A 72,089-nucleotide genomic window follows, 5' to 3' on the forward strand; every position below is an offset into this window, starting at 1 on the left:
ATTCTGATTGTTGGATTACTGGTTTCTTTCTCCTGTTTGCATTGGGGTTTCTAGCTTACTGTGTTGGACACCATGGGCCCTTTCCTAGCCCTTGTTCATGCTATTCAATGAGGTGTATTCTTCATTTACTGTCGTCTTCCCCACTCCGGATTTAGGGCTCTGTTAAGTGTCTTCTGCAATGCTGGCTCAGTGGTCATGAACTGTGTAAGTAGGTGCTTGTCTTGAGATGTCCTCTTTGTTCTAAGAGAACTTTGCTGGACGCAGCTATCTTTACTTTCAGGACTTGAGATGATGCTATGCTTCTTGGCTTGCCCGGCAGATTCCCATTGAAAGTGCTCATGCTACTCTGATGTTTCTGTGTACTTTTAACAAATTTTAGCATCATCTGTAAGGTGTCATAGTAGGTTCTTCTCTGATCACATCCATTTGGGTTCTAAATACCTCTTGGGTTTGGACTTTCACTTCTTTCTTTAGTTGGAGATTCTCTGCTACAATTCCGACGAAATACTCTTAACCTCACTTAACCATGTGGGTAAGGTGTGCATCTACACACCCATTGAGGGAGACAAGAGGTAGCTTTAGGTATCTTCCTCCACCCTCTCCACCCACCATTCATTCATCGAGACAGGGTCTCTTTAACCTGGAGCTTGCAGTTTCTGTAGGACTAGCAAGCCTGTGAGCCCCTGGGATCTGTCTCTAACCCTCTCCCCATTCCCCCACCCCCAGGCTGGTGTTACATATGAATGTCCATGATTAAGGCTTTGAAAAATCTAAGAACCTCGTAACTAAGCATATATCTGATATTTTGCCAAACTGATGGAAAGTTGGCATGAAGATATATCTGAGACAGACTGAAATTCTTCTTTTATAAACATAGTATAACTATCCACACCCAGATTTCTATTTAGCCTTTCAAACTTTTATAGTTCCCTCCACAGAAGAATCATATGCTTTGCCAGATTTGACTCTACATAGCTAACAATTTAAGATTGGTTTGGTCTTTTTTAATGTTTTTTTTTTATTAATTCTTATTTATGTAAGTACATTGTAGCTGTCTTCAGACACAATAGAAGAGGGCATCAGATCCCATTACAGATGGTTGTGAGCCACCATGTGGTTGCCTGGATTTGAACTCAGGACCTCTGGAAGAGCAGTAAATGCTCTTAACTGTTGAGCCAACTCTCCAGCCCGGTTTTGTCTCTTAAAACATTCTTTCACAAACAGGTACTATTAGATCAAGTTTTTCCCACTCATTTTTCCTCCATCACCCAGGTTTTCTCCTGAGGAAAGCGATGTTAAGTTTAACTTCTCATCTGCTTACTATAAACATACGGCATTTATACCGACTCTTAAAAGCTTTAAACCCTTATCTGGTTGTTTTGTCCCGTATGCATGTCTGTGTGTCACACGCAGTGCTTGGTGCCCGAGGAGGCCAAAAGAAGGCGACAGATCCTATAGGACTGGATGGAGTACAGTTGGTTGTGAACCACTTCTGTGGGTGCCGGGACTTCAAACCCAGGTCCTCTGGACCAATGCTCTCAAATGCTGAGCCATCTCTCCAGGCCCTGACTTTGCTCTCTGATGTCATGTAGAAATTCAGCTAAATTGACGAGCAGAGCATGTCAGCTGTGGCAGGACAGCTCCCAACTGTCACAAGTGACCTCTGCAGTTAAAACTGTATATGCTCCTGTCCAGGACCACAGCAGACAGCCTGTCACCCCAGCTCCTGAGAATCTAATGCCTGCTTCTGCTCTCTGCAGACACTCACATGCACAAGCACACGGTGTGTGCACATACGTGAAACTATTTAAAAACCTGTTCTATTCTGCTCTGAGTATTTGTTTCTACTAAATTATTCTCTGTATTAGTTAGGAGTTTGTAATCACTCCATCTTCCTTCCTCTTAAAAGTACTGAATTGAATTCAAAGAATGGTCTAAAGCAGCTTTTTACCAAGTTATGTCCATGAAGGAGGAAAAGAAAAAAGAATCCTTTGATAGTGAAAATATATTTATTTTTTTAATACAATAGCTGCCAGCAATACACTGGTGTTGATGTTCCAGAGAGAAGACGATACAAGCACTTTGTAATGAGCTTTCATTCCTACCCAAGGAATTCTATAAAACACTCTGAAGCTGCTCGGCGTTATGACTTGGAACTTTTTTCCCTTAATAAAATAATTTTAGTTTTCTCCACTTTGATAACTGTAACAATGAACTTTCAGAAGTCTGAGTTTCACTAACAAATGCCCTCTTGTTTTTTCTCTCTTTCTCTCTCTGAACCAAATGTTGATTAATGCCAGCTCCAGAAACTGGTGAATGCGTTACAACTCAGTGAGGTGTGGACCAAGATCTTCATGAAAAAATAATTTCTACTTCTCATTTTTTTTCATTGCCTAAATGTTTTTTTTAAATATGCAGAAATAAATGCTATCTACATGCAACTCCGAGGAGGTTCTGGAAGTATAACTCAAAAAGAAGTATCAATGCTTAAATTCTAGAGCTAATCCGCCTAGTGTACAAACCAGTCAGAACCTCTTAACGGTATAAACTGCTCAGGAGCTTAGAGCTATGAAAGCTAATGTTACCGAGAAATTTGCATTGTGTTTAAAGTCTGTATCTATATCAAAAAGGAAGTTATGGTACTGAAAACTGTGTAGCTTCTCACTGTCTAATAAATTTCTTAGTATCCACTGGAAAAATAGGAGAGACTCCGCTCAGAATCCCTGCTCCAAGATGGAGGGCTTTTAAAGGATGCTAAACAAGAGCAGAGGGAGGAGTCACTGTGCGTGGACGTCCTGCACTGCATCAGCTGCATGGAGACACATTTCACATGTCAAGACTGTAAGCCATGCTGGCTGCCTAGACGGAGTGCAGAGTGCCTGCTGTGGGGTCTTCCTCTTCAGGGCTTCTGTCCATCTGCCAATCACAAGTCTGTTTGACTTTCGTGATGTAAAACTGTCTCTCTATTAAAGAAAAGCAATTCTGCCTTTGCCAAAACCTAGACAGACTTTCCTTGGATATCCAGAGATAGCAAGAGCAACCAAGAGGCAATTCAGGAAGCCAGAGAGAATAAACACCCAAGAGTGGGCATCTCACACCCACTGAAGCCTGCCCTCTTCACCGTCCCGCACATCCTCTGCTGTGAGGAGCACAGCTCTTCTTCCAAGAGCCCTCCCTTGGCCCCACTCACAGAAAGAAAAGGCACCTCTGCTCTGAAATCTTCAAGACTCCACCCCACCCACAGCCACGTCATCGATAAGCAAAGTTGGGACACTTCCACCTTCAGAGACACTGCAGGGCCATTTCTAAGGAGAAGAGATGGTGCCTCCCGTTGGAACCAGACATGGTGGTGCAGGCCTGTAATTCTTGACAGCATTCAGGAGGCAAGTGAGGGGGGCGGCTACAAGTCTGAGGCCATCTTGGTCTACCTATCAAGTTCTAGGCCAACCAGGGCTCCTGTGTCTCAAAACAAACAGCAAGGAGCACACAGGGGGTTCTTCTGTGCCTTGACGGACATTAGGCAAAACTGTGGAAAAGACACACTCACTATGACAACTACAATTTATCCCAAGGGAAGTGAGGGACCTCTCACTCGGTCTGATACAAACGGAGGAGGGACGAGAACACGTGGCCTGAGCTTTAGGGGAGTTTGAGATGGCCCGATGACACATTCTTCACTGCTCTCCGGAGTAAAGTAACATCTCAGCAAATCCCCCGGAGCCTGGAGAACTTCTGTTTGTTGCTTACAGACAGGAAGCTATATGGCCATCCAAGAACCAAGCTTTTTACCCAGAGGGAGGAGGGGCTTGGTGAAGCTCAGGGGCAGAGCCTTGTCAGGCCCACACAAAGCCCTGGGTTCCATCCCAAGCACCACAAACAGAGAGAAAAGAGAAAGTCTGTTACATAGAGGGCAGCAATACTGCTGTAAATGTCTGAGTGGCCCTGGGTGACACCCTCACAGCACATAAGGTACACAAGAACCACTTTCTCTGGTCATTCTGAAAATGCCTTCCCAGCCCTCAGCCCTTCACTTTCTATGTAGTATCGGATGTTACAATTTTATACAAACGACACATTTAAGGCAAAATTAAGTGTCTACCAAGAAACCAGCGTCTCTACAGAAGCAGTCTTCTGAGGCACTCCAGGACAGACGACACCGAAACAGTGTGTCTGACACAGTAGTAAGCCTTTCAGATTCCTCACTCAATATTACAACTCCCCCATAGATAAATATTCCTGTTATATACAGCAGCGCCGGGCCCACTGATGTGACGGCCGAACACTGCACCTCAGGTTCTCCCATCTACACAGGAAACGGAGAGGAAGGTTGGGGCTCCCGAGTGACAGCACACTGCCTCTTGGGTGGCACGCTTGTGGCGAAGTGCCTCCGACTTGGAGCCCAGCAGATGGGCAGGGAAGGGCAGGTGGGCTGGGGAGAGGAGTTTAGAATAATACTGCTTAGGAGTGTGTACTGGAGAGACTATATTGTCTACCCTTAATCCTAGTCTTGAGTAACTGCGTGTTCATGCAAAATACACTTCTACTTTAGAGGAGGCGGAGCAGTCTGTTAGGAAAGCGTATTCTTGGGGGAATCTGAAGGCATCTCTCTCCAAAGCGCTGTCTACTTGGTGAGTCTCTTGGCGACATCACTGTATGCGATCTCCACCTCCTTGTCGCTGGGGCAGGTGTTGGTGAACTCATCCCTGCTGTAGGCGTTGGTCAGGTACCTCCAGATGCCTGTCATTCCTTTAGGAATATCAAAGTTTCGGTATTTTTTGGCCACCACCTGAAATGAAATGTAAATCAAGAGTTACATCTATCTTCGAAGTCCCCACACAAGGCACGTCTGATTGGAGAAGACTATTCATTTTGCAAACTTATTAATATGTTCTCTGGGCAGGAGTTCTTCCAGAGGACTGGAGTTTGGTTCCAAGCACCCTTATTGGGCAGCTCACAACTGCCTGTAACTCCAGGGCAGAAAGGAAGCCATGTCTGGCCTCCCAGATTACCAAGGTGAACACACTCACACTCAGAGAGAGCAAGCTACATTGCACGTGTGGACTAGGACCGCACACTACTCCAGGCACTTGGGAACTCAACAGTGGCTATGACAGCCTGCCTTGGACACGGGGATGTGGCTGAGTATAATCACTGGAGAAATAGTTATCTAAACACAGACTGTTTTAAGTTTGTTTTGTTTTCAGTTTGGGCTGTTTTGAGATAAGAGTCTCATCTGCCTCCACCTCTCAAATGTTGGGACTTCTTATTTATTTATTTATTTATTTATTTATTTATTTATTTATTTAAGACGGGAAGAGCAGTCAGCACTCTTAAACACTGAGCCATCTCTCCAGCCCGCACGCCATCTTCTAAAATCATCTTTTCTCCTCTTAGATCTTTACTATACAACAAATGCTCATTAGTATTGCAATCAGCTTGGTGTCTCACAGAATTAACATGTGGCCTTGAATGGAAACACTAGGTGATGGTCACCGCACAGAACTGGACAGTGTCAGTCTGGTTCACAATTACCTATTACATCTCTTGAGTTTAATTCAGCCACAGGAAAACAAAAATAAATCCTTGCTCAAGTCTCAATTTTTTTCTCCCTGGGACAGGGTTTCATGTAGCTCAGTCTGGCCTTGAGAGGGAATCCTGGTCTTCCTGCCTCTAACGGTTTCTGAGCACTAGGATTACGTGCACCTAGTCAGCTGACTTTTAAACACGATTTTCTACTCTAGGATACGTTTACTGTGCCCACTCTGGCTGGGGTAGAGAACGGCTGGTGGGAGAGCACCGCTCCCAGCGGCACCGTCCTCCCGGCGGGCCCACCTTGACAATGTGGAGCTTGGGCAGCAGGTTGCAGTCAGCTAATGTCATCTCGTCGCCGTCCAGAAACCGACGTGTGGAAAATTTGATGTCCTCCATACTGTTCTCATCGATTTCGTCAGGGAGGGGAGAATTCAGATACTCATCCAGCTTCTGTAGTGTTTTCAAGAGCCCCCTCTCCAGTGCTGAAACAGATGAGAACATCCTCAGAGAGGAAGCCCAGCCCTGAGCAGGGGTGTGCCCCAGGAACAGCACCAATCTCGCCCTTACTCTCGGCACCAAAGAACAAGAGCTTACCCACATGCTCATTCGGGCAAGGGCACAGAGTGATATCTATCTTGCCAACCAACAAAACCATCTGCATGATCTGTGCCCCTCAGAACATGCTGTGGCTCAATCCCATTGATATTTAAACTGCAACGCTATGCGGGCAAAGGCAAGTCGACTAACGGCTCGGAGGAATTCTTCCAAGACGGAAAGCAGGATCCTGCTCAAGAAAAAATGTATCAAGAGGCACCAACACCGTGCAGTCAACCTAAACAGAAAGCTGGGAGCCTGGGCTCTCCGCCAGCCTGCTAACGCAAGAAGCCAAGAATAGTCCTGCCTTACCCAAGGCACGAGTTCAGACTGGAAAGTCAGCTACAGGATGAACTGGCAGCAGCCTCCGTAAGAGCCAAGGACTGAGATGCTATGACTATCATGACTCAAACTTGGACTAAGCTGGAAAGACAAGGTCAAAGCCTTAGGAGAGAGCAGGGACAGTATAGAAAGGAATGCGGACAACGGCAGCTTCCTCTACCCACTTTTGTTTTGTTTGGGGGCTGGTTTGGTTTGGGGGGGGCGTATGTATATGTGTGCACACACATGTGCATGCCTGCCTGGTGCGCACTGGATCATAGACCTGGGACATGAAATGCCCGAGTGAGCTATTGAACTATATATATCCCTAGCCTTTAGCAGCCTTTCCTATGTCTCAATCCACCTCCCCCACAATCCTCAAAATAGATGAACCCATACTAACATCTGGTTAAAAAACAAAATAAAGGCTAAATACCCTGACCTTGGCCGTGCCTCAATACCTTTGAGTGCAAGAATGGACAAGATTGGAGCCTTTAACCATAAAGTGCTTCATACCAGGTATTCCCTAGCAACAGAAATGCACCCCAACCTAACGCTTTCACTTCGTCCCTCACCTCTGTCGCTATGTAAGAAGCTACAGGCAAAAGAAGATGAATGAATGTAAAAGACAAAAAGCAACAGAGTCCAGAAGCCATGCCAACAAGGAGAACGAATACAGGCAGCAGCATATAAAGTAGATCTTCTGCGGTAGAGCCCATTTGTGGACTTGGGAGGAAGCTAGAAGAGGTGCCAAGGCGATGTGCCATTCCTGATGTCTGCATGTTGCTCTCTGCCTATGTAGATCAGACGTGAGCTCTAAGGCACCACACCAGCACCACACCCTCTGGAACTGTGAGGTCCAATAACCGTCTTCTAGCCTTGTCTTGGTCATGTTGTCTTAGTACAGCAATAGAAAGTAACTAAAACAGACCTTTACTTTCCTCCTCTTCAGCTAACACCCCCAGGAAAACACATAGGTTGGGGGGGGGGGGTCACAGTGGGCATCCTTTTCCAGATCCCAATCTCAAGGAAGAAATGGAAGGCTTCCATTATCTCCCAAGTATGCTGTCTGCTATAGAATTTCCTACAACAAACTGTAGCAGACACTGTACTATATGTAACAGTGTCTCACTATGTATGGAGTCCTGTTTGGCCTCAAACTTGCTACAGTCTTCCTACCTCAGTCTTGGGAGTGATGGAATTACAGGAACCACCATGCTAAGCAGGGGGAAATTAAGTTTCTTAAAAAAATGTATGGAGACTTAAGGGGAGGGGCCAAAACAAGGAATACTTTCACAGTCCAGAGGAAGGGCTGGGACGCAGCACAGTGAGTGTTTCCTGGTAGTCTTGAGGATTGATGTCTATAAGCACGTGAGGCAGGCACAAGATAAGGTGAGGCCTATGATTGGACAGTGAAAAAGAAAGGTGGGCACAGAGTTTTTGAGAGATACAAGAGAAAGGAAGAAGATGGAGAAGGAAGACAACCTAGACCCACGTGGCTTTAAATAACCACAGGTAGCTATGACTATCTTATAAAGGATGGATTATTATAGATCCATTTGTCTTATCTAGGTGGGAGTTTATATCAATTGGCTCTGAGTTTATTATGTGAATGATTTGTGGTGTGAGAATTTACTGAGATAAACCTGACTGATAAATTACAAGCCTCTAGAGCTGATTTTGCCCGGTTACAGGGATTTGTGATGGCTAACTTCAAGATGGGCAGTTGGGGCTGACAAGGCAGTGACCCACCACGGGAACTAAAAGGGTCGACACTGCTGGGACTAGCCATGGCAGCGAGATCAGGACTAGTCATGGCAGCGAGATCGCCACAGGGGCCAGAGAATAGCCGGCACTGGGGTGGCATGATGTCATTTACATATTTTAAAACTTACTGCCACGGTCCTGAGCTCTGAGCCTGACCTCCAGTGCCATCAGTCGAAATGGGTTAATAGGAGTGACACACGTGAGGAACCCTGCGTTTCCTGTGAGTGTCTGTGGGGGAGGACGGGAATGAAGAAGCTGGCCGTGTATTTTCTGTAAAACAGAAAATCTCCTTTAAAAGGCGAAAGAGAATTGATAGTCACTGCTTGGTAAACACCAAAGTTGTAATGTGTCACCTCAAGCCCTGGACTCACCAATGTCACCCTCGCCATCTGCACGATCAAGCAGGGTTGGTGGGGGGCATTTTGGGGGGGTTGGTTTTACTGAAAAACAAATAAGCAGCAGAGGGTGCTAGAACTCAGAAGTAAATTTGGGGAATTAAGAGAACACAGCCAGACCTGGAAACATGTCAGAGGATCACCAATTAAAAATAAGAGATTTAAAACACACAGCAATAGAGACTGCCCTCTGTTAATGTTGTACGAACAGTGAGAAAGCAAATACAACTAAACACAAAGTTTATGAGCTAAGGAGACTCCAGGGTTAGAAGTAGGGACTTGAGAGTATGATAAAAACCTTTTTATGACTGTACTTAAAAGGAAAAGAAATAGTACAATCTTTTTGGGGGAGGGGCAGTGTTGAGCCAGGGTTTCTCTGTGTGTCCCTGACCATCCTGGAACTCCCTCTGTAGATCAGGCTGGCCTTGAACTCAGAGATCCACCTGCCTCTGTCTCCCCAGTGCTGGGATCTTAAGAGAATCTTAAGACTGACTAAAAACCAGTGAAAACTAAGAGGAAAATCAGTTATAGTTTATGTTAACCATTCTTTTTTACATGTTTTTAAACTTTTATTTTTATTTCACGTGTATGGGTGTTTTGCCTACATGTGTGTACTGGACATTCTGGAACTGGCGTTAGAGAGTTGTGAGCTGTGATGTGGGTGCCAGGGATTGAACCCATGTCCTTGAAAGAACTACCAGTGTTCTTACTGCTGAGCTATCTCTCCAGCCCCTGTGTTAATCATTATTAGTAACAACCTGTGTGTCATGACCAACGAAAAAGCCAGAGGCACTAGGAGGTTCCAAAATACTTGTAGCCAATGAAAGGAACGAAGCTGTCAAGTTTAGTGCAGGCAATTGTGTTTGTCACAAGGATAAGGAAAAGCCAAGACTAACCACTGGGAGGCAGCAGCAGGTCACCAAAAAGTCATCTGTCTGGAAGTCAGGGGGCCTGTTTGTTACTCTATCTCTAAGAAGCTATTCAAAAAACAAATAAAAAAGGCAGTGCGGTGTTCCCAGCTTAAAATTAACTATATTAAAATAAAAAATAAAAATTTTGGCCTATGGAAATACAGCAAAAATATAAAAGACACACACATATGCAAGTGAGCACCTTGATGTTAGTGGAAATGGAAACTGGCATAGACATGGAAATTTTGCATAAAGTAGCTAGACATGGTGGCACAGGGCTGTGATCTGCATCCAGGACAGCTGAGGGCCAATGATAAGTTGCCATGTCAAAGGACTTCCTCCGCCTGTCTGTAATCTAGCTTAAGGCAGGACCCAATAGCACAAAGGGGCCGTCCACAAACTGCAACTACTGGGAAATGGCAAATAAAGCTCCTATTCAATAAGGAGCATGTATAAAGCTTGAGGCAGATTTGTACTGACATTGAGGTGGTCTGAGGGTGCCCAGAAGATCGCTCTGTAGCCAGCCTAGTCTAGAATGTTCCATCATCTCCTGCTGCTCGGCCCCCAGAGTGCTGGGATCACAGTGACAAGAAGCATGTATAGTGCACAATTATGTGAACGTGCTCTACACTACAGCTGTGTGTAAGATGACTCCCAGTCACCTTGGATCTGCTATTGAATTACATACTGAAATTATATCGAATTTATTTCCCAATGGTAAGTCAGGGAGGATCAGAGAAATGCCTTCTGAACACAACAGGACCCTATACTCATGAACATGGCAGCTGAGGTCACATGCACAAGGCTGAACCAGTCAGCATTCCAACATGAGAATGGGGGTACTCATGAGCCCCCACCCCTAGCTGAGGAACTAGACAGTTGATGGCGGGGGGGTGGGGTGGGTCAGTTTTCTTTAAGGTGTGGCACCGGGTAGGTCACCCATGCTCCGCTGGATAATCCCACACCCAGGAAGATATGAACAGCATATAGTAAACGGGGAGACGGAGGTGAATCTGGTGGAGGAGGGGACTGAACGGGATCAGAGTGTGCATGTGTAATGGTCTCAAAGAACAAAAAGATCTTATCTTTAAAAAAATTATCCCTGAAAGCCTTGGATTTTCAAATCAGCATAACTTGCTCAATTACTTATATAATTTGAATGGGCAGATTCAAGGCAAAAAAGTACTAAATGTGATATAAACATTCCTGTCATTAAAATATATACACGGTTGAGCTCCGAGTTAGAGTCCTCAGCTAGTATGTGAGAAGCTCTGAGTTCTTCTATCCCCAGAGTGGATCTAATTTTGAGATACGGTCTCACACCATCACCCTAGGTGGCCTTTGCCCCAGTGGCGGTGGGATTAAAGATGCACTCCACGTGCCTGGTTCATTTCTCTCTTAGTGCTTAGGTTACATGAACCTACTCCCAGCCAACTTGACCTGCTACCAAAAGATGGATCTATCTATCTATCTATCTATCTATCTATCTATCTATCTATCTATCTATCTATCCATCCATCCATCCATCCATCCAATCACCAATCCCCACTCCCCCCCTTTATTCACTAAATCCTACTGACTTACATTGTACTTCAATCTAAGCATTGGCCCTGACCCATGTGACTAATGTACTGTCAGTGCCAATGCTACTGCATCTAGACATCTAAGCTCTTAGAATTGGGCCCTAAGGGTCTTTAAAACTTTCAAATATATTGGATTTTATAAACAGTTACTAGGCTGGTAAAGCAAAGACTTACATAACTGTGGTTATGAGTGTTGGGAGGTGCAGCCCCACTGACTGGGCTTACTGAAAGTATGCAATTGTTCAACAGTAAGAGAACTGAAACACACACCACACCACACACACACACACACACACACACACACACACACACACACACACACACACACACAGACTACACAAAGGGACAAGCATTCAGCTCAAATTTGATTTAAGTGTTTTCTAAAGTCTCGGGGCAGTGGCAGGCCCTTGTGGGAAAATGAGTGTACCTTGGCAATTGACCCGCAGGTACTGAATACAAAGCCTTCCACAGTATGTGCTTGCTATGCCCCCTTTCTTACTGCTGCAGCATTGTAAAGACAGCGGTGTAGGTGGCCTCTTAAGGCAATAACAACTTGACAGATAAAAAAATAGAATACAAAGTTATACTTAAGTGAGTCACTTTTTCCTCCCCAGCCTTCACCCCCATGGCAAAGGAAAACATTTTATTCTCTTCTCCCCACCATGTAGGAAAAGAAATCCAACCAGCTTTTCAGCCCTCAAACACTGCACACAGAAATAAAAACACTGTGACTGAGAGAGCACAAAGGCCGGTCAGCTAGCAGGCCTGGGTATAAAAGCCAGCTCCGTGGACTCGGTGGCCCGGCAAGCAGGCACAAGCACTCCGGGAAGCAGGGGCTCCAGCCTAGCCATTTGCTTAGGGTAGAAACTGCTTGGACAGAACGTTAGTCAGGAAAACGGCCAATTACTCAAGAAAATTGCTCCTAAACCAAGGCAGCCACAGAACACATTATAAAAATACATGTATGCCAGGCCTGGGAACTAAAATGGTCTCTTTCCCCTTCACTGAAGAAAAACATTCCAGAAACCAAGGGCAAAGACATGGAAATCCCATAGTGAATTATGGAACGCTGTAACCTTGACCCAGATATTAGGAAGGAGCCATAGCCGGACACTGGACTAGCAGGAAGTCACCCTCCTTCACTCTTAGGTCTCTGCCGCTATTAACAGCAGATGCCCGCCCCTCCTCCTCCCCGTGGGCTACAGAGCCCCGAACCTGCCTCCAGTCACAGCAGACTCTGAATATTTTTAGGGCGCTGGTCTTTGTTTCCTTTTGCCACTGCTCTAACTTTTGGGGTTTGGAGTACACACGTGTGTTGTTGTTGACAGTTTATATAGTCCAGGCTGGCCTCACACTCGGTGTTGAGTTAATTTTCCAATTAAAACAGTGTCTGCACAACGAAACTATCCTCACCGTAATAAAGACCCAGAACAAAAACTCTAGTTCTATGATGTAGAGAAGTGTGAGGGCCGCTGAGTCCAGTCACCATCTGAACTTCACACGTTCCCTCACACTTGCTGCCTTCTAACAGCTCCCACTGTTGACTTTTTGTTTCCTTTTGCTTTCTGTTGGGACAATCCAATTTTTTTTTTTTTTTTTTTTTTTTTTTTTTTTTTTTTTTACCTTCATTAGCCTCTGGTCTTGAGTTCTTGATGTAAGCAGAGAATTTGGCAAAGATGTCCATTCCAGCAGTGTTGGACTCTGGGTGTTTCGGTGAAAGCTTTATGTACCTAAATAAAAACATAAAACTGGGTTACAGACCCTTTCAGATGACAGCAGCTCAAGCTCTGCCCCTAGCAAACCAGTGTGCTGGCTACAGACATCTTCCAACAGTCACTGGTCTACGAAAGGCCGCCGTCTGTTTTCCACGGTCCACAGCACTTCTTAAATGTTTTCCCCCTTAGGAAACAAAGCTCCACATGGTGTTTTTGTTCACATATTAATATTCTTGGCTGGCCAAGGGCAACCACTCCCACCTCCATGTAATAACTAGAAGGCTACGGAAAGGGTGGCTCATCAAGGGATGAAATGTGCTCCATCTTCACGGCCAGCATGGCGACTGTCAGTGCAAAGAGGCTATCAGAAGGCAGCTTTAAAAGAGGTGCAGAGACTAGAGCAAGGCTTCCTCACTTGCTCTAGTCTCAGCACCAGAGGACACAGCTCTTACAGCTGCCTGCTTAGTATGCAGGCCCCGGCCTGACCCTGTGCCGCAGTGTGAGGGAACCAGACAGCAGAAGAGCCCGGGATGGTCAAGCATCTTGATCATCCACAGCCAGCTGAGGACAAAAACAGGAGGAGGTGGGCCATTCACTCAGTTGGTGGGGCCAGGCTTTTCCCACTGCCTCTGTGCTAAATGGGCTGGGGTGTATTCAGGACACAGTGCTGTGCGATGGATAAATGGGGTCTCAGACATCATACTGAGTCCTCTTCTGTGTTGTGACCAAGTCTCCAACTTAAGAAAGACAGCACGCACCAGCTTCAAAGAGGTGTGCCCACTCACACACACTGCAGCTTTTAAATGTCAACCACGCACACTCAGTGTGCCTCTTCCCGAGAGTGGACCGTCTCTGGGAAAGGCTCAGCTGCTCCTCCTGCCTTCCGCAGAGCTTGCTTCACCTCAGAGTCAGACCCTGAGCCATGTCACAGAATCGTAAGCAGCTGCAAGGCTCTGGAAAATGCACTGAGAGGTAAAATCTCACACCAAACTGCTTAGTTCAACTTATTCCGGAAGTGAAGCAAAATTAAACTGTATTACAATGCAAGACAGTCTTTTATTCTGTGTTGTGAAACAAAGACAGACGGATGGATGGACACACACACACACACACACACACACACACACACACACACGGTCACGCACACATACACAAGGATATATATATATATTCCAAGCTGATTTCAAACTCGACCCCTCCAGCCTTTGGGGTGCTGGAATCAGAGCAGTTTATTTACACTTCTGCTTGCCATCTGGATTTCAGAAAAGGGTTAGCTTCTAAAAAACTCAAACAGGCTTTCTAATAAGTCCACCTAGTCTCCAATTCTTCAGGCCTTAACCCTAGAAACTTCTCTCTTCAACATCAATTACACCAGGTGCCTTAATGAACGGACAATGGAGTAAGTTTACCTGATTCACATATGTGCGCAAACACTCCTCCTAACTGTGATTCACATATGTGCTCACACACTCTTCCTGTGATTCACATATGTGCTCACACACTCTTCCTGTGATTCACATATGTGCTCACACACTCTTCCTGTGATTCACATATGTGCTCACACACTCTTCCTGTGATTCACATATGTGCTTGCATACTCTTCCTGTGATTCACATATGTGCGCAAACACTCCTCCTAACTGTGATTCACATATGTGCTCACACACTCTTCCTAACTGTAGCACTCACACACACCACTCGGATTTCCCTAACTCTGAAAACAACCCTCTTGCAGCTTCAGCCTTTCTCAAGCCCACTGTGCCAAACTACTCCCACCAGGGATGACAGTGTACACTGTGACCCCTGTACTCGTGAGGCTGGAGGACCGTTCATCCCACACGGCACCCACCTCCGAGGTTACGCACAGATGCCTGTCCCTTCTAGCTTGTCCTATCACCTCTAGTACAAAGCACATTTCCACTAAAACCTCAGGTCTGGGGACTGAGAGATGGCTAGTAAGTAATTAAGAGCACTTGCTGCTCTTACACAAGGACATGGTGACAGTTCCTAGCACCCATGTGTGGAGGCCCAAAGCCACCTGTAACTCCAGTGCCAGGGGAACTGACACCTTCTTGTAACCTCCAGAGGCTCCTGCACACACACACACACACACACACACACACACACACACACACACACACACACACAGGTGCACAAATACACATCCAAGCACACACTCACAGATACATTAAATCAAACTTTAAAAACTTCAAGTCACACCTCACACTAGTTTCTCCCAGAAAGCTGTGTCTAGCCTGTGGGTGGCCTTACACTGCTCACCGCTCCGACCCAGCCTCTGCACAAGCTGCTGGTCTACTTGCTAGTGCTGCTCTGCTGCGTTCCCCCAACCCCCCACTCCCCTTACTTTATAGGAAGTACTGATAGGCCTGGAGTGAGCCACAGCTATATAAGCAAGCTTGAGGCCAACTGAGGCTACCCTGGGTTTTTTTTTGTTTGTTTGTTTGTTTGTTGTTTTTTTAAGGAGGAGTAGGAGAGACAAAGATGAACAACAATAAAAAGTTGCAAGCCTGTCTACATAAAACTTTACTCAATGGGCTGGAGAGATGGCTCAGCGGTTAAGAGCACTGACTGTTCTTCCAGAGGTCCTGAGTTCAAATCCCGGCAACCACATGGTGGCTCACAACCATCTGTCATGGGATCTGATGCCCTCTTCTGGTGTGTCTGAAGACAGTGACAGTGTGCTCACACACATGCATAAATAAATAATTAAAAAAAAAATAAAAAACTTTACTCAAAGTCTTCAGGCTACAAATAAATAAAGAAAATATCCCTGGAAAGAACTCGGCACAACATGAACACTGAATCAGAAAGATGCTTGTGTATAAAATGAAAGGAAAAACCATCTCCAGTTATAGCAGCTTTATGAACCTGTCCAAATAAAATAGAGATGGAGGGGGGAGGGGGAAGCTAGATGGAGAGAGACAGGGTGTGCAGGCACATTCCTTGAATTGCAGAGGCAGGTGGATCTCTGAGTCCAAGGCCAGCATGGCCAGCCAAGGCAGCAGAGAGGCCCTGGGTCATAAACACATAAATAAACAATAAAAAGGAGAAGGGAGAGTGAAAATGCTTATTTCCAGGTCCAATTCAATACGTGGGGCACCAAGAAACCAGCATGTTCTGTTCTGTTCAGCTCTATTCTTTCTGTTCTGAAGTGGACACACCACCACTGCCTCACACTGATTTTCAAAACAAATGCAATATAGTTGCAAAGGGACCATGAGGCCCTCAGACAGTCCCAGTTCAGACACAAGTTGGTCAGGTGCATAAAGCCTGTCTGCTGGGCAGAGACCTTGGCTGCCATGTATTGTGTCACTGGCCTCGGAGACAGAATCAGGACAGTTTATGTGTTGTTCTGCAGACACTTTGCAGGATTACTGGAAAGCAGTGGCAAGAGAAACTTGCGATCCTTACAAAGAAAGAAGGACAAGACCGGTTGGTGGGCTTTTGGCGTTGTTAGAACAGGATTAAGAGAATGCAGTTTCAGGTTTAGCACAAAATTGCTAACCCAGGGCAGTTCTCTTTATATTTCACACAGCCCACTGTGTGTAATGGGCTAATTTACGGACAGCATCCTTCCTTTGTGAGGTCCTCAAAGAGATACCATTTAGTCAAGGCAAATCTCTGCCCTAGAAGCCGGCCCACCTGCTGCAGCTCACCACACGGTTTAAAAACAGTAAGTAAAACTCAGTGTCAGCGCTGTCTCCTCGCTAAACAAACATCTCCTCCAGCTACTTCTGTCTCTCCACTTGAATCTGACTGTGCTCTCACTTTGTTTCATGAGACACATCTCCCTGGCTGGCCTAGAATGTACTATATAGACCAGACTGGTCTTAAAGAAAGCCACTTTGACCCTGCCTCCTGAATGCTGGGATTAAGGGCCTGCACTAACCACTGCCCAGCTACTGCTGTGCTTTTTACAGAGCAGGAGCCAAGCCTCAGTTCCTGATCTCCTGATCCATGCAGGTCTGCTGTCTGAGTGGGTGCTGGAGGGGTTACTGGAGAGATGGAGGGGTACTGAGCAACTACTTTTGGAACCATCTGACCCAGTAATCCCATCTCTGGGAAACTTGTCTGGACATGAAGAGCAAAAAGTAAAAGCAATTGGCAAGAAAGGGTGGGTCAGGAAAAAAACACCCACATTTTTGGAGTTAAGAGCACTGGCTGCTCTTCCAGGGGTACTGAGTTCAACTCCCAGAAACTACATGTTGGCTCCCATCTGTCTATAATGGAATCTGAGGCCATCTGGTGTGCAGGCATACATGAAAACAAAACACTCAAATACATAAAACGCACAAATAAATACTTCTTTAATAAAAAATATATTTTAAAGTTAATTAAGATGGAAAAGCCTAAAAGAGAACTAAAAATGCTTTAAAAAATTTCAAGTGGAATGAACACAAACCTATCTGCAGCTTTAATTACCATTACAGTGCATGGAACTTGGACATTTGGAATCCCAGGCAGCTGCTTCAGAAAGCTCCCTTCAAGGCTGATCAAGAGCAAATCGGAGTGCTGGTATACCTCAGCCCGTCCAGACTTCCCAACTGGAAACCTGTCTTGCTCACCAGTAGCGGGATTAGCTGGATCCCGGCCTTTCTTAGTATGGCTAAGCAGAAAGCCCATTCTGACAACGATTAAGCACTAATCTTACAAGTGTGTCCTGGTTATTCCAATCAATGCTGTGAGATTTTAAAGACCCTCAGGAAAAGTATCCAGAGACAGGTAAGCCAAAGCTTCAAAGTGTGGCACTGTCCCCGTACATTCAGATACTCACTTGGGTGGGCATAAGACTTCTTCAAGAAACTCCTCAATCTTATTTACATCCGTTTTGACTTCGCTGTTGAAGGTTATAAATGGTGGGTGGGTCCCAGGAGCCAAGTTCTGCAGATCTGCAGGCTTCCTGTTAGGCAAAACAGTGGTCAAGATGAGATCACTATTCACTCTAAAAGGCAGCAGCAAGGTCTCAGTGGGTCTAACTCTTAAAGTCTGTAAGAATGAGCAAGGCCCAGTGTCTGCTCCCGTGTAGGAGCTGCACGGTACTCCGATAATTAGCAACCACACACACAGCACAAAATGTGTTGTAAGACAATCGAGAGTTACTAATTTATCAGCCAAAAGAAAAAAAAAATCCTTCCTCCTTGGGCTTGGAAAGAAGACTCAGAGGTTAAGAACGTGTGTGGCTTTCAGAAGACCCAAGTTTAGCTCCCAACACCCACAAAGGGCAACTCATAGCCACCTGTAAGACACAGAGGATCACACACACACACACACACACACACACACACACTTAAAAATAAAGGAGTAAATATGTTTTTTAGAGATTAAAAAAAAACAGTCCTTTATTTGAATACCAAACTCAGCCTGGCAGCTTAACACAGTGGTAAAAAGACTTAGGAGTTCAGCCTACAGCTTCAAGCCAAACACTTCCAACCTCCGAAAGGCACAGAGGAGCCAAAGGTCTCCAGGCCAGCATTCTTTTCAATTTCCTTTTGTTTTGCTTTGTTTGGGGTGGGTATAAAACAGAACAAGCTCCCACAGTTCTCAATGGCAAGAAATCCAGTCCCTTTCCTGTCTCCACTGCAGACAGACCAACAAGGGGAGAGACGCCTGGAAGACTCTCTAGTCTCCCAATACATAGAAGATGGTATGAATGAAGTAAGAAGGAATTCAAAATGGGTAAAATATTCATGGATACGTAAGAAAAACATACGCTTTTGTAAGGACTTGTTCAAATCAAATCATCCAAAGATTAAGTAAAGCCAGGAATGATAACAACATACACTTTAACTCTCAGTAGATCTTGGTTTGAGGCTAGCCTGGTCTACCTAGTTAGCTCAAAGCCAGTCAAGGGTACAGAGATTGTGTCTCAAAACACAGATTAAGTAGATACAGGCCCAAAGAATTACACAAGAGGGAGGAGAGGCTGGAGAAAGTCTCCGTCGTTAGGAGCACTGGCTGCTCTTCTAGAAGACCCGAGTTTGAATTTTAGTACCCACACAGTGGCTAAGAACCAGCTGTAACTCCAGTCCAAGAGGATCTGATGTCCCCTTGTGGCCTTTGCACAGACAAACACACAGACAAAACACCCATTCATGTAAAATGAAAATAAAATCTAAAAAGAAGAGTAATTGGCAAGAGGCACCCCGGGGTGGCGGCACACCTGTAATCCCAGCACTCAAGAAGCTGAGGCAGGAGCACCACAGGTTCTGTTTCTGGCCTGTCTGGGTAACACTCAAAGAACAGAGACAGAGCCTGTGAAAGCAGGACTGTCTCAAAAGCAATTGTGAGATGAGAGACAGGCAGAGCAAATGAGCACCCAGAAAATGCAAATATACAAATATTAACGAAATTCAAGGGGCTGGAGAGATGGATCGGCAGTTAAGAGTAATGGATGACATTCCAGAGGCCCTGAGTTCAAATCCCAGCAACCACAAGGTGGCTCACAACCACCTGTAATAGGATGTGATGCTTTATCTTCTGCTGTGTCTGAAGACAGCTACAGTGCACACATCTACATAAAATAAATAATTCTTAAAAAAAAAAAAAAAAGAAATGCAAAATGCAGCAAGGAGGACGTTATCCTACTAGGAAAAGTTGAAGATACCACAAAAACCTGAGAAAGATGGTTTAACTCAATCCTGACCGGGGCCTTTTGAGACCCTGTCACTTATTTTTTTTTAAGCCGATAATAAACAAAATAATCTACAACCCTTGTGCTTTGCGGTCCATGGTTTTAAATTCATCTAGGCTAGAAAGATGGCTCGGAGGTTAAGAGAACACACTGTGCTCTTCCAGAGGACCCGGGTTCAGTTCCTAGCACCCAACTGGGGTGGCTCACAACCACCTGTAACTCCAGCTCCAAGGATCTGATGCCTCTACCTAGGCTACCTGCACTCATGTGCGTGCATCCACACACAAATACACATGTACTTCATTTAAAATAACAAAAATAGGGGCTGGAGAGATGGCTCAGCGGTTGAGAGCACTGACTGCTCTTCCAGAGGTCCTGAGTTCAATTCCCAGCAACCACATGGTGGCTCACAACTGTGTGTAACTCCAGTTCCAGGAGATCAGATACCCCAGGGTTACAGGTATGGGCTACCTATAGTAGCTGGCTAATTCTATTCTAATCTTTGAAGTTTTTAATAATTAAAAAAGTAAATACTAACTTTTAAAAAAAAAGCAGCTAACAACATACCGTCAGAGAGCTTCCTACCCTACCTTGACAGCCCACATTCTTAAATTAGTCGGCCTGCCTGCCCTCTTCCTTCCTTCCTGACCACAGATGCAAAGAATTTGAATTCAAAATATCTTTAAGTATATCACAATGGAGAGAATTACTTTGACAATAAAAAGGATTTCCAAAAGAATAGACCCTATGATTAGTCCTGCAATATTCATTTGCCTAGGTCTCATCTATCCATCCATCTATCCATCCATCCATCCAACCATCCATCCATCCATCCATCCATCCATCCATCCATCCATCCAACCATCCATCCATCCATCCAACCATCCATCCCTTCTCTCTGGCACCATCTTTTAATTTAGATTAGAAAAAAAAAAGTACCTCTTTCTTTGACTACATTTTAATCAAAGATATAAAAATTAGCTTTGTGCTAGCGTCTTTAATCCCAGCACTGGGAGGCACAGACAGGTTGAGTTCAAGACCAGCCTAATCTATATAAAGACCCAGTTTCAAAACAAACAAAAATAAGACTTGGTCACTGATTAGTTCAAACGCTCCCGCTCAGAGTCCTCCCTCTCTCTACCCCGTCACTAATGTCTGGCTCTTCTTTATGACAGGGACATGCACAGGAATCTCAGCTGCAGAGAACCGCTTTAAAGTCTGGTTTGGTTTTCATCTCGGTCTTTCCCTGGGCATCTTTAGTCTGCCGAGAAGTTCTCAGCACAGCATGGAGGGTCCAGATCCACTTGAACTTAGTAGTGACAATGTAAGACTCTTATAGCTGCTTTTCAAAGTAACTTAGGTCAGAATTCTTCCACTTCACCTCATTTGAGAAGGGGAAAGTGTCCTCTTGGTCATCACCCTGAAATCTGGTATCTTCCATCACTGTGACCTCTGTAACCACCCTAATGGCCTCAGACTCACACTGCTTCCATTATAATCTACTTCCGTCTCAACTCCTTGTACAGGCTCCAGAAACTCCTAACAGTTCAGGGTTTACACATTTTCAAATCTTCAGTTCCAAGTTCAAAAGGTTAAGCAAACAGAAAGAAGCAGACAATAGTAAAATAGCATCTCATCAAAATGCAAACCACACAAAGAGGGGCCGTGGCTGAAGCTCAGTGTTAGAACATCTCCCTGAACGCACAAAGCTTTAGCTCAGGAACCACACGCACAAGTGATCACACACAAGCACACGCACGCACACACACACACACACACACACACACACACACACGCACACACACACACACACAAGTACACATGGAGTGATGCCAGTGAGTCAGAAAGTAATCTGGCTGCCTGTAAATTTTGCCCACCTAGAAAACAATTTTCTCAAGCCCCCTCAAAATCATAAAGCATAGCTTTAACAATACTTTTATAACACACTGCAAGTTATATGCCTAAATGGAAGGTAAAAACACAAGGCCTATCTTTTTATAAATATTATTTTATGAATGGGTTATGTTGGATAAAAGGGAAGAAAAGGCTCCGTGCCATGGAGGGGACCAAAGTCAATGGCTTTAATTCCACCATTAAGTTCAGCAGCTTTTAAGCTCCACAGAAAAACATGTTTCCAGAAACCTGTTTCTCAGAGGAAGGAAGCAGGTGAAGCCTGAAGGGAGCGCAGGTTACAGCTCCCAGCTGCACGGCTTCATTGACGCCACCAGCCAAGTGAGCAACAGCTTCTCCAGGACCGGATTTTACCACCACACATACAGAAATCCAAACAGGCCAAGCAAAGGGATGCAAGTGGAGTCACTAGAGCTTCCCTGTCCTGTTAACAAAGCAGAACATGGGAAGGTAGCTTGCTTCGGTTTTAACTTTAAGAGTTAAGGGTTTGGATGATTCATTTAGGATTTATTCAACAATGATACACGAAGCCAGGCATACTTATGATTAGCAACTTCCATTAATATTAATGACTAGCAATTAGTCTACTTTCTGCTTGAAAGCTGTACAGATTGTGAAAACCACAAAGGTCACAAAGCTGCTTTCAAGGATTAGCTGTTGCAATGAAGGTCCTTCATTCCCAGTGAGAGACTTGGGGACAACATTATCACCACTGAATGGGTAAACAGCAGCAACCAAACAGGAGTGCCAGGCAGGGAGGTGGCTTTTCCATGAGCATATTAAGGACCTCAGTGTTCCACGTGACCCACAAAAGCTCCCTTTACAGATAGATGTTTTCCAGTGAGTGACTGCAGCTTGGGCAATGGAACCAAGGAACGGCTGAACATTCTAGAACATCAGTTTGTTTCCTAAAAGGCCTCCATCACCGTCCCACAGTTCACTTAGGCTTCTTCACGGTTCCCTAGATGACAAAAGTTGGGCTCCAGTCTTGAAATACTGCCCATGCTGTGCAGACTCCAGAGCAGAGGACTGTAGCCATGGCTTACTCTAGCCGGCTCCTAACCAAACCACATTATTCTGTTCTTCCCCATTTTGTTTCTAGATGAAAAACAAAACAGGAGGGAGAGAGAGAGAGAGAGAGAGAGAGAAACGTGGAAAAGAACAAGCCAGAAAACAAAAAAAAGGAAGCCCAGTTGGAGCTAATATTGTTAAGTAGCTTAAGTGGCTTAATTTCAATTAAAATTTAATTCATCCCACTAGCAACAAGGGGAAGGTGTGAGGCTGGGTGGCTGAGTTCCAGGTGCTTGGCAGACGCTGGCTCCGTGGGTCACCTGGCTCTGAAATGGAGAACGAACTGAGTGTGTCTGAAGTTGTTTCAAAGGTACCAATATTCAAAGCATACCATTATATTTACTATATTATATACACATACCAAGAGGATACTTGACATATAAACAATCAAAAACAAACAAACAAAAAAACCAAAAGCGCAGCCTCACAAAGGTGGCCAGCAGGGACGAGTTGTTTCAGGATACTCTGTCGGTCGCTCCTTGCTAATTATAAGGACTACACTGCAGTCTTCTGACTAATAGTCACCTGTGAGCATCCCCGGGCTCCTCCTGCCCAGTTACAGTGGCTACAGGATTTCACTGATTTTTGCTACATATAAAACAATCAGCTCTTTTTTGTCTCCTTCAAGATCAATTTATGAAGCGACAGTTTTGTTTGTTTTGTTATTTCAAGACAGGGTTTCTCTGCGTAACCCTGGCTGTCCTAGAACTAGTTCTGTAGATCAGGCTGGCCTCAAATTCACAAAAATCCTTCTACCTCTGGAAAGCAACGTTTTTAAAAGTGAAATGTCACTTGAGAGGCTGCAGAACATGTTTTAATAACACAATGTATAAGCAGAATCTGTATTGGTAAGAGGGTTAGAAAAACATTCATTATGGGGCTGGACAGATAGTTCGGGTTAGTACACGCTACTCGCAGAGGATCTGAGTTCAGTTCCCAGCACCTACAGTGGGCAGCTCAGGGGACCCGATGCTCCCTTCTGGCCTCCACATATATACATAATTTAAAGATAAAAATGTCTTTAAAAAAAACAGACATTTTGGTCTGAAGAGATGGCTCAGTAGTTAAGAGCACTGACTGTTGTCCTGAGTTCAGTTCCCACATGGTGGCTCACAACCATCTGTAATGGGATCTGATGCCCTCTCCTGGTGTGTCTGAAGACAGATACAGTGTACTCACATACATAAAATAAATATGTTTTTAAAAAGATATATTTTAAGAAAAAATTAAAGAAAAGAAAAATATTCACTAATCATTTTTCTAATTCACTCTTAGCAGCCTCAGGATTTACTATCTCTGACATTCTCTTGGAGAAAAAAACCAACAAAAACATGCAGTAGCAAAATTCTAGGGGAAAGGGCCGGGGGAAGAAAACAGAAGGACAGACGGAAGGATAGACACGTACTATCTAGCTCAGACTGTTGTAAAACTGTCTTGAGATTAACTGCAGAGCTCGTCAGAGTCTCAGCAACTTAAGTAAGCCTCGGGAAGGAAGACAAAGTTGCCTTCGTGAATGACTGACCAGCCACAGGAAACCAGCAATTTCTCTAGAAGGCCACCCTGTTCCGTTACATTTACTCTGCATGCGTCATTCGCATTTGTTACTGAAGATGTACCCGGAATAAGCCACTCCTTTCTCAGCTTACTTTAGAAAGTGTGTGTGTGGGGGGGGGGGGCTGAAGAGATGGTTAAGGGCACTGACTGCTCTTCCAGAGGTCCAGAGTTCAAATCCCAGCAACCACATGGTGGCTCACAACCATCTATAATGGGATCTGATGCCCTGATGAGATCTGATGCCCTCTTCAGATGTGTCTGAAGACAGCTACAGTGTACCTATATATAATAAATAAATAAATCTTTTTTTAAAAAAAAGAAAAAGAAAATAGGACGAGAAAGACACACATACGCTGGGGTTGGGGGTGGTGGGGGTGTTGTTGACAGATGGGTTGCTGATGTTGCAGCTGATGTTTTGGGACAGGGTCTCATGTACGCCCCAGGCTGGCCTGGCACTCAAGATTCTTGCTCTATATTATAATCCTGGGATTGCAGGCATGCACCACCATGCCCAGCTGGAGACATGATAAAACTGAAAACATCTTTGGGTCTATTTAAAAATGAGATTTTGCTCGAGTTTCTAACTCCTTTTAAAAGGCTTGGTTAGCAATATCAGTTTCATGCGTGGCTGCTCTGTTGCTGTTTCCAACTATTAAGAAACTACACTGAAGTTTAAACTATCACAATAATCTTCCCTAACAATTTTGTTACTATAGTAACTAGACTGTGAGTCTGATTCCTGCCACAAAATTACAAATAATATGCCTACATATGGAGAAGGAAATCATTATGACAGTGCAAGTAAGATTTTTTCATGGACAACAAAGAATAGAACTGTACATTTCCCAGCATTATTCTCTCAAAGGAGAGCGCATAGAAAATATCTGATTCACTGGTATGGCAGACATGACTGTCTTTTATGATTATTAAAACCCAGTGTTGAGGCTGTGAGATGGCTCCGTGTAGATGCTGGCCAAGCAAGAGGACCAAAGTCCAGGTCCTCAGGACTCAAGCGAAGTGGGTGGCCACATGTGATGGTTCAGAGATTAATTAAGAGAACTGCCCTCCCTAAAGGCCCAGGCTTGATTCCCAGCACCCACATAGTAGCCCACAAACCATCTGTAACTTCCAATCTAAGGGATCCAATGCCCTCCTCTAGCCTCTGTGGGCGCCAGACATGCAAGTGGTGCACAGACATATGTGCAGGCAAAACACCCACACACATAAGAGAGCCTGTTCTCAACGGGTTAAGAAGAATGATACAGCAGGACACCCAACATTCCCTTCTGGCTGCACACACATGCACACACCAGACAGACAGACAGACAAAATTAACTTCTCCAAGTTATCATTTCTTGCACTTCCCAAAACCAGAGGGAGGTCATCAACTGCATAGAGAATAGCATTCTTAGCAAGTCCCGATTGTCTCTCCACAGATCACTAATTTTTTAAAGGATTTATTATATATATAGTGTTCTTCCTATGTGTATGCCTGCACACCATAAGAGGGGACCAGATCTCAATACAGATAGATGGCTGTGAGCCATCATGTGGTCGCTGGGATTTGAACTCAGGACCTCTGGAAGAGCAGTCAGTGCTCTTAACCACTGAGCCATCTCTCCAGCCCCCTAATCTTTTATTTTAAATAACATTTATTTTTATTTTATGTACACTGGTGTTTTGTCTGCCTGTATGTCTGTGAGAGGTGTCAGATCTCCTGGAACTGGAGTTAAGACCCTAGTTACTGCCATGAGCCAGTCAGCCACACAAGCTCTATAAACCAATAAACTATTCATAAGAGGTTAAAAATGGTCTGAACATAGGCAAAAGTACCCTGAGCACTGGAACAAAAGTCCATGCACACAGCTGGTACTGAAGGCTGGCCTCCTCTTTGTTTTATCTTGCATGAACAACTTAGGAAGATGAGGATGCTCCCCCCAAGTCTTGGGAGGAGCTTATGGCCAGGCTCTCTGAGCAGAGCCAGGCCTTATTCCTTTCTCCCAAGTCACCCTTCTTCTTCCCACACACAATGACATGTGACAATGTCTCCCAGTTCTAATACTTGTTTACCTACAGCTTTTGTTCAGATGGCAACTGTGAAATTGAGATTCCTTTTGCAGCCCAGATGCCATTCTATCTAAATGCCTTTAATACAACTTCATCCTGAAAGACAAACAGCCTTGGAAACAACTCCCACCAAAGCATTATGGCTGCACTGGAAGCCAGCGATGGGAGTGCTGGAAGGCTCACAGAGGGCGCACACAGGCCAGCACAGTCATTAACACCAACCGAGACTCAGAAGGCGCACCACGGTGCCTGAGCCAACCCGCCTGCTCTTAGGATGAAAGCTAACAATCACTGCTTCCGGGGGCAGAGTGGGCTTCTCAGAAGCTCTGGGGGGGGGGCCGTCACTCTGCCCTGGCATGCTCTGGGATCAGAACTTTCACTGCAAAAGTGGGCAATTTCCAAGATATGCAGAAAAATAAGCCCAGCAGGTATTTTTCTCTCCCACAGAAAATTTCTAAAAAGAGTCACAAAGCCTTAAAACGTGTATATTATGGAAGGTACTTCATGCCATGGAGCACTTCACTCTTTAATGACAACTTTATTACACGTTGTTTTCTGAGCCAGCGCTCACTCTCTTGGGTTACTTTCTTTTTAAAATGTTCAAAACTCCATAAGCTCCTGGGAAAGGTCTGAAGACACGAAGACCACAGACCATGCCTAAAGGCAATGTGGCCTGGGGGGATGGGGGAGGACCCGGGCCTTGAGCTTCTTGGTTTTACCCCCTGAAAGTTTAGGCTGAGTGTGGTATCAAACACCTGTAGTAGCTGTACCTGGGGAGGGAGCAGGACAGGAGGATTGCCACCTGGGCATATTGCAAACCTTGTCTCTAGGACACAAAATCTATTGTAGATGCACTGGAGACCTAAGGCTTCTAGAGAAAACCAGAAAACAATCCCCACCCTTAACTTTAGGTGTTGTCTGCTATTGCTTTGATACATAGCCCTAAAAAGTGTACATCCTTGGTATTTTCTGGCTATAAGATCCCCAAATACCTATTTCCCAACTGTTACTTATATGGAGTACAATCCTCTCAAATACGCCAGTCCCACGTGTCCATAGCTTGCAGCAATAGTGCCTCGGAGAGCCTGTGTGGGACGCGTAGGCGAATGTGAAGCGGCCCTGCTGCACTCGCTCCACTTCCCCGCAGACTCAGTATTCCTGGTGTTAGACAATCAGGCACTGTACTCAGCTGGTCAGAGAGAGCTCTGCGAAGCTCGGCACTCAGCTCATTTGTTCCAAGCCAACACTGAATAGGAAGCTGCCACGGAGTTTAGACAGACTAAGGGTGTGTGTGTCTGGTGTATGGTCTATTTTTAGGAGTTATGCTAAGAAACTTTCTTTTTGAATATATGTAGGAAAATAAAAGTAATAGGAGGACTACTACATGACTTCTTTCATCCTTAAAATAGCTCCGTCCACCATGAACAGACTAATGTCTTCCCAGGAGCCTGTAGTCATTTTAACTCTTACGGATACCAAAGGTTCATTTCCTATATTCATACACTATCTCCAAAGGGGTTCCTGAAAGACTGCATGGTTATTTTCAATAAAAATACCCCCCCTTGAAAGAGTTCCACTTTATAGCTCAGTCCAGCCTTGAGTGCACAACAATGCTCCTGCCTGTGTCCCAAAGATGCACCACCACACCCAGCTAACAAATACGCTTTTTAAAAATAATTTATTTATTTTATGTCTATGAATACACTATAGTTGTGTTCAGACACACCAGAAGAGGGCATCAGATCCCATTACAGATGATCATGAGCCACCATGTGGTTGCTGGGAATTGAACTCGGGAACTCTGGAAGAGCAGTCAGTGCTCTTAACCGCTGAGCCATCTCTCCAGCCCACAGATATACTTTTAAATAGACATTTTCCCAAAGAAGTAAGAAAAGAAACTAGGCGATGTCAGTGCACGCCTTTAATCCCAGCACTTGGGGACAGAAGCAGACTCTCTCTGCCTGGATCCATCTTAGGCTACAGAGAGAGTTCCAGGATAGCCAGGGCTACACAGAGAAACCCTGTCTTGGGGGGGGGGGGGGGAAGGTAAAGAATAAATGCTAAAATCACTGAGAGACCCGTGGAATGCTAACCTAAGTGGGAACAGCTCTAGGACAACTGTCAGGAAAAACAGCCATCAGTTCTGCCCCCGTCAGCCAGCAGCCAGACAACGGCTTTCCCTAGACGCTATTAACAACTTCAAACGCCTAAGAAGTAATCAGCACACAAGGCCACATTCATGTATCACTCTCGGGAGCACTATGGGGCTGCGGAGACGGGCCCAGTGTTAACCTAGGTACACACGAGTCCCCGCGTTCAATACACACTACCCCAAAAAAGGGAACATTTTTACATTATGTTACATGCGCAAACATGACTGTTCCACAGCCAGTTTCACTGGTACAATTTCATTAAATTTTCATTTGTGTGTGTGCATGCGCGTGCTGCCTACATGTATATTTGTGTACCATTTGCATGTTTGGTGCACCCCAGAAGCCAGGAGAGGATTTCTGATCACCTGGAACTAGAGTTACAGATGCTAGGAACTAAACCTGGGTCCCCTGGAGTCCAACTCTCCAGTCCCAGAAATGGCTCTCTCTCTCTCTCTCCTCTCTCTCTCTCTCTCTCTCAACCTGAGTCTTGTCAGTTTAGCTAGGCTGGCTAGACAGTGATTGAGATCTGTCTTTGGGGACAATGGGAATGAGCTTTAAAAAGAACAAAACAAAAAAACAAAACAAAATAAAAGCAGGATGGGGGAGCTTCCTACTTGTCAGAATTCTTAGCCTCCCTTACTCTGGCCTTTGGAGACACATCTTCAACTAGCAGGACTGCTCCTATTTTACACCAGAAGTTCTTTAACAGCAGAGAAAGTATACTATCCCCTGACGCATAGGCTCAATGAAACAGACCACATTATTCAGCTCTAAAACTCCGATTCTTGTCTTCCCCACCTCGAGCTGCAACTGGACCCCATTTCTGTATGTGCTAGCTGGGAAAATGCTCTACCTCCAAGCTACAGCCACCCCCTCCCACCCCACTTCCCCCAAGATCCAGATGCTACCGTTCACAATCAGCACGAGACTAGGAACGTGTCAGCCAGAAGGCAAAGCTCTTGGTGGCTTGTGTTTTCTGCTAAGAAACTCAAGAGTTTCACTGCTTCCACACTAAACTTTGGCCTCGGGGGCTGCTCAGAGATTTAAGGTTAATGGGCTCCAAGGGAGACCCAACCACATGCAGCAAATGCGCCAACAGAAAAACTAGGACTTGGAGGTGACACTGTAAATCGACCCTAATGTTTACACAAGTTAAATCTTAAACAGAGAACCTGACTAACCTCTGTTTCCTTCGTGTGCAATCAAAGCACGGGGCAGGGAAGGATCCAAGCTGAAGACAAACTGCACACTCGCAAACCAACCCCACAGCATGGCCAAGCCTTACCTTTTCAGGTCAACGGTGGTGACACTGAACACGACTCCTTTGAGCCACAGGATCATGAAGAGCCTCTGTGAAAAGGGGCAGTTTCCTATGCTTTCGCCATCACTGCCGGCCTGGAGACAGAGCAAACAGTAAAGACGGTCAAAATGATGGCACTCAAGCGGCAGAGCTGCTACGAATTCCAGCAGCAATATTAGGAGAGGTGAGGAGGGCCAAGTGCAGGCCGCAGTGTGCTGGTCTCTCGCAACTTTCCAACATGGCGCCAGCGGCAACAGAGGTCTGCTGACTGCTTAAGACGAGGATTGAACCAGTGAGGTGAAAATTTCATTTTACTTATCTTTAAAAGTCACATTTGGCTAAGAGATGTGTGAAGGTTTGATGAAGACGTCCCCCATTGTTTCTGGTATTTGAACACTTGAACCCCAGTTTGTGGCACTGTTTGGATATGATTAGGAGGCGTGGCCTTGGTGGAGGAAGTATGTCACTGTGGGTGGGCTATAAGTCATGGTTTGTTTATGGCTTGAGATGTGAACTCTCAGCGGTTGCCGCCTGGTGCCCGCTGTCACACAGCCCCACTGTGATGATGACAATTCTTATTCCTCTAGAGCCCTTCCTTCTATGAGTTGCCTTGGTCATGACCTTTATCACAGCAATAGAAAATGAACCAATACAGGCCAATATGTTGGTTGAGAAGCACACCACACCCAAGGAGACACGCATCCCTGACTTAGGCAAGGTCTGTCATGGGTCTGACGGTATTCTTTCCTTGCTTCATCTTTTTATTTTATTTTATTTTTTAAACGCAGGGTTTCTCTGTGTAGTCCTGGCTGTCCTGGAACTTGCTCTGTAGAGTAAGCTGGCCTCCAGTTTAGTCCTTGCTCTGGGTTCGGTCAAATTGCCTTATTTGCCCAAGAGAAGAGATCAAAGGTGTGCACCATCACTGCCCGGAAACAGTATTTTTTATAAGGCAACATAAAACCAGGAAATTTATACATGTCTGTCTTCACAGAGTTAAATAACTGCCAATCATCAAAGGTGGTAGGGCCTGGCAGTGATGGTGCACAACTTTAATCCCAGCACTCGGGAGGCGGAGGCAGACAATCTGAGTTCAAAGTCAGCACGGTCTACAGTGAGTTCCAGGACAGCCAGGGCTACACAGAGAATCCCTGTCTAACAAAAACCAATCAACCAACCAACCAAAAAAAAAAAAACACCAACATTATAAATAGCTACACCCACATTATTTCACAGAGCAAGAAAATATAGTCAGACACTTGTAGAGGCTGTTGTTCTAATCCTCCTTGATTAAATGAAGCAGCTAACTGCCCTAAGCACAGCAATGACAACGGCTGAGGAGGAGCCTTCTGAAGAACAATCCAGACAAATCTTTACCTCTGTCAAAGGGAGATGGGGAGGAGTAGGGTGTGGCCCCACACACCTGCAATCCCAGCACCTGAGAGGCAGGAGGATCAAGAGTTCAAAGTCATCTCCTCCAGAGCAAGCTGGAGGCCAGGCTGAGCCAGCCCACCCGTGTGTCAGGAGAAACACAGCTCATCTTCACTCTGATCACCTCAGGCTCCGTCGAGGTGGTGGCCATTCACAGTGGCGGCCAAGAGCGCTGCTTTCTCAGGCTGCTTCATCTGAACAATGCATCCTTTTGGGGTTTGGACTTACAAAAGCAAAAAGGGATATAAGAAATATGGGCGCCCGCCTGTTCGTTTACACACGTAGCAAACACAGCCATACCAGTGTCTGTGAGCAGAAGGCAATTTGCATTGCTACTTCCTAAGCAACATGTGGTGGAAAAGCATCTAAAACCATAACATTTTAAATAAATTTGAGTCTACAAAAACATACTCTGTTTCTTTTCTTGCCTTCCAGACAATGCCTGTCACTTCCTAAAACAAACTATTATAATAATTGGTTATCTACATTTGGGGTTGAGGGAGGTACTGTTTCCCTAAAATAACCCTGGCACACTCAGAAGTGCACCAGTAACACCACATGAGGAAAGTCCCTGAATCCCTCACTAACACTAGGTAGGCTAGCTCAGTGCTACAGTGCTCACAAGGCCCTGGGATCCACCCACACCTGACACCAAAGCTTTCTGAACTAAATAAGATAATGGGAGTCACAGAAAACTTTAAAAAATAAAGGCCCAAAGCGGGCCCCAGACACCACTGTAATCAGAGAACAGTTATAAACAAACATTAATTTGAAAAAAAAACAACTATTTTTTATTAATAACAAAACATATTCAGAATTTATGGCCAGAATGAATCACTAAGTCCTAATTCTGAATGTTGTGTAAAAATTTATTTTCTAAAGCAAGTCTACTTCTTCGGCTTTATTATGACTTCAGCTCTATCTCCGGTTTCAGGGGATCTGAAGGAGGCTGTCTTCTAGTACCCATGAGCACCAAGTACAAACATACGCAGGCGAGCACTCATACACCTAAAAATATTTTTTAAATTTCAAAGTTATATGCTTTTATTTTAGGAACCAAAGGACTGTACCAGCAAGATGGCTCGGCAGGTAAAGAGCTTTCAGGATTTGATCCCCCAAACCCACATAATGATAAAGGAAATCTACTCTACAAACCTGCCCACTGACCTCCATATGTGTACTGTGGCAAGTGCTCAACACACACACACACACACACACACACACACACACACACACACACACACACACACGGAATAATAATAAATAAATAGTAAAGTAAAATAATCCAAGGAAAACATGCAAAACCAGTTGGGTCTCACATCCCCCAAAACTCCAATTTCAGAGAATCCAGAGGTGGGGGCAGGAACCTAACTGGACTCTAGACAGAGATCCAGAGGAAAGGGGCATGAACTGGTAAGCTGGGTGGCAGGTCAGGGGCGCTTGCCTCTGTCGGGTCAAAGCACTAACTCTCCCCATGGTGGTTGTCAGTGGGGCCCCATGGGCTCCTGGACTTCTACCTTCCCTGCCTACAGTGCTGTACTTCTGCCCCTGCTCCCAACGCCTCTCCCCTACTTCCTGCCAGGACTTAAACAGAAGAGGCCCTCGATACCAATAACTCCATTACAAAGCAAGATGACAGATAAGAAAATTACCTGACAAAATATCTAGGAGCTGAAATAAGAAGGCTTTGACAAGCAAGTATCAGTTCCTTGCAACAAATGGAAACCCAGCAAGCCTCAGCAAAGCAATATAAACAGAAGACAAAGAACCGCCAGCTACTTCACAACCCCAAGTTATAGTGACCAAGAGAGGCGAGGCGGAGAGGCGGCCACAGACAGACGGACTCTGCTGTGACTTTGGTAGTAGTATCTCGCCTACCTTAATTTTAAAGACTTGGTCCCTATGGCCCAAATGGAAGAAGGCACTACAGATGTTTACAACATGGGGACTAGAAGGAACTTTGTCACTGTGGGCATGCCACTGACAAGATTATGGGACCTCAGTATCTTCCTCTTCTCTTTTGCTTCTTAGCCAAATAAGCAATTTGTTCTGCTGTAAAGAACCAGCCACCACCATCCAGATTCCATACCAAAGCTGTGAGCCTCAATACCATAAACCAAAACAAAGCTTCTCAGCTGGTATAGTGACAGGAAGCTGAAATACACAGCCTCAAAAGTAAAATGGAAGGCAGAAGGAAAGAACCTACAAACTAAGAGTAAAAACCATCCAATCTGAACAAAGGAGAAAAGCAGACTTAAAACGGAATGCATAAAGTCAGGCATAGTGGTGCAGACCTTTAATCTCAGCACTCAGAGGCAGGTGGATCTCTGTGAGTTCAAGACCACCCTGGTCTACACAATAACTTCCAAGACTATATATACTAATATCCTGTCTCAAAAACAACAAAAACAAACACCAAATCCCCCAAAAGAGAACTACCAGCAGGTATCTGATAGGATATGCCTGTGTTCCTAACACTCAGTAGACTGAGACAAAGGGATCACCAGTTCAGGACCGGACAGGGGAGAATAACTAGCCATATTCAGAAGTAATTCTGCAACTGCACGATGCTGGCATTTAATGAGAAGCCACTGGATAAGCTCCCGCGTTGCAGAATAGGGTCAGTGACACACACCATGAATATTTTAATGTTTTACTAAGTCAAGGTTAGGAAACTGCTCACTTAGAAAACCTAGTTTAATCAGTCTTTAGTCAGATTTGAAAATAACTAAAGGGGGCTTGAGTAACTTTATCTGTTTCCCGGGACTAGGGGTGAGGGGCGACAGTGAGCAGGGGAGGAGAGTAAGAAGTTGGGACGAGAAGAATCGCCTACTTACCACTGAATTCTTTACCTCCACACATTTCCTAGAGCACATACAGAACAATGTATTACCAAATATTGTTTACCTTTACTGTAGATGTTACTGATCTAAATCAAATGCCTTGTGGGTGTGGAGTCCACACCTGTAGTCCCAGAATGCAGGAGGCTGAGGCAAAAGGGATGAGTTTCATACTAGCAAACTAACTACACAGCAAATTTGAGGCCAGCACTTCTTGAACCTATAGAGCAGTGGTTTTTCAAGCTTTCCTAATGCTGCGACAGTTCCATGGTGTGGTGACCCGAACCATAAAATTATTTTATTGTTTTCTCATTGACTGTAATTTTACTGTTACGAATCAGGATGTAAATATCCAAAATTCAGTATATCTGGCACGTTGCCCCAAAAGGGTCGAAAGTTGAGAACTAGTTCTGTGGAACCAAATCCCCATGTCAAAACCATAACTAAAGAGAAAAGGAAGGAGGGAGGGAGGGAGGGAGGAGGGAAAGAGAAGGAGGGAATGAGAGGGAGGAAGGAAAGGAAGGGAGGGAAGGAAGACCTGTATAAACACTCAGATGCTTTGATTGAGATTTATTTACAAGTCAGTCACAAAGTGACCTGGTAAATGAATGTCCCCAACTCCTATCACCTACCTTCAAGTTCTGTTAAGCGTGCTAAAACCACTATGTGCTCTCAAGGTCTCATCAGCTGTTACCGTTCCACTGGGTCTGCAGGGTACGCAGAATACCAAAGTCACATCTGGACTGATGGTGACCATTACCCATCGTCAGTAAACTGGCAAGTGTGGAAGCTGAGGGACACACAGGTACAGAACTGGCCAGGTCAGGGCACCCACGGTCCCAGCACAAGACAGGAGTTCAGTGACTGTTTCTAGAGTTTAAAATGCTTCCTACATAAAGCATGATGGTGTGAGCTGGGTGGCCAAGCACTTGTCTAGCATGCATGTCATCCTAGGTTCAAACCTAGTCAGAGACTAGGAGTTAGGCAGACAGACAAGGAGGGGGTCACTGCTAGGTATCAGGTGGTTAATCTCCAAAATGGCAGGCTTCTTCCTCAATCTCCTGAGACTAACAAAAGCCTTGTCTTCCACAAGCAGGCCCCCTGCTGATAGACTGGCTCAACAACTTCAAGGCCTGGTCTGGACAGGTCACACAACTGTGGTGGACCAGTCAGTCGTCTTGTCTTTGGACCAATCAGCCATCTTGTCTTCAAACTGACCAGACCCAAAGTAGGGGGACGGAAAGTTCTTCAGGGCTTTAAAACCCCCAGACAAGAGAAGAGATGGCTTTTCAGCAGAGGCTTGCAGAGGTTTCCTGTGTCTGCAGCATGCATGTCTGTCTCCTCACATCTGCCTTCCCTTAACGTCTGATTCTGTCTGCAGTGCAGAGGTTCTCTGCCGCTGCCTGCTGCTCTTTAGGATCTTCCTGCCTTTTCATTCTTTAACTGGAAGAGAAAACGAGCCCAATCGAGACTCCTGGACATCATTATTTCCAGACTGGATCGCTAGCAGTGCAAAAAATTAAAAATAAAAGGAACAAACATGGTGGGGTGGGGCTCAGGAGACAGGCGGATCTCTGATCTCTACATAGTGAATTCTAGGACAGTCAGGGCTACACAGAGAAACCATGAGAGGAGGAGGAGGGGGAGAGAAAAGCCTGACAAACTCTTCAACTCAAGCACTCAGTTACTGGAGTCTCCTTGTCTTTCAGAGAACAAAGAGGAAAGTCTCCAAGAATCTTCCATATTAAAGCCTCTGACTGGCAGTACATCCTTGTATTTTGGTTTTGGTATTTGGTGACCCTCCCCGGTAAATTTATTTTTATTTATGTCTTATGCGTGTGCACTAGCTTGTCTATATGTACGCAGTGCATGTAGGAGCCTGTGGAGCTGTTTTGAGGCAGGTAAAGGCACTTGCAGCACAAGCTTGGTGATCTGAGTTCAATCCCCAGGGCCCATGAAAAGGTAAATGGAGAAAAGTCTACTCCTCAAAGCTGTCTTCTGACCTACAAACACGCATGTGGCATACACACACACACACACACACACACACACACATCATGACCTCAGACATACAATAAATTAATAAACTATTCCATATGAGTACATAAATAAAACTGAGAACAGCAATTGGAATGAAGCCAAAATAATCTTTACTTAGGATATCCAAACTCTCAGGCCATGGCCAGCCTGTACCATGTCACAGTCCTATAATTTGATAAATAAGGTCATGAGATGGCACGGAGGAAATCACTTTGTTCCCAAGTTCTGTCTTTGTAAATAAAACAGACAAGAAAAGACTGTAGACTTGTTTCAGGACAGCCAGAGCTGCATAGCAGAGACCCCATCCCAAAAGAACAACAACTAAAAAGGCTGCAGACTCCAGGTGTTTCTTCTTTCCTTGTTCCTGAAGTCTATGCCACAGAGAGGAGCTGACTGGCCCCTTCTGAAATCATATTACAACCAATCAGGGCTAGATGCAACTCCAAGCAGGCACACAGAGCATTAACCCCTGAAGATGAACTCCGCTCTTGCAAAGCAAGCTCTTGGAATTAATCCAGCTAGGAACACTCACCTAGACAGTCTCAGGAAACGCCGCCATTCCCCGCAGTCAAGTGACCCTGCCCTCAGTGAGCTGTTAGCCTCTTCTACAAAGGACTGTACAGACCTCATCTGACTGTTATGGGAAACCAACAGTTAATGCACACACTACAGGCAGCTCCAAAGTAAGGGGCAGGGAGACTGCTGCTCCTTGTATGCCCTTTCTTACTTTTCAGTATGTATAGTTTGTGTGGGACAAGTATAATTATTGGATACATTTCCAATATTTAGAAATATGGGCATAAACCTTTTACAGCAAAACCAACCTTTCTACCCAAAATACATGAGAATGAAGTAGGAATCCAGAATGACAGGGAAAGCTCTGGAGATAGGGGATCTGTTTGAGAAGTACTGACAAGCAGGAGTCTCAGATACCTAGGAACAAAGTCTTCAATGAGATAGACTTAAATGCAAAGTACCAGATCCTGCTCCGGGTCAGATTCAGGACATCTGCTCCAAGGTTAAACTCTCCTTTGGACCCAGCTCTTTGAAGACCAGTAACTGATAGCTAGTTGGTAAATAACAACATGTATTCCCCTAACTCCCTTTTTAAAAGAATGCTTCTTGTTGGCCCATAGTGACGGTGCGTGCCTCTCATCACAGCACTCAGGGAGGCAAAGGCAGGAGGATCTCTGAGTCCCAACATGGCCTATATAGTCCAGGCCAGATAAGGCTACATAGTGAACTCCTTTCTACAGATATAGATGGATGGATGGATGGATGGATGGATAGATGGTTAGATAGATAGATAGATAGATAGATAGATAGATAGATAGATAGATAGACAGACAGACAGACAGACAGACAGATGGATAACAAGATATCCTAGCTGATCTTAAACTAGAACATGCTCAAAATTAACTAATCCAAGTCAGTTTATAGTCTCATAAAGACAACCAAACATTGACATTCAAGAGCAGTTGGACTTGGTGGTACATTCCTTTAATCCCGATAGAGGCAGATGGACCTTTTTATCAGGGGAGGGGAGGGTGCTTTTGTCTCGGTCTAAGGAGTTCGCTGCTGGCTCCACCTCTCAGCTGGCAGTCCTTCGGAAAGCAGTACTGTGACAATGCCTTGCTTTAGTCTAAATCACTGGGATGGAGGAAATTCAAACTGTACAAAATGTCTTCTCACATTACACTTTCATTTAAAATGAACTGAAATACAGTGGTACTGTGCTCCCCAATCACTAGGTCACCTGCAGTCAAACTTAGTGTGTTAACTAAAATGTGCTAATGTCCTCTTCGGCAAAGCAGGGAGAGAAGCCTCGCCTTCACTGAGACAATGCCTCAGACATCTATCTCCTTGGTAAATGACCAAATTCTGATTCAGCTACCAGACGTAGCTAATAATTCTTTTTTTTTTTTTTTTAAGAAAAGGCCCAAGTCACACACGTGTCTGTAAAGCTGAGCCTCCTCCCTTAGACTATTCCCTGTTATGATCCTGAGGAGCCCCAGCAACACAACACCTCACCCCTTCCATCCTGGGCTGTGTGGTCCACAAGGAAGATCGTGTTCTTCCCATGGGATTTCATCTGCTATAAATACTGTATTGCTTATTAGCTTTCTATTGATTACTTAACAAGTGACCCCTATGGGTTGCAAAGAGTGTGTTGCAGGCCATTGCCACAGAAAAAATTACTTCTTCCTGACATATTTTAATCAAAAACTTCAATTAAGGAGCTGGGGTGTGCTTCGGCTGGGGACTGTCTAGTCCTCAGCACAACAGGCACCAGGCACGTGTCACACACCTGTTAACTCCAGAGCTTAGTCCACACACCTGATCTGGGGGGGGGGGGGATCAGGAGAGTCAGGAACTCAGGATCACACTCAGCTACACTGAGACTTCAAAGCCAGCCTAGATAACTTAGATATTCTCCCTCCCTCTCTCTCTCTCTCTCTCCCTCCCTCCCTCCCTCCCTCCCTCTCTCTCTCTGTCATAAGAGAGCTGGGACAGAGCTCGGTGATAAAACATTTTCCTAGCATGCAAAAGCCCTGGGGTGGTTCAGTTCTCAGAAACTCTCACTCAAGCACGAGTGCTCGCGCACACACACACACAAACACACACACACACACACCAAAGACTGTAGAAGCGGAACTCCCTTGGATGTGATGCTGTGACAGATCTGATAGTATCGTGAGATGGAAATCAATGAGTCAGAAGGAAGCAGTTGGTACCTGATGTGCCTGCCACACACACGAAGCCATACCCTTTCTGTCAAGATGTGTTTCCTTACCTGGTGAAGCCACACTGAACGCAGAGTTTCTGTTATTCATGATCACAAGTGGCTAAATCACACACACACACACACACACACACACACACACACACACACACACACACACGCCCTGGGCCTGGAAGCCCCTCCGCCTCCGAAGCAGTCTCCAAATGCTGCACAGACACGGGGCTAAGAAAGGGGAGCCAACAGCCCTGATCTCCCGAATCTTACAGTTTGTGGAAGAAACAGATAATATCAGTACAAAACCACTAAGTGCTTAGGGGCGGCCGAGAACTCAGTGAAAGGACAGGGGCCTGCTTCAGAGGCGATGCCCACAGACATCTCCTAGATCAAGGAAAATGAAGTTGCTAAGTGGCTCGGTGAGCACAAGACTAAGCCACAACGACATCTGAAACCACATTAAAGGGCAGATTTTTTACGCTCAAAGAAGAAACAATTCATTCGTTTGTTTGACAAATGTTTATCAAGAGCCTTCTTTTTCCCTTTTGGGTTTTTCAAGACAGGGTTTCTCTGTGTGGCCCTGGCTATCCTGGAACTCCTCTATAGACCAGGCTGGCCTCAAACGCAGAGATCTGCCTGCCTCCTGCGTGCTCAGATTGAACTCAATGTCCCTCACAAGGAATGCCTGGTCTGCAGCATACTGAGTATTTGGTGATACTAGAGACTAACTTCATCTCTCTGGTTCTCAGTTTTCCTCTGTAAACGGGGGAAGAACGTGCACTACATGTTATACACAGTTAACCTGTGAACAGAAATCTCTGAAGGTGGAAGGTGATCAGAAAGAATTCACTGAGACTCAGAGAGCACATGCATTCTGTGCTTTATCCTGATGGGCTCATCCGAGGAAGAGGAAGCAGCGTGAACAATGCAGGAACGCAGGACAACAGGTCACCGTGGAAGAACAGAGTGACAGGAACGGATAGGGACACTGAGGCCAAAGCCCAGTTTCCATCCATTTAAGGCCATGAGAATCCACCACATGGAAAATCTGGCCGCAGGTAGAGAGCTCACAGACGGGAGCCAGGACAGGCAGGGCTGTCAGAGGCCATGGATAGAAAGTGTGGTCACACTGACTGGGGAAAGTGAGACCCTGTATTTGTCATAATAATGACTGGGGTGAAGGGGAGTAACAAAGGGCTCAAGGGACTTCAGAGCCTTTGAGGAGAGCCACCAGGGTGGAGAAAAGCCTCAAGGTGGGAGATAGAGCTCCAGCCTGCTGCAGGGCAGTGAGCAGCATCAGACGTCTATTCGCCTGAAGAGTCTACAGCACTTGGGAAAGTGGTAGGTAAGAATGGGAAGAGGTTTTTTTTTTCCTCTTTTCTTTTTTACAGTAAGAAAACACATCAAATGCTTATAAATGCTGCACAAATGCTAAAACATAAGAAAACTTGAATCTTAAAATACTGAATGCAAAGTAGCTAATCAAAAGCTACTGGAAGGAACAGCTGAGAATGCCCAGTCGTCCGTTCCCTCCGGGAGGACATGCTGACTGGAAGAGGGGGTTCAATCTGTACAACAAACCTGAGCTGTCTCATCTGAACCCGCGTAGTCCATCTGAGCAGAGCAGGAGGACGATGAAGATTAAGGCTCTGCTTACTTTTATGTTCCTTATCCAAAGTCCGAGACACAGGCAAAGTCTTATTTCTCCAGAAGAAATTATAGCCACCTTTTCCCCTGGGAACCTCTCTTTCTTCTAAATTCTCCGATAAAAACAACTGTAAGGCGGGCAGAGCGGCACGGAGCTGTAAACTGAGAACTGGGGAGGTTAGGCAGGAGCAGGAGGAATTAAGATCATGCTCAGGTGGAGGCCGAGCTCAAGGTCAGCAACACTACAAGAGACCCCATCTCAAAAAAGAAAAGAAAGGACACAATTGTAATCTCTGTGCTCAGAGGCTGAGGCAGAACTGTTGCCAGTTCCAAGCCAGCCTGGTCTGCAGTGTCCAGCCTGGGCTAAGGGTGACACCATGTGCCCCAGCAAAAAAGAAAAAAGGAAAAAACTGTTCGGAACAGCAGGGACAGCATATCCCTCTAACTCCTAGCATGCAGGAGGCTGTGGCAGAACAGCAAGGCTGAGGCCAACCTAAGACACACAGTGAGACTCTGTCTCAAAATATTAAATTAATGGCGGGAGAACCGGCTCAGCGGCTGAGCTCCTGATGCTCCTCCAAAGGACATGAGTTTACACCCATGTCGGGCAGCTATGTAAGACCCTGACTCAAAAAAACCAAACGAAACAAACACCGAGTGCAAATAAGATTATATGAGGGTGAACTTCACAAACAGAATTACATGAATATGCAGATTAGTTTTAAAACATTATAGAACAGCATTGATTAGCTGCTAAGTTAGACAGTAACGATAGCAGTGGAGCTGGAGAAGTAGCTCAATTGTGAAAGCCGGGTGCCCAGCACCAAGGCCCCGAGTTCGAGCCTCAGCACCCCATAAACCAGCTACAGTAGCAAACACATATGATGAGGGGAATGGGGACAAAAGGGTCAGAAGGTCAAGGTTATCCCTAGACACATGCAAAGCCCAAGAGCGCTTCCTAAATCTCCCCCTCAGGATACAGCCCGGGCTCGACTACTGGGCCACAGTGGCACTTTAATCCCAGTGCCCCAGGCATATGACTCAAAGTTCCAGGCCTGCCTGGCCTACAGAGCTTATTCCAGGATATCCAAGGCTACCCAGAAAAACTCCGTCTCAAAGAGATGGGGAGTGGGGGGAATGAGACGAGACGACAGGATTGCCGCTGGTAGGGCTCTTGGACCTGACCTCTTACCCCTGGTGAGCAACCCTGATGAAACCCTGCGGCTTATAAAGACATGAATGAGACGGAGGGGCAGTTGGGAAGAATGGGAGGGAAACAAAAGTGAGCAACAGGGTTGAGTGACTATGATCAAAACTTATTTTTCTATTTTAAATTTGATATGTATCGGTGTTTTGACTGCACGGGGATGAGAAGAGGGTACAGGATCCCCCGGACCTGGAGTTACAGACGGCCATGATGGTTGTGAGCCACCACGTGAGTGCTGGGAACTCAACTCAGGTCCCCTGAAAGAGCAACGGGTGCTTTAAAACACTGAGCCACCTCTCCAGCCCCTCAAAATATATTATACACATGCAGGAAAATGCCATCGTAAAACATCTAATTTATGTTAAAAATAAATGTTAATTAAAATATAATGCTAATAAATACATTAATAAAAGCATTGTTAGTTTAGGATATTCCAATGTAAAATATTGTCACTTGATAAACACGAGTCTAGGCATTTTATTTAGAATTTTTTTCTTTATATTACAAATTGTTTCCTTAAAATTATAAGCCAAATTATTTTACTCCAGCTATTACAACTTAATATTAAGAATTCTTATTTACCTCCCTAGCATACCTAAAAATTTTAAATCTCAGTAAGAGAAGATGTTTATTACTAAAATTTTTAGTTACCATTTGAAAACAAGTTCCCAAAATATGATAAAGGTAAACAATACCCAAACAATACCTCCATGTCTGCCATGTTTTACACACAACGAGCAAAAGCCTTTCTCCTTCAGAGAGTTCACCTGAACAGATAAAGTCAGTCCTGGTGTTTTTGGTTTGTTTTTCATTTTCCCAAGCCCCATTACAGACTTCCAATCAGTTACACCTACCCGTGAGAAGTTAACTGTTTAGTCAGACTCTGCAATCTCAAATGTCAACTTTCTCCCGCACACCACCCCATCGTTTGAGAAAGGGTCTCCTTTATGGTTGGCCTTGACTTCGCTGTACAGACAAGGCTAGCAGTGAACTTCTGAGTCTCCTGTCTCCACCTTCCAATTCCTGGGACCACATGCATGGGCTGGGAATCACACCTGGGGGCTCAAGCATGCTAGGCAAGCATCTGAGCTACAAACACACACACACACACAAGCCAGCCCAGGCTTTAAGTTTCTGTCTGGGTCTACACTCAAGCCCAAGGCTACAACCTTGCATATAAAATAAACCTAGACTAGACTAGACAGCACCAACTTCACCGATAACAGCAGACTTGTCACCATACATTCAGGAGTCAGCCCAGCCTGCCAGTTACATGACTTTAAGAGGCTGACTCCTAACCCGTTATTAAGTTCAGAACAGTGGCTATAGAATAAGCCCCTGGCCAAACCCAAATTGCATGCTGTAAGCTTAAAGACCAAATAGACTTTTATCTGTGTGTTTGCTATGATGTAACAGGAACACCACACCAGCAACAGACATAATATTCTTTGCATGACTTTATACCTGTCTTATACATAAAAGTTTGCTCCCAGATCCTAACAAACGTTTTCTGAGTTAAGAATCAGCTCTCACATATCCCCCACACACTCTATGTGGTAGGTGGGAGCTATAAAAAGTGAGAAAAGCTCACTACTCTCGTTATTATAACAAAACACTGACAAGAGCAGCTTATCTGCCACAGGAGGGCAAGCGGAGAGGCAGGAGAGCCCCTGAGCGCTCTGCACCCACACAGATGAATGCCAGCATACACAGCGATCTTTTCCCCTTTGGGGGAACAGTACCTCCTGCATTAGGGGCAGATCTTCAGTCTTCAATTACACCTCTCTAGAAATGCCCTGGGCACCCCCAAGTGTGTCTCCGGGATGATTACAAATCCAACCACATTGAAAACGAACACAGATCACACAACTTCTTGGCCTCTTGACTTGAGATCCAGGGAAGATTAACCAACACACACCCTGGTCCTGAACTCCTGGAATTCACAGGAACAGGCAGCAGCGTGGGGTGTGACTGGGATGAAGGGTATGAAGGATACAGCAGGAACAGAGAGAAGGGGCTTGTTCTGCTGAGGCGGCAAGGAGGTCAGAGAAGGGCGCAGAAGCTACCCCAACTGATCCTTAGAGAAACACTTAGAAACGAACTCCCCACGACCCTTGAAATTCCTTAAGTGTTAGTCCTGCTCCAAGCTACTTCTCACAAGATGCCATGAGCAGCCAGGCATTGTGGCACATGCTTGTGACTCCAGTACCTGGGCAGCCAAGGTAGGAAGTCTGCAGATTTCAAGTCAGCCTGGTGGTCTACAGTGAGCTCCAGGTCAGCCAGAACAACAGAATGAGACTTTCATAAACAAGTAAAATTTCACTTTGAAAGTTAAGCCTTAGACGGCCATGGTGCCTTCTCATAAATCTGAGCATTTGGCAGACCAAGGCTGAAGGACTGCCATGCGTTTGAAGCCAGCCTGGACTCTACAGTGAGTTCCAGCCAGCCTGGGATAGAATAAGAGCCTGTCTCAAAAAAGTTTTTTAGAAACATAGACCAGAAGCAGAAACAAGGCTTCCCTTAGAGGCAAGCACATTCTCGTGTGGTTGGGTGTCTTGGCACACTTGCAAAGGGCTCTAAGAAGGATCACACATGCTAAGCACAGTCACTGTGAGCAAAAACTGCTTTGGGGAGCTTCAAGAGCTCTTATCGGAGAACAATATGTGCTCTGGCCAAAAACAGGAGGTTTCTCCCATCTTCCTGTTCCTCTGCCTCCTCTAGAGGCAGCCAATCAGAGCAAATCTTATTGCCACTTAGCCACACTGGGATCTAACCAGTGAAAACACTGAACAACAAAATTACACAGAGCGTGGGGCTCCCAGGAGTCCAGCCCCAAGGAAGGAGACCTTTGCCAAAGGCCTAACACTTACAAAGTCAGCTTGAGAGGGGAGAGCGGAGGAGAGACAATGTCAAGGTCAAATATTTCACTTGTTTATTTAAAAGTTTATTGTAAGCAGCCCTGTAAACGTTCTGATATATTTTAAGGGCAGGGGTATATATAGACCACAGGACTAATCCACAGAGTAGCCTTTCCAGTGTACCAAAAAGCCAGGGAGGAAGGCGGATTGAAAAGTACTGGCTGATCTCATTGGCCCTGATTAGGAAGCTGTGTAAGTGTGACTTCAGCCCTGGATCACACAACTATATTTAGTTTATACCTAATATGGATGAAGTCCTGAACGAAGCCATTTCCTCTCTCCACAAAAAGAAACTTCCTTGCTTTTCTTCTATCAACAATGCAAAGGGTGGGCTCCTCTGAAGGAGCAACTTTAAAAAAGAAAAGAAAGAGCGACCGGCTGGAGAAAAACATTGACAAATTAGGATGTGGCTTATTAAACTCTGCCCACTTTGACATTGCTAAACTTGAAAACAGTTCTGGGGCTGGAGAGACGGCTCAGCGGTTAAGAGCACTGACTGTTTCTTCCAGAGGTCCTGAGTTCAATTCCTAACAACCACATGGTGGCTCACAACCATCTAGCTACATAATAAATAAATAATTCTTAAAAAAGAAAAAGAAAGAAAACAATTCTAAATTAAAATATGTGATGTTCAAATGAACCTCCTCCTTTACCCTGCTAAAGAGGCTTTAAAGTATTCTACAAGAGACTAATTAGCCAGGCCTCCAAAACACAAAGAGGTGGGGTGAAGCAATGGACACCTGTAATTCCCTTTTACATTGCATCAAGAAGTGTGTTATACATGGGTGTCCGTCCATAGTAGAGCACTATGTACCATGTATAAGGCCTGGTGTTCAAGAGTTAGCCCCTAAAAAGAAAGAGGTGTCGAGAAGAAAAGGAAAGAAACAATCATATTAATTCTCAAAGACCTGGGTACAGATCTCAGCCCCAATACTTACTGGCCCTCCCTGAACCTCATGTATGACACAGAATTGACATGCCTAATTCACGGTTTATGTGAGGATTAGTTAGCTTAGCTAACACATATAAAAAAGACTGGTGTACCGTGCCTGGCCCACAGTCAGCACCCAGAACTGTCTATTACCCCTTTTATCGGTTTACTGTATCCTGCGTGGGAGTAAATTAAATACGTTCAGAAAGTTTATAACATTATAATAAGATGAAAGATAAAGTCACTTTATGATGCTTGAGTCACCCGCTAATCACAGCCACGTTCAAGTTTTAAAGCTTTATTATCACCCCACTGGGGTACAGGGAAGCTAGACACTTAGAGCCCAGAAATAAACACTTTGAGACTGCAGTTGCACCCTTCCCCTTAAGATGACACACGCCTGCACTCCCAGCCCTCGGGAGGCAGAAGCAGGATGTCTGAGTTCTAGGCCAATAAAGTCTACAGAACGAATTCCAGGCCAGCTAGCGATAAAAATCTAAGCAAACAGTCTGCAAACAAGGCGTGGAGCACAGCACTCAGAAAGCAGAGGCAGGGGGATTTCAGTTTCAATGATAGCCTGCGTTTCAACTCTCTCAAAAAGAAAAAAAAATTTCATGTAAATTTACACTACCTTTACTTCTTCTGTTAAAAATTAAGTGAACTCTAAGTCTCCTGGGATGAAGACTTTAAGATATTTGAGCATGTCAACATTTCCCCTTAAGACAGCATCATTTAATACCAGTTAATATAGAACCAATCAACTTACTGGCATCCTGTAAAAATAAAAAAAGAATAAAATCGGGCAGCACAGGATAACAAAAATCATCCAAAGTCCCTCCACAGAGCCACTCAACACCGCACACTGACTCCTGACCACTTTGGAAATGTCACTTTAAAAGAGAAAGGCTCTTCCTAAAGCTCCAGCCTCAGTCCTGAGAGCGGAGCAGATGAACTGTGTCCTCCTGGGACTTGTCTCCTACTGGCCCCTCACTTCTGATGTAGAGTGGTAAGTTCTCCACCTACGTGCAAATCGAGCTTAGTAATATCCCAGAGGTTGAAACCACACACACTACACCCGTAACTAACCACAGACCAATAGTCTAACTCTGTATCCCAAAGGCAGCCTACGAGCAAGTGAGCGGGGTCCGCTGCGCTCGCTCTAAGTGCTCTCCTTAGAAATACTTTTAATCTTACTGAGCCCAAGAGTCAGGTGCTATTACCTCAATGGGGACACCAAGTGAAGGGGGGAGCTAGGATTTAAACACAGCGGCGTAGCTGCAGCATCCGAGTTTTAATACCAAAGTGCGGGTGGGTACATGCGCCACAGCATGCATGTAGTCAGAGCACACTTTGCGTGTCAGCCCACACCTTCCACCATATTTACACAGGGTCTCTTCTTGCTGACCACCATCCATGTCAGACTGGCTTGTCTGCAGGCTTCTAGGGACTCTTAGCCCGTGTACCAGCAGCACACAGGAATTACAGGTACACACTGCTGTGTCTGACTCAACATGGGTCCTGGGGATCCAAGCTCAGGTCCTCACACTTATGTGGCACGCACGCACTTGACCCACTGAGACGAAGGAATATTCTAGTACCAGCACAGAAAGCACAGGCAATACTGTAAGCAACCATCGCCCTCTGCTCTAACTTGGGGGATCTCAGACCTCAAATGAATCTTGGCACTTAGAGGCTGAGGCAGGAAGGCTGCAGGTTCAAAGACCAACATGGGCTACACTGGGAAAATCCATCTCACAAAAAAAAAAAGGAACATCAGGAGAGAGGGAGGGGTGGAGGGAGGGAGGGAGGGAAAGAAGGCGGATAAGGCTTTCGGTTGAGTATATCCTAAGATGTGCACTTTGAGATGCACAGAACACAAAAACGAGCTTCGGCACTCGCGCCCAGATGGCTCTTTGCGCTGTTCTCCACGGATTTGTCTGTCTGGTTTATGGTACTGGAGATGGAACCTGGAGCCTCACAGTTGCTAGGCAAACACTAGTACCACTGAACTACATCCCCAGCCCCAAGCCAGGGATTTGTTTCACCCTTTCAACCTGTTTATCAGACTTCTTCTATGAGCATTCTTATGGATTTAACAAACGCAACTTTCCCGGTCATGTGGGGTTTGTTTTATTGCTTCTCCACTAGATGCCTCTGGAATAAAGTGTATGGAAAGGGGCCTGGGGGTGAGGGAACCCGGCACAGCTCTTCAGCGACATTTTATTGAATAGTAATCCAGTGAGTTAACCCACGGTGCACTTACACACAGAAGTGCACCAACAACGGCACCGCTCTTCTGTGCATCCCTTCTGCCCTGCATTTGGGAAATGCAGCATCCAAGTCTGAGCATCTACTCTAAATATCCTCATGGTGAGCTTCTGCAAGTGGGGAAGCCTCCCAGCCCAGGAAGTACAATGGCTCCCCAGGAAGGAGCTTTCTGGAGCTCTGGCAGAACCGCTCCTTCTGACCCGATAGCCCCCCCTCCGCCCCAGCCTGGAGCTGCAGAATGCATCTGCTTTATTCCCCTCAGCCTGGAGCAGCTCCCGGCATCCAACCGGCTCTTAAATAAAGGCTAGTTTAATAAGAATCGCTTAAACTGACACTAATTTGTACCTCTCTGTATTCACGGAAAAAATGCAAGGAAAAAGGACATGAACCATAATGTGCTTTATTGCTGAGCCCTAAATCTGTTTAAATTGACAGGTCCTGGCAATGACAGATGCCCAGCACCACAACCTTCTTACAACGCTGTATTTACAGTGATTGCTGCCAGAAAAATAAGGAATTAAAAAATGGTACAAATTCTATGAGGTGACAGAAGACATAATCACCATAGGGAGAAAACAATCAGGTTAAATCTTGAAAGCTCGGTCTTCATTTGATTTTGGGAAAGACTGCTCTGGGTTCCGGCATTAGAGAAAAGATTCCTGTAGTTTAGCATGTGATGTTTATCTTCCAAAGCCTGACAGACAGCACAATAAGACCCTACATCAAATGAACAAAAAAGTTCTTAAAAAATCATACACATGGGCTGGAGACGGCTTAGAGGTTAAGAGCACTGAGGTCCTGAGTTCAATTCCCAGCATCCACACGGTGGCTCACAACCATCTGTAATGGGATCCGATGCCCTCATCTGGTGTGTCTGAAGACATCAGTGTACTCCTATACATATAAAGTAAATAAATCTTTTAAAAAAAAATCATCATACACAGCATCCTGGACTACACGAGCTCAAGGCTAGCTTTGGCCACAGACCCTGTTCTCAAAGTTCACTCCCTAGTTGGAGAAGGGGGTGTGGGACACACACATTCTCAGGCACCTGAAACAAAAAAATTGAAAATTCTTCAAAGGTTTGGGGTTGTTTGTTTGTTTTGGTCTTATTTGTTTTGGTTGGTTGGTTGGTTCGTTGGTTGGTTAGCAGGTTGGTTGGCTGGCTGGTTGGTTGATTGGTTGGCTGGCTGGCTGGATTCCAGGAATTTGGTGGGAGACAGGCCCCAGTATGTAGTTCTGGCTGGCCTGAAACTCAGATCTACCTGCCACACTTAAGCAATTTATTTATTTTGATTTTCTGTGTTTGCTTTGCCAGTGCCCTGAGGCCAGGAGGACATCAGATTTTCTGGAATAAAGAATTACAGCCAGGTATAGGAACCAAACTGGGGCCTCTTCGAGAACAGAAGTACTCCTAACTGCCAAGCCATCTCTCCAGCTTCCAAAAGAAAAGTCTTAATTTACTGCTTTGGACTTTGAGGATAACTAAACATCAGCATACTTTAAGCAACACCGTGCTAATCTATAAGCTAGAGTTAACTGAGACTAAGTTGAGCTCTCTTTCAGCTAAGGACTGTCACACAAGAGTGAGTGGAAGGCTTCCGAGAACTACAGCTGACAGCTGATCAGACAAAATCCCACCACTAAATCATCAGCGTTTTAATGACACACACAATTTATGCTTCTGTCAACTATTCATCAAATACAACTATTAATCAGATGCTCCTTTTCCAAAGGACTGCGTATTTTACAGGGTGCTTGTAGTGAATTCTAATCAGCAGCAGTAGTTAGGGCCCACCAACTGTACCTAAGTGCATTCACTCATTCAGTAAGATTTACCGAACGCCTGGTAGGAAACAAGCTATCTACGGAATACTGTAGTGGACACAAAGATGAACTACACGGGTCCCACCTACACTGAGCTCCCAGTATTATGACAAAGGCATGTGGATGGAAAAAATTGTTCTCCACTGATAGGTAACAGAAAAGTGATCCTGAAAAACAAAGGCATGTAAACAGGAAAGGTTGCTTCAGGCAGGTAGCGTACATGGCCCATGTGGAATAAGAAACACAAGCCTTCCAACTATCTAAGGTAAAGCCCAGGAAGCAGGAGACACATGTGCCCATCCACTGGGTCTCCACTATGAGGACTGTAGGCTTGAATGACAGGCTGTGGTTTGATGTTAGTTAGCAGAGTCACAAAATGGTTTCTGTACTTGGCAAGTAAGGAAGAGGAAAAACACATCTTCCGTGGATCTTCAAAACACATTTCCTATAGCAATGCTTATCTCTCTGAGATAGGCTTTACTTATCTTCATACTTCCGTGTTCTCATAGGTCTTTGTTGCCATTCCAATCCCTCTGGAGCCTTTCCTGTACCCCAGTTTCAGCTTGCAGATGACCAGCTGTTCGGGTTTTTGTTCGGATGTGTTTCCTTTGTCTCACAACTATTGAGGCACTGGTGTGGGAGCTGTATACATCCATCTGCCATTACAGCAGCAGACTCAGTTGGAGAGAAAGCTATCAACTGGTGATTAAGTGTTGAACACAGACAGAAAGACAGGCTGTCTGCTTGCTTCCCCTTCCCTCTTTTCCTTGTGTCTTCTCCTTCCCTTTCTCCTCTCCCCTCCCTCTCTCTGTGTCTCCTGTAGCCCAGGCTGGCTTCAATTTTGCTCTGTAGCTGAGAACCTCAACCTTCTGCTCCCAGACAGTCCTCTGGGATTGTCAATCATGGTGCCTTATGCCTGTAATACCAGCACTTAACAAGGCTGAGGCAGTAAGACTTAGATACAAGGTCACCAGGGCTATACAGCAAGTCAGGCTCGCTCTCGCTCTTTCTCAAACACACACACACACACACACACACACACACACACACACACACAAATTGTAGCCCCGACTGTCCTGGAACTCAATCTGCAGACCATGCTAGTCTTGAACTCACAAATCCACCAGCCTCTGCCTCCTGAGCGCTGCCACTGCCCAGCAGGAATTGTTTATAATTAACTCAACCAGCAAATTTCAGACAAGTTTTACTTTAGATAAACCTAACTTACAGACTATAATCTACAAAAGGAATACAGGAGTTTCTTTAAACAACTACTAATAAGCCACTTATAGCCTCGTTGATACCTCTCATCCCTAAATATTCCTCTCAGATTTAAAGCAATTATTCCGTTTAGGCTGTCACCTAGAAAATCGTTCCTAAGCTCTTTTCAATGGATTTGGCTTTTTGTTTGTGAGGTATTTTCTGTGTTTTTTATAAGACAAGGTCTCATAGCCTAGGCTGGCCTAGGACCTAGCCAGCCAGCACCTTGAACTTTGGCTCTGCCTTCTACCACCCACTAACTGCTAGGATTAAAGTTTATTCTGTTTGGTTTTGAGTATGGAATCTTTGGTCTTAAACTTGACCATCTTTGTGCTTCAGCCTGCTGAGTGCTGGGGTTATAGGTCTGTATCACCATACCCTGCTGTGTGTGTGTATGTGTGCGCGTGCGTGCGTGCGTTCATGCGTGCGTGCGTTCATGCGTGCGTGCGTTCATGCGTGCGTGCGTGCATGCGTGCGTGCGTGCGTGCGTGCATGCATGCCTGTGTGTGTGTGTGAGTCTCACACTGTATAATCCCAGTTAACCTAGACCTTGTAACAGCCCTCCTGCTGCAGCTTCAGGTGTGTAGGATCTCAACATCAACTACCACTCCCAGTTTCCACCGGACTAATGAACGGAACATAGGTCACTGTGTGTTAGTTAAAAGATGTGCTAAGCGGCTCACTGCTGTCAGCCACCACGGCTCATCTTCCCATCGTCCAACTGTACCACAAGCTCTTTGAGGAAAGAGGAAAGATCTGTGCTTAATCCCCTCATCGCTGCCTGCTTCCTTTGCTCTCCTTGTACATAACCCAACAGATCCTAGGCAAGGATTAGATCTCACGGCCACCCTAGTCCACACACAGCAGGGAAAAGTTAACTCTGAAAAGCAGCTTCAATTTTTAGAACAATTTCTCCTAAAGAACACCAAGGGAGCCCCTACCTGAAAACTATTTTTTAAAGTTATTTAATATTTATAATATAAAATATTATAGCTCACAAAATTTGTTACATAATAATATATGATGAATACACAATTTTTTTTTCTTTTTCTTTTCTAAGGAGGACTGAGGCTTCCACATTTTGACCTTCATTCTTTTTGAGCTTCATAAGGTCTGTGAGTTGTTTCTTGGGCATTCAGAGCTTTCTGGGGCTAGTACCCAATTATCATATCATATGTGTTCTTTTGTGACTGGGTTACCTCACTCAGGATGATAGTCTCTAGTTCCATCCATTTGCCTATGAATTTCATGAAGTCATTGTTCCTAACAACTAAGTAGGACTTCATTGTGTAAATATACCACATGTTCTATATCCATTCCTCTGTTGAAGGACATCTGGGCTCTTTCCAGCTTCTGGCTATTATAAATAAGGCTGTTATAAACATGGTGGAGCATGTGTCCTTGTTATATGTTGGAGTATCTTTGGGGTATATGCCCAGAAGTGGAATAGCTGGGTCTTCAGGTCCTGAAAACCATTTAATCCACACCTGTCTGAACAATTCCAGATTTTATCGTTGACCTCCGCTAGCTCAGCTGGTAAAGCAGGGGACTAGCTACAAGTGGGCTTCACAAACATTGCTTTCTGAGGGCAGGGATGGTCTTATATTCCTTTAACCCCAGGGTAGGCAGAGGCAACTGGATCTCTGTGAGTTGGAGGCCAGTTTGTGCAATAGGACAGCCAGGACTACACAGAGAAAGCCTGTCTCAAACAAATAAAAAAATTTGCCTTCATCTAGCAAGGACCAGACAGAGCACCTGTTTATGAAAAGACAGCTAGAGACAGCATCTAAGTTTCTTTTATAAACTGAAGTAAGTTTTCCTTCCACACCTCAACTCACAAATCAGACCGAGCTTCCTTTTACTCTCTGCTCTCACAGGAAGACTAAACATTACACAAAAACTCTCAAGGACTCATTCATAAAAGTCTTTGAAAAAGACTAGGGCGTATTTGCCATGAAAGGCCCTACTGACTGAAGTACAATTAACAGCCCGGTTACTGAGGGCTGGAGACCTTTACTAGGCGTTATAGGCTGCAGTGTTCACTAAAGCATGCTGTCCTCAGGTCAAGCATTACTAGAGGGCACACCCTTCATTCACTTCGCTTTTTGCAAAACTTTCAATGCAAGTCTTGCATATTTGTCACGCTCAAGTTCAACATTTAATTTCCTAAGTGTAATGACCGTTTCTTTAGGATACGGCTCCCCCAATACCCTAAACGACACAAGCGCCCAAGTCATCACTTCCGTTTTTAATGACTGCGCACCTGCGTCATCTACCACCTGGTCTCCACCTTAAAAAAGGAAGCACCTGCTTTGGTTGTTTGACAAGAAAACCGGGGAGAGCACCGGCAAGGCCTCCCAGGTCCCTACCTCAGCTCCATCTAACTGCAGCTCCGTCTTCGCTGTTTATTCAGGTTTGCATTGATTTATTCTCCTCCCACACATACTAATAGCTGGCCTCATGCTGGGAAGAGTCGGTGGGTGTTATACCAGGTGATTGACAGGTCTGCAAATTCTATTACAATGAGAATTCAATGTTCTTAAACACACGCACATGTGCAAGCCAAAAAAAAAAAAGACTGTTGAGCTTCTTGCTTAGAGCTGTATTTTATATTCAAAAAATAAATAAATAAAAAGAGAAAGAGAAAGAAAGAAACAAAACTCCACCAGGGGTAGAAATATGTGGTGGGCTCTGGGGTTCACATCTGGCCCTAGTTCCAATATTGCTACCTGTTCAAGCAATATAATTTAAACGTTTTTATTCCAAATATTGTCTTATTTATCTACATTAGGTGGTGACTTTAATGAGTTCATAATCAGTCTCATACAGTCTCCAGGTTTTATATTTTAAATAAGAGGAGGAAAAGTTACATATTGCTAATTGCTGTGCTTGGTGCCCTAGCTACTCTGGAGGCTGAAACAGGAAGACCTAAAGTTCTAGGCTTGGGGCTGCAGTGATGGCTCAGTGGTTAGGAGCACGGGCTGCTCTTCTAGAGGACCAGGGTTCAATTCCCAGCACCCACATGGCAACTCACAACTATGTAACACCAGTTTCAGGGGACCTGACAGCCTCTTCTGGCCTCCTTGGACATGAAGCACACACATGCCGTACACTACAGGCAAAACACCCACACACGAAATAAACGAATAGATTTGAAAAGGAACCAGGAGTCAGAAGACGTGCCTTTGATCTCAGCACTCAGAGGGAGGTGGATCTCTGTGAGTAAAGTCCAATCTAGTAGTCTATATTGAGAGTTCCAGGTCGAGACCTTGTCTCAAATTAATGTAAATTTTTAAAGGGCCGTGGTATTACTTAGTGATATTGTGCTTGCCTAGCATACATAAGGCCTTGGCTTCCATTCCTGGTACCAACCAAAACTAAACTAAAATAAAAAGCTAATTGACATTCTTCACACTAATACTTGGTACTGACCACTGAGGTCTTGTGAGCCAAGTCTCATAAAAAAGCAACAGAACTAAAAGCTCCTGAGAAATTCTCAAACGCACGCCCTGACTATAATTAGATTTCAGCTAAACCATACTCCGATGGTTCACAATCATAACCCAAATGTCATTTTCCACCAGGGACTCATTCCCACTCTCTGTCCCAGCCTCCAGCCCAGCACACCGACCCTAGCTTTCTGTTCTGCATGATACACATCTTAACTCTTTGTGCCTTACTCACCCTCCCCATACTGCCTAGCTCACTTCCCAGAGACTCACTCATTCCGGAAACACAGGAAAAGAAGAAGCGGAGGCTCCTCAGGCTCCTTGCTGGGCCACCGGGGAAACAGGGGAAGGGGAAGTGTTGCTCACCACCCCCTCCCGGCTTCTAGGCACCCCTCAGGCAACCTTCCAAAACAACCTGATGGCCCTTTCCTGTCACTAGCTCATTAGGTGTCCCCAGTTGCTCAGTCCGTTTGGTTTCTGTCAGAATTTTATATTTAACCAAATCATCACCTTGGTATTTACCAAAAGCAGCCTGGGAATAAACAGGTTTTCATTAACCTCACATTTTGCACTATTTCCAAGTCCTTAAGGTCCCCCTCCAGACACCCCAAATGAGTAAGCAAACCAGTTAGAAAAGGGAACACTGTCGGTTCACGTTGAATTTATAAGTTCAATTGTTGGATCCTGGCACTTTTCTAGAGAAAATGTATTGAAAGCACTGAAGTCTGCCCTTGAAACCAAACAAAAAACTCACTTCACACAGGCAGCAGGATCCATTCATGCTTCCCCCCCCCCCCGCCCCCCATGTGCTGAGGAAGAGGTGGGCAGACAGCAGGCTGGCAGCGGGGGAAGGGAGAAGTCCCCGGAGAGCAAAGCCTGCAAAACTAAATGCACACACTAAAGCCCAGGCTGAAGTTGACCAGGCTCAGCCTCAGCTCCTCAGGATCTGACTATCTGGCTCCTCCTTTCAGAGGCCCAGCTGCTCCTGGGGGACTTCACAAGTGATGTCTAAACTCACCTACCTCTAACCTACCTAGTGCCCTACTTTTTCAGGACCAAATTCAATCTTCATATCTAGCTCCTAACTTACCATGAACCATATTTGACTCTACAAGCAAGTACCATCTCGGCCATGTGTTTGTTTGTGGTACTGAGGATCAATCAATCCTAGGGCCTAACAAGCTAAGCAAGAACTCTACTACCCAGCTACAACCCAGTCCTCTCTGAGATAGGTTATCAGCATGTGGTCCAAACTGGCCTTGAATTCATTCTGCAGATTAACATCCTATAAAAACCCCTCCCAATCCCAGAAGCTCAGGGACAACAGTGATAACCCAATTCAAAATGGTAGTCCATGAAGTTTAAATTATGTCCTATAAAACTAAGTCCTGCAGAGAGATTACCTCCTAGTTGGATAAGAAATACAGTCAAAGTGGAGAAACAATGGTGTTGATAAAAACCGGGATCTGCTGGAGAGATAGATGGCTCAGAGGTTAAGGGCACTGGCTGCTCTTCTTCTAGAGGTCCTGAGTTCAATTCCCATGTTACAGCTCAGAACCACCTGTAATGGGATCCAATGCCCTAAAGGACTGCTATATATAAAGTAAATAAATACATCTTTAAAAGAAAGATACAAACCGGGCTCGTGAAAGCAAAGTAAAACTCCAAACTCCCGATTAATCTGTCTGTATAAGCCCTGCACTCCAGAGGCTGAGAAAAGACTCCCACAAATCCCAGGGTAGCCTGTGCTACAGAGTAAGGCCCTGTCTCAAATACATATATAAATAAAAAGAGGGTGCCGCCGGGTACCCAGGTCAGTAATCAGCTCTCTGCTCCTTTCATCTGTGGTTCCTGAGTTAATATTTATTTACCTTTACACAAACAGAAATCTTGGATCCTAACTACAGAGATAGCCAAGAAGATACACTGATAGAAAGTGTGGCAGATGCAGGAAGATCAGAAGTATGAACTTTGAAGGAAAAAGAGGTAAGCAGCTTTAATCACATGGGACTGTCATCAGTGGGCTATAGAAAATAGGACAAAGGATCAAGGTTCATGACTCAGAACATCAGGACCTTATTTCTATAAGTTGTTCAAGGAACAGGGTGTTCTGCTGAGGCAGAACCCCTCTAAGTTAGAGGACAGCCTGAGCTATGTAGGGAGTGCAAGGCCAGTTTAGATACAAAGGGAAAACCTATCCACAAACAAGAAGAAGAAAAAAAAGGGGGCGGGGGTGTTCCCAGTTCAAAGAAGGACAGACAAGACACACACTAGCAGCAACAGCAATAACAACGCTGGAGAGGTGACCACGGGGTGAGTGCTCACTGCTGGTAAGCCATGCAGAATGACCTGCAAAGGATCAGAGCTCAATTCCCAGCATCCATGTGGGGCAGCACACAACACTGTAACACTCCTGAACGCAAGGGCACCTGCAGACGTGCACATCCATAGCTGAAGATAAAAATAGCTTTTAAACATAGATTTTTAGTGCCCCGGAGGGTGAAGAAGCAATCTCCTGTCCAGCACTAGGTAGCTTAACATCGAACACCACACCCACCAGGCAGACAACGCAGTCATTGCCAGCCTGGCTCCTGAGTTCAGGCTCCAGAACCCGTGAGGATGGTGGGGGGTGGGGGGAGGGGTAGCTCTAAGTTCCTTGGTGACTTCCAAAGGTGTGCTGTCACACACACACACACACACACACACACACACACACAGAGTGCTTCTTTCTTTTTTAAACACTGAAAGTTTTCAGCCACATAAGTGGTGACTCACACCTATGCGTGGAGCAGCACTTGGGTGGCTGAGGCCAGACTACCATGGGTTTGAGGCTGGTGTGAGCTCGGGGGCAGATTCAGACTAGTGTGAACTGTATTAAGATCCTAAGTCCAAAATTTAAAAAAAGGAAAAAGTTTTCAGTTACAAACTCAGGATTTTTGGCTGAAAAGCTAACGCTGTTTAGCATACCACCCTGGACAAACAGTTGCCGCCCCTCATTGCTTTCAAAAATAACCCTATTTAGAAGTTATTTTCCCCATGTGCATTTCCCGAGTCCAGGGTTTGAAAAGAAATCAACAGACTTTACGACATTTTCATTTTCATTCTCCTTTCAAACAGCCAACTGGGTCTGCATCAGCGTAACGCTGGCCTATACTAATGCACAGAAGGGTGAAGATCATTTCACGGACAAGAAAAAAAAAAGGTAATAAAGCTTGAGAGAAAACAAATTGCCCAGGACAGCCCAGCCACTGGGCACAGACCTACATGACTGATGTCTGACCCCCTCAAGGCCAGAGACCTGTCAATTTATGGAAGGCTGGGACGGGCATGCAAGTGACTCAGTCTGGGAAAACTGGGTACCCCACCCATCTCCTTATGGAAGTATGAAATCAACAGTGAGCAGGGCACTAGACATCCGTCATGTCCTTTCCGAGAGACAGTGAGTGCCTGTTGATGAAAAAAGTCACGCACAGGGCCTACATCTCCAATCTCTTCCCTAGTTTTTAAACATTTTTCTTGCCATATTGTATTAGCCAGGACCTCCCAAACCACGCCGAGCAGAAGCCATATAAAATACAGCATCCGTGGGATTCTAAGTTGTTGTGTTTGCTGTTGATTTTGAGACTGGGTTTCCTACGCAGCCCTGGCTACCTTGGAACTTACTAGGTAGACGAGGCTGGCCTCCAGCTCAGGTCGGCCTGCCTCTGCCTTCCAAAGGCTGGGATGAAAGGGCCAAGTTTTTATTACTCGGTTTATAATTCTGAGCTGTGTTAAGGTTTTACCATTAAGCGCTGTTCTTCAGATTAGCATTTGCACTTTTAGAGGTCATTTTTTGGCTTTGTTTTGCTTTGTTTAGTTTGTCAAAAGTCCTTCTGGCTGGATATGATGTTTCCCACCTGTAGTCCAGTCTGAAGCCGCCTGGACTACATTATGAGTTCCAAGTCAGCATAGGATACAGAGTAAGACCCTGTCTCAGAAAGAGAGGAGAGGGCAGGCAAGAGGAGCAAAACTGTTAAGTCTAGTCTCCATCTCTGGCCTAGCGTGTTCCCATCTGTTTTCTACTACATTCTCCCCGTTTCTTATTTCAGGCTCCTTGCTACAGGCCTCAAAAGTCTTGTCTGCCACCTCTAGTCACAGACACTGTGATATTTTGAGAGCCCTAAGCCTTTTTCTTCCTAATGCTGTGGCTCTTTAATACAGTTCTTCATGTTGTGGTGACCCCCCCAACCATGAAATTCTTTTTGGTGCTACTTCCTACTGTAACTGTTACTGCTATGAACTGTAATGAAATTATCTGTGTTTTCCAATGGCCTTTGGTGACCCTGTAAAAAGGGGTCTTGACCCCCAGTTGAGAACTGCTGCTCTAGACCCCCTCCCAAAAAAAGTTTCTAAAGAAAGAAAACACTAACGCAGCCCACATTTTTACCTCCCGGCAGATTTCTGCCTTCCACCTCTGGAACACATCCTTCGATAATTTCCGCTCTTTTACATTAAAACTAAGAAAGGGCAGACATAGTACTGGATGCCTGATGAATTTCTAGTGCTGAGGATCTAGACGTATACCTGGCGATTTAGTGGCTAACAGAATGTCAGGGTTTGGAAGGTGGCTCAGTAAAGCAGGGACCCAGATGTTAACTTTTCTCTCTTTCACTATGCCCCAAAAGGGAGAGACGCGGAGAGCATTCAGAGTTAGGCAAGAAGGCAGCTCCAGAATTTACAAGCTGAGAACGGCGAGGAGGGAACCTTTTAAAGCCCCAGGGAGTAGAGAATTCTTTCTGGCATCAGGTTTTCTTTAAAACCAAAAGCGCTTGCCGAGGTGGCAGCACCAACGGGAGCGGCCAAAAGGTTGCATCATGTGAAAACAGGAGCGCTTGAGAAACGAGAAAACCAGATGGTGGTAAAACACCGGACAGGAAAACCCAAGCCGGGAATCTCCGACTTTTCCGGAAGCCTTGGGGCATCCACCCTTCTTTTCGCTTTTTCTTTTCTTTTCCTTTTTTTTCTTCTTCTTTGCAGTTGTTGTCTGGATTTTGGGTGTGTGTCAGGGAGCTCACATTTGTAACCCAGTCTGGCCTCGAACTCGAAGCACTCAAGGCTCCACAGCTGGGTCACAGCCTAGTCACCACGCCCGCATTAAACAAGCTTCCCCTCCCCCATAAGGGAGGAGGGCTGGGTTGAGGGTCCCACGTATTGCAGGCTTGCCCAGTGTTCACTAAGTAGCCAAAGGCTGGCCCTGAACTCCCGATCTTCCGGGGACCACTTTTCCCAATTGCTGGGTTAAGGCTCCCGGGTCCCCCAGCCCCTTTATTTTATTTAACATTGTATCGAAATTAAAGTTTCAGTTTCACACCAGCTGAGCGCCAGCCTTCCAGTAAGTTTGGTGAGCCGGGCGTCCCGAGGCTGGGACTCGCGGCGGGGTGGGGTCGGACAGGGCAAGGAGGGTGACAGGACCCACGCGGCGCGGTGGAGGCACGTCCCGCCCTGCGGAGTCGCCTCTCTGTCGCCGCGCCCGCAGGGTCCGCCAAGGTCCCGCTGCGAGGCGGGAAGGCGCGGAGCCGAGACAATGGGAAGGGGCGCGGGAGTTAGAGCGTCCTCTCGGGCCGCGGGGACGCCGCGTGGGGGCGCTTCGGGGAGGGGGGGTATCCGCGCCTCTCGGGACGGCGAGCGCTCACCTTGACGAAGAGCTCGATGAGGGGCTCTTTGTCCTCCTCCTTCAGCCCGTTCAGGGGCATCGACAGCGCCATGGCCGGTTGGGCTGGGCTCCGCGGACGGCGGCTGCGGCTGTGGCTCCGGGGCTGCTGTGGCTGCGGGTTCCCGCCGCTCGCTCGCTGACTCGCTCGCTGGACAGTCCCGACGTCTAGCTGCCGGTGATCCTCAGATCCTCAGCACCGCCTCACGCCTCGCGCGCGACTCTGAGGGGGTTACGGTCAGTGCGGCTTCAAACCGCTGGGCGGAGCCCGGTAGGCGTGGTGTGGGCGGAGCAGCGGCCCGGGCGCCTTAGAGTTCTACAAGAGGGAAAATGGGTAGACCGGAGCCGGAGGGCGTGGCCTTGGACGAGGAAGGCGGGGGACGCTTTAGCTTCCGCAGACGGACCAATGAGGAACCTGGAGAGCGCTGGGGCGTGGCAGAGCGGATCGGTGGGGCGGTTCCCCGCAGGAGCCACGCCCTTTGGGGGGCGGGAGGGTGGTACCCGAGCCGGAGCCTGACACCGCCTCCCTCCGCGTCGCAGCTGCTCTGGGTTGGTGCCAGGTGACCTCATGCGGCGGCCCGCCTCGCGCCCTCTCCCCCGCTGCAGCCGCAGGACTCATCGTCGTCCCCCTCCCGTTCCCGGGGCGGCGGCCTCCTCGGCTCTTTCTGTTATGGGCCGCCGCCTTTTCCTGGAAAACTTTTGCGAAAGTTTTCATGTCCTTAAGAAGAACTTTTTTCTTCTTCTGACTGCGGACCTCCTTTCGGAATCGTTCTCCATTAGAAGTCAAGATACTCAGAAGTTCTTATAAAGTCGTACTGTGATCAGGCCAAAACGGTGGCGCTTGAGGCAGCGCCAGACTCTTAAAACGCTATCGATGCTATTTTGCCCTACCTAGGCCGATTCCCGTCTTCCGTTCACCTGGAGAACTTTAACGAGCATTAGAGTCACCTGAGTGCGCTGGGGCCAAAGTACTTTACACCCTGAGGGCAGGAGCCAGAGACACTCAGTCTACAGTGGACTGCCTGGAGTGAATGTCACCTCAGGAAAGCACGTCTTCTGGCTTTCCTTAATCTGCTCATGCTGTGACACCTCCCAGGTTAGGGTGATGAGTAAGTTGATTAGAAAGGCTAAATTGGGGGATGGAGAGGGACACGGTTATCTCGCATCCTCTGTGCCTAATGTGGATCAGAATGCTTCAACAAATTGGAATGATGGGTAAAAATGCGGCGCCACCTGCAACTTTATCCTCACTCAACCCGATGCAAGTTGTTAGATTCTGTGAGAAAGATGCTGTGCCCCAGCAATTAGATCCAGCAACACTCTGGGGTAAGGCTGTTTTAAGTTCGAAGTTTGGCAGTGGTCTTCAACACCCTAAACCTCGGCCTGACTTGGTCTATACATGGCTCTCAGGAGGCTCAGGCAGGAGGGCTGAGTTTGAAGGCCATCTGGATACATTGCAAGACTATCTCAAAATAATAATAATGATAATAATAATAATAGTAATGGCAGTCAAGATGATTCGACCTGGATGTGATATTAGGGGACCCATCTGAAGGACTCCAGAAAGTTGTCCTTCTGACTTCACAGAGAGCCATCACACACACACACACACAGGGTTTGGGTTTTGGTTTTGTTTAGATAGGTTCCCACTAGATTGACAGATGGGCTAGCTCAGATCTGCCTATCTCTGTCTCTGTGTCCATCTCCCAAGTACTGGGGTCAAAGGTGTCTACCACTGCAACCAACAGTCATAGTAATTTTTTTTTTTTTTTTTTGAGACAGGGTTTCTCTGTGTACCCCTGGCTATTCTAGAACTTGGTTGGTAATCCAGGCTAGACTTGAACTCAAAGATTCACCTGCCTCCACCTCCCAAATTATGCTGGAATTTAAAGGCATGAGTTACCACTGCCCAGCACGGTTAAGTTTTAGTAGGCTAGGGATTTAGGGCAGTTGGGAAGACTGTCTACCTAGCAGGCTCAAAGCCTTGGGTTCAGTTCTCAGCCCTCCATAACTGATTATGGTGCCCCATTCCTGTCATCCCTGCATTGGCAGGCAGGATGATCAGGAGTTTAGGGTTATCCTGAACTACATAATGAGCTAGCCTGGGCTACATTAGACCCTTCCTCAAAGTAAACAAAAGCCTAAGACTTCCTTTCAGTATCCAGACTAGAGGGTGGTGTTGGTTACTGCCTTGTGGAGTTAGGAAGGGCTGGTTCCTCATGGAGCCTCTGGTGTCCTCTCCACCCCTACAGGCAAGGCTGCACCATGTTCCACTCAGTGACCAGCTAGTTTGTTGTAAAGTAAGAAAAGCCAGTAGGCTGTCCTGTAGAGCAAAATTTGAGCCAGAAACAAATCAAAGGGACAGCTGGACTCTGAACCGGGCCCCGTGTTAATTTTTCACAGAACTGTGAACAGATTAAAGTCCCCTCACAGCCTACCCTTTCCATCGTGATCCCAAATGTTAAATTCAAACACACACACACACACACACACACACACACACACACACACACTTAAAATGACCCAGCACAGCATAAAAAGACTCCACACTAGCCCAAAGACATACGTGAGCCTGTCCATTTGATCCCAGTTATAGTTTATTTGAGTCAGTTCTGGTCCCCAAAGTCCTCACTCACAAGTGTCTGTACTAGTCAGTGCTGGTCCCCAACCACCAACACAGAGATGGCCCACACAGGGAGACAGCAACACAGAAGGGGTCTTTCTGTCTCTTTGCTCAAATGGGAGGAAGCCTGTGACATTTTCCAAGTCCCAAGGTCCCCAGGACTGCCCCCTGCCCATCAGGACACCCTCAGGCACTGGCTCAAGGCCTGGAACCTATGCCTACAGCCTGGTCACAGTCATGCCTAGGGGTCTCAGTTTACACTCTGGTGCTCACAAACGTGGGAGCACACACAGCTCTGGGAGGAGAAGAACAAAGAAGAGGAGGAAAGACAAAGAAAAGAGATAGTGTTTGTGCAGGGAGGTCTCACAGCATCTTGAGTCCAACTTTGAAAGACAAGACTTTTATGCCCTGCGCTTCGGTTTGTTTTTATAGCACAGAGAAAATCTTGAAGATGGGTGGAGGTGTGTCCTCCATACACACCCCTCTGACCTCATCACCACCTGCTCTCCCTTGTGTGCCCCACCCCAGCCCCAACAGCCTCCTTGTCCAGTCCTTGGACAAGTCAAGCACACTGCTGCCTCAGGGCCTTTGCGCCTGCCCTCACCTCCCTCTGAACCCTTTGTCTATCAGAATTCACTCACGTCCTTCAGATGTTTGCTTAAAATAGGACCTCCTTAGATGTCCGAGAGGCTTCAACTATGAAAGCCAGGCATTGTCAGCATTCATTCATCCAGCCTCCACTTCCTTCCTGTGTGTGTGTGTGTGTGTGTGTGTGTGTGTGTGTGTGTGTGTGTTTCTAGTATACTGTCCTAGTTGAATTGTCTAGATCGGATCACCCTCTAAGGGCTTCCTTCGATTATTTATTGATGCTGGAGAACCAAGCTACTGTGGTCAGCATCCTCCCAATGCAGGTGGTCCTGGGCTGTGGAAGAAAGATACCTAAGCATGACTGTGAGTGGGCGGAGCAGTGAGTAAGCCGGTAAGCATCTTTCCTCCATGGTTCCTGCTTCAAGCTCCTGCCTGAGGTCCGGCCCTGACTCCTCAGTGAAGAACTGTGACCCGAAGGCCTGAGCTAGATAAACCCTTTCCTCCCCTAACTTGTTTTTGGTCTTGCTATTTGTTAGAAAGGAAACCAATATGCGTACATACTCTGCCTCCCCACATCACATACACTTCTCCAGGTTTACTGGGTTTGGGTGGTGACTCCGTTCCTGGTGAGAGTGCACAAAGAATGCCCGAGCCCTGTGGTTGGGTGACTCTCCTAGGGAGGCTTAAACACCTCATCAGGTCAAACAGAGAGGGAGGACACAGAACAAAGAAGGTCTGTCAGGTCCACCTCAGTGTCCTGCGATACTGACAGGAACATGGGTGACTCACGAGCAGCAGCTGCCATCATGGAGAAGTCCCACCCCAGTGAGTGGCCTCCATGAGCCTCAGCATTTCTAAGATGACTCTATGTCATCAGGGCAAGAGGGAGTGGTGACTGGAATCTCAGAGGAGGGTCTTATGACCCTCCCCATCCCCAAGAGGGAATGTGAACAGCCCTGATACCTTAGGCTTAGCTATCTGATATATGGGTTTGTTTGTTTCGTTGCTATGGCAGCAGACCGAGGTTTCTGTGGGTCACCACAGCCTCCCTGCTCCATGACGGCCATGATCACACCAAGCCTACAGGAAACAGCTCCATTATGTCAGTCATACTGCAGCGTCATGTACACAGCAAGCAGGACCCAACCACCCGGAGGGAGGGAGGCTTTGATCTCCTTCCTCAAGCCTGAATCCAAGCAGTTTGCAGCTGAGGCAGGAAAGCAGCGACAGGCTCTAGGTCAGCCCAAGCTGTACTGTATCTGACAAGCAAGGGGAGGGGCCGGTGAGTGGCTCAGCTGTAAGGGCCGGGCAACGTGAGTTCGATTCCCGGAACCCACATAAAAGTGGAAAAGGAGGCGTGAGGTGCTGAAGAGATGGCTTAGGCGTTAAGAGTGCCTACATGAGATGTATGTCTCAAGTAAATAAGTACCATGTCACAAGGGGTCAGGTTTCCAAAGCACAAGGTGGGAGTCTAGTCTCATCCAGTCCTGACTATCTCTTACCAGCTCAGGGCGGCCAACTGACCCTCTCTGTGCTCTCCGTAGACCAGGTCTAAATGGTACCTGTTTAACAGGCTCAGCCATGGACTAATTGGGTGAAGTACTTACAGTGGCATCGAGCACATGATAGGAGTTCTGTTAGTGACAGCGTCAGCCCACTGTGTTGCTCGCCCAGTTCCAAGGCCCTCTCAGCACAGCCAAGTCGGGGCCTTCACAGTCAGTCCTGTTTCCTTGTGGGACCTGTTTCCCCCGGGCCCACTTTCCCTAGTCCTCAGATTTGGAAACAGGCTCAAGGAACAGCTAACCCTACATCACGAGGCTTAGAGATGGTGGAGCCATCAACTGTCTCTGAGGCAGCAGGCCTCTGTACCATGAGTGAGCGGGTCATGAGATAAACTCCCAAACATCAGTGACTCCCCATCCAGTGACCTCTGCCCTCTGCCTCAAGGAGCATCCTTACACAGCACAGAGAGCAAGGCAGTGACTTGAAATGCACCAACTCACCGTCACAGAGTGGGTTAATGAAGATAGTTCACAGAACAAAGAATTATAGATAAATGCTAGCCACGGATACTGCTCATACGAAAGTCTCTTCTTTCCTTTTTGATATTTATATTCTTTATAGTTATGTGTATGTGCACCAGGGTAAGTAGTTTCTCTCTCTTCCCTTCAATCCACTTTCCACAGAATGGCCAGGGTTGTTTATCTTTTTTATTTCTTAAAAAATAAATAAAGATATGCTTTATTTCTTTTTTTTTAAAAAAATCATTTATGCTTTTGTGTATCAGTGTTTGCCTGCACGAATATCTGTGAACCACATGCAACCTTGTTCCTAGGGAGACCAAGAGAGCATGTGTAACTGGAGTTACAGTTCCAAGCTACCACTGTGGGCTGGAAGTTGACCCAGGGCGCTTTGGAAGAGCAGCCAGTTCTCTTGACCACGGAGTCATCCTTCCAGCCCGTCTTTTATTTCTTAATTGTGTCTATATATGCTGTGTGAGTATATGTCCATTCCATGCCAGTGTGCCCACAGAGGCCTGAGGCATTAGGTCCCCTGGTGCTGGAGTTAACAGGGGACTTGGGAGTCCCCTGACACAAATGCTAAAACCTGAACTCAAGTCGTCTGCGAACTTAACACTCTTAACTGCTGAACCACTTCCTCCTGCCCAATTAAATGTTTTCTTTCCCATGAGTTGCCTTGGTTCTGGTGTCTCTTCGCAGCAGCAGAAACGTAATTAACTCTGCTCTGGCAAATCTCTGAGTTCTAGGCCAGCCTGCTCTACAGATGGAGTTCAGAGGCAGGGGTGAATCAAATATACCTCCATCTCCTGAGTTCTGCTTGGCCGTTTCTCTGGAGGATCCTATCACATAATAACTACTCAGTTAACTTTTGCTGATGCTGGTCAAGACCTCTATGGGTCAACTCTGCTATGAAAAGTTCCAGTTTGGCTTTGAATTCAAGTGTGTCGGAACAATGGGAACTAGATCCTACAGTTTCTTGCCGGCTGTGGCCAAGCCATATGTTTGGCTGAAGTTTAACCTGAATGCAGTATTTATAGAATGACTGACCTTTCCGACCTCTGAGGAGTGAGGGAGTCATTTCACAAGCCTGAGAGGTGGAGACACATTTCCGGTCAGTTTTTCTCAGCTCAAGAAATCAAATGCTCAGAAGCCCAAAAGCTCAGAAACTCTTCTGGCCACCAAGCTGGCCCAGTAGCTGGATCTTCACTAGAGAAAAGACATTCTCCAGGCATAATGTATACAGTAGAGAAAACCAAGGCTCAGAGAGGGTCTCACAGCCAGTGAATGGTAGAACCAGTCCTCAAACCCAAGTTTCCATCTCATTGTCTCCTCTGACCTTGACCTCCCAGAATCCTCATTAGCATTCAAACAAAGAAACAAATCAACCAAACAATGGTAGGAGGTAAGGCTCAGTGGCTCAGAGCTAGAACTGGTTTCCCAAAGGTCCAGAGTGTGGTTCTTAGCATTCACATCAGGTGACTCACAACCTCCTGTAATCCAGGAAGCAGTTCGCTAGCATAATGGTGCCCTCCGTTAATCCCTGCACTGTAGACCGGCCCACCGGTTTACAGGACAAGTTCCAGGACAGCCAGGACTCCATAGTGAGAAACAAACCAACAAAAAATAAAAAAGGAAGAAAGTTCTGAGTCAGAACGACAAACAGACAAGGGGAGGGGGCTGGAGAGTTGCCTCAACAAGTAAAAGCATCTGTTGCTCTTGCAGAAGGCCTGGGTTCATTTCTCAGCACCCACACAGTGGCTCACAACTGCATATAGCTCCAGTTCCAAGAAGTCCTGTGAGCTCTTCTCACCTGCATAGGCGCCAGGCATGCGTGTGGTGCACATACATCAATGCAGACAAACACTGATACACATAAAGTAAAATTAATAAGCTAAAATATATTTTTAAATAGTTTTCAATGAATAAAGGGCACTCTGGAGGCAAAAACAGGCGGATCTCTGAATCTGAGGCCAAGAGAGGGTTTGAGACATTCAGGGATATGCAGAGAAACCCTGTCTCAAAAAAACAAAGAAGGGGCTGGAGAGATGGCTCAGGGGTTAAACGGTTAAATGCACCGACTGCCCTTCTAGAGGTCCTGAGTTCAATTTCCAGCAACCACATGGTGGCCGTCAACCTTCTTTCATGGGATCTGACTTCCTCTTCTGGTGTGTCTGAAGACAGCTACAGTGTACTTATATGTAATAAATAAATCTTTAAAAAAAAAAAAAGAAGAAGAAGAAGTTCTAGGTTATCTTCTGTACACACAGAATTCCAGAGTAGCCTGGGCTCCAGGGACTCTCCCTGTATGGGGAGAAAAAGGAGGATGGGGAGGGTGAAAGGGACAAAAGAAGGAAGAACACTCACTCTCACACACACACACACACACACACACACACACACACACACCAGTGGAGGGGACGGGGGCTACGTATTTAAGAACACGTATCACTCTTCCAGGGGTCCCAAGCTTGATTCTCATACACTCCCAAAGACACACATAAACACATGATTTAAAGTAAATTTTATTGTCTGTCTGCTTGGTGTGTTTTGAGACAAGGCTTCTTTGTGTAAGCCTGGCCAGAGAAGTGGGGCTGGCTTTGAACTCACTGGGATCCTCCTGCCTCTCTACTGCTCTGCCTCTAGAGTGCTCAAATTAAAGGCATGCACCACCATGTCCAGCTTAAAATAAAACTTTAAAATAAAATAAAATAAAAAACAAACAAACAGAAAACAACGTCGATTGCACCTTCTGCGAAAGCAATTGAGCCTGGCCTAGCCGGCTGCTGTCTTTCCAGTTCTGCTGTGAGGCACTCTGGGGCCTAAGGCAGGTTCTTCCTCTCCTCACCTCATTTTGTTCCCTTCCCTGTCACCAGAAGAGAGCCGGAAAAGGCCAGAACCCTGACCCCTGGCCTACTTTTGGCTCATTCTCATAGCTTGTAGCCACCCTACCCTGTTCTCCCCCCACTCCACCCAAACCCTGTGGTCCCCCTGGGAACAGAAACCCTACTCCCTACCCGTCTGTCCCTCCAGCAATGCCAGCCAGGAGACTGGCTTGTTTTGGGGAAGTTAAAGGTTTCATCTTTTTTTTTTTTTTTTTTTTGTCACTTGGAAACTGTTCCAGCCAGGAAGGGAACCCAAGTTGTCTCGAAGCCAGGCCCTTAATTGGATTGGGTTCCTAGGGAGGCCATTAGCCCTCTCTGAAGCTCTGGAGAAAGGAAGAACTTCCTCCCAGCCCTTAACCCTCCTCCACATCACAGCCAAATCTTGGATGGTTACCACCCAAATAAGGTCAGTGTCGTGTGTCCGGTGAGCACGGCTCTCCCTGACATCAGGAAGGCCTTCTGCTGACACACCAGCAAATACAGTGGGTCCCGTGCAATCTCACTGGTTCTCTACTCACTCAGGCCACGATTTTTACTGAGAGTCTACTATGTGCCAAACACCAGACAGCAGCGTCTTGGCTCTTGAAAAGACGTCAACAGACAAATACCCAAATCAAAATGTCCAAGCCCGGAGGCAGCAATGGGAGAGCTGTGTCGGAGAGCCTCAGCCCAGTGATTTAACAAGCAAAGGTGCTTTGGAAGACCTGAGTTCTGGATAATCCAGATCCACATGATGTAAGGCGAGAGCCCCAGGTATTGTGGCCTTCCTGTGTGAGACACATGCTAAATGAGTAGGTTATGAATAATAAAGGGGAGGGGCTTAGGGTAAAGGGGAGGGGCTTAGAAACTCTCTGGAGGAGAGAGTACATACCTTAAATCCCAGCACTGAAGAGACAGAGGCAGGTGAATCGCTGTGAGTTGAAGCCAGACTTGTCTACACAGTGAGTTCCAGGGTGACTCTGCCTCCAAAGTAATCTTTGATTTTTTTTTTTTTAAATGTATGTGTATGGGTGTATTGCATGTGTACTTGTCTGAGCACCAAGCTCAAGCAGTAGAGGTCAGAAGAGGACATCAGACCCACTGGGCTGCAGTTACAAATGTGTGGTTGCTGGGACTTGAACCCTGTTGCCCTGGAAAATCGGCCAGTGCTCTCCAGAGGTCTACTTTTGAGAATCTGTGCTGTCCTTCTGCCATGTAGGTTCCAAGCTTGTCAGCAAGCTCTCACCTGAGCCATCTCCCTAGTTAGAGAAATGATTAGTCCAGAGGACTCTGCCAGAGGAATGGATTAATCCATCCAGGATTAATAGACTAATGAGTCACCTCAATGGTAAGTCTGCTGTAAAAGTTTGAGCTGGAAGCAATGGTGTAAACCTATAATCTTTTTGTTTTTGTTCTGAGACAGGGTTTCTCTGTGTAGTCCTGGCTATCCTGAACTCTGTAGACCAGGCTGGCCTCAAACTCACAGAGATCCACCTTCCTATGCCTCCAGAGCATTGGGATTAAAGGCATGCACCACCATGCCTGGCCAGTAAGCCCATAATCTTTACACTTTTAAGAAGCTGAGAACTCCAAAGTGGAGAGCTGGCTCAGAGGCTAAGAGCATTGGTTGCTCTTCCAGAGGTCCCGAGTTCAATCCTCTGCACATGAGTACCTCACAAGTGTCTGCACTCCACCTGCCAGGGATCTGACATCTTCACACAGACATGTATGTAAGCAAAACAACAATGCACATAGAGATTCTTTTTAAAAAGGAAAAGAATCCACATTGTATAAAATCCTTAAAAATGTATAAAAATATTTTTACAAAAAGAAAGAAAAGAAGCTAGAGACTCACAATTGCAAGGAGTTTAGGGCTAGCTTGGGCTATCTAGGAAGAATTTGTCTCAAAACAAAACTTGACTTTTTAATATTCATACACATGCTGTGGTCTGGGCATGTGCAAAACACACACACACACACAGAGATACACATACACACACACATACACACACATATATACACACATACACACACACACACAGAGATACACATACACACACACATACACACACATATATACACACATACACACACACACACACACACACACACACACACACGCACACACTGTAATAAAAGCTTTTTAAATTCCACTGAAGGCTGCTGAAACTGGATAGGTGGTGACAGGATTAAGTCTATCTGCGTGATAACATCCTGTGCCACCTATGGCTAACTGGTTGGTACCTATCCCTACCTCAAGCTCACACTGGCTTCAACTTCCTATTCAAGGTTCGAATCATCACCACCACCATCATCATCACCATCCCCATCATCATCACCATCCCCATCATCATCACCATCATCATCACCATCCCCATCACCATCCCCATCACCATCCCCATCATCATCACCATCCCCATCACCATCCCCATCATCATCACCATCCCCATCATCATCACCATCCCCATCATCAGATGCTGTACAACATGTTACTAGAGGATTATGGAGCACTCAATAGGTGCCTGTGTGCTGTTGGCCGAGGTACACTGTCCTGGAGGCCTGATGAGGCCTGGAAATCCCAGCAGCTGGGACTTACAGGAAACTTCGAAAGGTCAAGCCAGTTAAATGTCCAGAGTGGGAGTGGCTCAGAAGTTCTTCCCCTCCCTGAAGATATATAGAAGGTTAGCTGTTGCTAGGTGAGCTACCGGGACACACTCACACACAGAGGGGTGGGGGTGGGGCCTGCTAGGGGAAGAGGCTGTTGAAGCCCAGACCCCCCCCCCCCAGGATTTACAGGGTAAGAGAAGGAACTCTGGAAGAGCCGCCCATCCCTGGGAACCTCTGTATATATCAGCAGCTTAAGTTTGCTGGGGCGAGAAGTTCACCAGACCCTGCCCCTCCCTGAGGATATATAGACAGCTAACTGGGGCGAGTAAGAAACCTTGTCTCCAGACACCCGCTAAGTAACCCTAATTGAATCTGTTGGTAAACCAAACCAGACTTGGGTGTGAATTGTTTCTTTGGCCTGTGGTTGGTAAGTAGACATGTGTTCATCTGTCTAGGAAAAAAAAAACAAAACAAAACCAAAAAGCACACGGGACTGTCTGGTTCCGTTTCTCTACCCAGGCTAAACGTGACCACGCTCCCATTGCAAGGGGAAGCGGAGGCTCCGTGGGAACCTATCACTTAGCAGAGTGAAACAGCTGGTAAGTGGGGAGGGTGGGATTCGAACTCAAATCTGCTCTGACTTCAGACGGCATGTCTTCACACCCCCACCCACCACCATCTCTCTCCCTGCAGCTACAGAATGAGCCAGGAAAGAGTCTCTCCCAAATGTCAACCTTCCATTCAGCTCAGTCACACCTGACTTTTGACATAGAAATGGTTTTCTCATCACCAAGCTTGTGGCCCTGGCTTAGATGAAGTGACCATTTCCCATCCTGAAAGGTGCACAGCCTGAGAGAGACACAGGGGCCATTAACTCCTCGGTTGCTCCTAAGTGACACCTACACCCGTAGCCCAGCGGGCCAGCCCTTCCTCCTCAGAAAGTTTCATTTGACTGAGAACCTTTCTCCCTTTCTGCTTTGGTGGCTTGGGACTCTTCGGCGATTCGTGGTTCATTTATCGGCTTTATTTATTTGGTCGTTCTGAAGCCTGAACAATCAGTTCATCACATCACAGCTTGCAAGCCAAGGGAGCAGAGGCCATCTGTAACTCTATAGCAAATGTACCCTTTCCCAGAGGACAAGAGAGCCCGCCACTTCCGGGAGAATAAAGGTGCTCTCCAGTTCTGAGGGGCAGAGCCCCAGAAATGCAGGAACCAGAAGTAGCCCAGCAGCTGATATCTTTCCAGCTGCATCCTATTCCCTGGACAGCCCCAGGCTCCCTCCCCTGCTGGCAACTACTGTGACACTTAGGAGTTGGGCTAGGCTGGATGGTTTGTTTCCTATGCAGGGCGTCTGCACTCCTGGAGCCAAGCTTCCTATTGCATGACCTTATTTGGGGCCTGCCTGTAACCCGACTTCCCCTAGAACGCCCTAACTAACCTGTTCCACAAAACACCAGGAACAGCCCGTGTCAGAAGGACAAACCCCTTGTCTCAGATGATCCTTCCCAGACACCGGCAGGGTCCTGACATGTAAGCCCCGGGCTTATCTGCTTATCTGCCGTTCCCATCTGCTTCTGGCCTCTATGTTTGGAGGTGTGGTTCTGGAAGGATTCCTTGCTTTG

The 72,089-nt window shown here is 46.0% G+C and overlaps 1 protein-coding gene across 1 annotated transcript; it reads right to left on the reverse strand.

Moving 5' to 3' along the window:
- Positions 1–1,990: 1,990 nt before the first annotated feature.
- CLIC4 (chloride intracellular channel 4) lies at positions 1,991–59,976 on the reverse strand. Its single transcript, XM_080921495.1, has 6 exons — positions 59,750–59,976; positions 29,511–29,620; positions 17,613–17,738; positions 12,727–12,833; positions 5,833–6,014; positions 1,991–4,786 (listed from the first exon to the last, which is right to left on the reverse strand). Exons 1-6 carry the CDS (start codon positions 59,819–59,821, stop codon positions 4,622–4,624), a joined length of 762 nt encoding a protein of 253 aa, XP_080777621.1. The 5' UTR covers positions 59,822–59,976; the 3' UTR covers positions 1,991–4,621.
- Positions 59,977–72,089: the final 12,113 nt, after the last annotated feature.

This window comes from Micromys minutus, assembly GCF_963924665.1.
Source record: "Micromys minutus genome assembly, chromosome: 9".
Taxonomy (NCBI): domain Eukaryota; kingdom Metazoa; phylum Chordata; class Mammalia; order Rodentia; family Muridae; genus Micromys; species Micromys minutus.

Coding starts and splice junctions, on each gene's coding strand:
- CLIC4 (XM_080921495.1), bottom strand. CDS start 59,821: ATGGCGCTGTCGATGCCCCTGAACGGGCTGAAGGAGGAGGACAAAGAG. Junction 29,621..59,749: donor TCATCGAGCTCTTCGTCAAG/GTGAGCGCTCGC, acceptor CTCTGTCTCCAG/GCCGGCAGTGATGGCGAAAG. Junction 12,834..17,612: donor GAAGTCTTATGCCCACCCAA/GTGAGTATCTGA, acceptor GTTTTTATTTAG/GTACATAAAGCTTTCACCGA.